General features: G+C 38.7%; 1 long non-coding RNA gene and 2 pseudogenes across 2 annotated transcripts; all 3 read left to right on the top strand.

Moving 5' to 3' along the window:
* The first annotated feature begins 12,503 nt into the window (after positions 1–12,503).
* On the top strand, positions 12,504–14,036 carry LOC148198522 (receptor-like protein 2 pseudogene; annotated as a pseudogene).
* A 6,915-nt stretch (positions 14,037–20,951) lies between these two features.
* Positions 20,952–23,579, top strand: LOC124845530 (uncharacterized). Of its 2 annotated transcripts, XR_007029461.2 has the most exons (8): positions 20,952–21,433; positions 21,527–21,587; positions 21,901–21,967; positions 22,164–22,262; positions 22,428–22,459; positions 23,079–23,159; positions 23,243–23,261; positions 23,365–23,579. It is a non-coding gene; the product is annotated as an uncharacterized LOC124845530 (long non-coding RNA). The 2 variants fall into 2 exon arrangements; XR_007029460.2 differs by having other exon boundaries at positions 22,428–23,159.
* Positions 23,580–37,697: 14,118 nt separating this feature from the next.
* On the top strand, positions 37,698–38,845 carry LOC148198521 (uncharacterized; annotated as a pseudogene).
* The last annotated feature ends 22,822 nt before the right edge of the window (positions 38,846–61,667 follow it).

Here is a 61,667-nt window from a genome sequence, read left to right as displayed (position 1 = left end):
TGTGCATTCTTCAAGTCAATTGATCAACACTTGCATTCATATTTATTTTTTGCATTATAAACACCATGATCTTGTTTACTCCCCAACAACAATAAATATTTAGTTCACCATATTCGTGGTGAAACTAGATGAAATACAATGAAAGAGTGAAAAGATAGAACCCTAGAAAGTAAGAAAGGAGCCTTAGCATCCAAAATCCTCCTCCAAGGGTTGAAGGTGTGTGTTTCTGCTTCGTCCCAGCCAAAGATCCTTCACCTAGGTTAACTAAAACCTTATATAGTATTCTAAAAATTACAAAAAAGTGAGCCCAAGCCCATAAAAATGGCGCTCAGCGATAAATACCGCTCAGCGGTGATGACAAATTTATGAACACCGAAAAACGGCGCCAAAAACTTGTTTAACCCTCGGCAAGTGTGACCGAATCGTATCAAGTAATAAACTCGGTAAGACCAAGTATCGTTCTCCCAAAGGACTCACGACCTATTCTTGATTATTTAAGACCCTTGAACAAATTGGTATAAGTTTCAAATGCAAAAGATAAGAATTAAACATGTATGCATGTGATGATCAATGGGAAAGAAGAACACAAACACTGAACGAATTATATGGATGAGTATGTTGTTAGGGTAATCAATTTCATCTTATCCACTCTCATATATTTTAGGAATGTATCATTCTTTTCATCAATGTTAATGCCACTCTCTAAATTACCTTTCGAAGAAAGCCTATCCTTAATTACGAGTTCATACAATTCCTAGCATCCCTAATAATTAATTCTGAAGCACAGTAGCTTAAAGGCAACCAACCCTCATATCCCTATGTCTAGGCAATATTCTATTGGGAGAATTTCCCTGCACCTAGATTTCCCCGTATGTGTCCATATCGATAAAATCAATAATCATGACATCGAATGAGTTAAACAATGCATGCTTTGAGCAAAGAAGAAAAACCTTAACTAATAATGAAAGAAAGCATGTATCTCAAATAAGATGTTTAAACACAAATTCCATATATGAGAGCTTCAAAAGATTACATTGATTCCCCAACAACAAGAAGAGTTTAGTTCTCCATATTCATGGTGAAACTAGATGAAATACAATGAAAGAGTGAAATATAGAACCCTAGAAAGTTGAGTAGGTAGCCTTAGCATCCAAGATCTTCCTCCAAGGGGTGGAAAGGTGAGTGTTTGCTTCTTCTCCAGTCAAAGATACAAACCCTAGGATGTCCTAAAGCTTATATACTATTCGAAATATTACAAAAAAGTAGGCCCAAGCCCAAAATGATGGCGCTCAACGGTAAGTGCGTGTGTTGTATTCTTCCCCTCAGCTGCACTTTCACCCCTCAGCGGTGCCAACGGGTGTTTATTAGTGCCGCTCAGAAGTAAACTGGCGTTGAGCGGTACTTGCGGCTTCTCTTCTTTTGCACTTTATGAATTCTTTTCTGATTCCATCTCTATCCTTCTTCACTTCTTTCATCAAATTCACCTTAAAACCTGCATAAAACACTGAAATCAAGCATAAACCTGTCCAACTCTCTTATTTCCAATAATATAAACAAAAGCATGATTTCAAGCTAGTTTCTTAGTGTTAAGGTTGCTTTTAGTATCAATTTTAAGCATGAAAATTACAGTTTTTCAACTGTTATCAAGCGGCAACAACATGTCTTCTATTTTGCCCCTCAGCTGCATTTTTACCCCTCAACGGTGCCAACGGGTCCTTGAAAGTGCCATTCAGCGGTAATTGGCTCTGAGCGGTACTTGCGGCTTCTCTTCTTTTGCACTTTTTGTGTCCTTTTCTGATTCCATCTCTGTCCCACTTCACTTGTTTCATCAAATTCATCTCAAAAACTTGCAAAAACAAGGAAATTAAGCATAAAACCTGTCCAACTCTCTTATTTCTAAAAACATAAGCAAATGCATGATTTCAAGCTAGTTTCTAGTCATAAAGGTTGTTTTTTATATCAATTTTAAGTATAAAAATAATAGTTTTTCAACTGTTGTCAATATGCCATCAAGAATGATGTTCCTACCAATTGGGTGGAAGTAATAAAAGATCATATGATTGATGCAAGAACCAAACATGCACGACATCTCATATGTTGTGTTTATCAGCAAAATCCTGACCCTTCAAGGTGTGGATGTTAGTGGTGAAAAGAAATGCTCTTGTAACTGCTCAAATGTGATAAATCGAAACACCTTGACTTTCATTGGCCTTGTGAAGACCACAAAGGGATGGTGCTTCAAGGATGAAGAGAATATGGTTCAAAGTTCTGGAAGCACACCTGCACTAAATGAAGACCGCACCAACTTCTTCCTTGAAACCAATTTTGAAGAGAATATTTATTTATTTTGTATTGGACGTCAGCTACTTCCTTAGTGACGTTATGTGATTACGACCAGCACGTCCAACTCCAACTTGTTCAACATTCTATATTGTTTTAAACGTCGACCCCATAAAGTGTGGGACGTTCTGTTTGGTTTATAAGAGAAAAGAAATAAAGAATAAAAAAAGGATTTACTCTTTGGCTTCATCCTGGCATATAAAACGTCAAATATTTGTCATGGTTGACGTCAAATGTGTTACCAATAAGGAGTATTGGTAAATCTTGAAGAAAATTGTTTTGATGATGCTGCAAGAAGTTTTAGTTGAAGAAGATATTAGAATTATTTAAAAGCAATTTGTAGAAATTAAATATAGTAGGAAAGTCTTGTAAACTTTGTAAAACTTGCATTTTTAACTGCAATAATCGATTATGGAATGGCAATAATCGATTATCACAAAGTCATCCAGGAATAATCGATTATCACCTCATATAATCGATTATCACATTACAATAACCTGTAACGGACTTGAATAATCGATTATCACTTACAATAATCGATTATTCGTGGCAGTTGAGACTTAACCTTATATATTCAGAACAGCTAGCTATATATTGGGTTTCTGTGAAGATCAAAAGAAGAAGTTGTTGAACAAAAGCTCTTGTAGAATACTGTTTGTCAGAGGAAGTTCTCAGAAGCTATAGTTCAAGTTACCTTGCTTGGTGATAACAGTTGAAAAACTGTTATTTTCATGATTAAAATTGACACTAAAAGCAACCTTTACACTTAGAAACTAGCTTGAAATCATGCTTTTCCTCATGTTTTTAGAAATAAGAGAGCTGGACAGGTTTATGCTTGATTTCAGTGTTTTTGTGCAGGTTTTAAGGTGAATTTGGTGAAAGAAGTGAAGAAGGAGAGAGATGAAATCAGAAAAGACAATAAAAAGTGCAAAAGGAGAAGCCGAAGTCACCGCTCAGCGGCAGTTTACCGCTGAGCGGCACTCAGGAGCTTGCGGGAGGTCCGCTGAGGGGCAAAATGGCCGCTGAGGGGAGCAAACAAGTCACGCACTCACCGCTGAGCGGTATTTTACCGCTGAGCGGTACTCAGGAGCTTGCGGGAGGTCCGCTGAGGGGCAAAATGGCCGCTGAGGGGAGAAAACAAGTCACGCACTCACCGCTGAGCGGTATTTTACCGCTGAGCGGCACTTTAATGGGCTTGGATTTGACTTTTTTGTAATTTACGAATGATATATAAGCTTTAGGGTTTCCTAGGGTTAGGCATCTCTGGCTGGAACGAAGCAAACACTCTCTCTTCCACCCCTTTGAAGGAGGATCTTGGATGCTAAGGCTTCCTCTTCACCTTTTTAGGGTTTATTCTTTCATTCTTTCATTGTAATTCATCTAGGTTCACCATGAATATGGTGAACTAAACTCTGTATGTTTGTTGGGGAATCAATGTAATCTTGTGAAACTCTCATATATGGAATCTGTTTCTACATCTTTTAATTAAGACTTATGCTTTCTTTTCATCATTAGTTAGGGTTTTTCCTCTTTGCTTAATGCTTGCATTGTGTAACTCATTCGATGCATGATTATTGGTTTTGTCGATACGGGCACGTACGGGGAAGTCTAGATCCGAGGAATTTCTCCCAATATGATATTGGTTGTCGTTAAGCTCCTGCACTTATGAACTGATCATTAGGAATGCTAGGAATTGTATGAACTCGTGATTAGGGAGAAGCCTTCTAGAAAGGTACTTTAGAGAGTGGCATTAACAATGATGATTTGAATGTTGAATTCCTAAAATATATGAGAGTGGATAAGATGAAATTGACCCCCAACAACATATTCATATCTATATTTCATTGAAAGTGTTTATCTTTTGCTTTTTGCCATTGATCAAAATTCATGCATACATGTTTATTTTCTGTCTTGCATTTTAAACCCCAAATATTTCGTTTGTAAGTCTTAGTTAATCAAGAAACCACATAACTAAACTAGGCCGTGAGTCCTTTGGGAAGAACGATACTTGGTCTAACCAAGTTTATTACTTGAACGATTCGGTCATACTTGCCGATTGAAAACAAGTTTGTGACATCATAATTTGGTGTTCATAAATTTGTCTATCACTTGGTCTCGTGAACAGGAGGGGCTCGTGTGTCGTGTGTCGATAGTCGGAGCAAGCTCTCTTCGAGTTAGCAAGGTGCTCTGCCTGGTCTCGTGAATAGGAGAAGCTCGCATTTCGTTTGTCGATAGTCGGAGCGGTTCTCTTCGAGTTGGCAAAGTGTTCTTCTTCCGGTTCGTTCATCAAAAGAAGGTTTATTTATCTGTTTTATTCACTATTTGTTGTAATATGTGAAACATCTTTTTAGTGGAACTGTTAATCACTTTTTATAGTGATTAACGACTCGATGTAGATTCTGTTGAATCGAACCAGTATAAAAATTACTCGTGTGATTTTCTATTCCTTACATTTTTTATCTTTTACGCATATCAACTGTTCGATAAATTTTCTGAAAGAAAATTGATTTTCTAAAAACGGACCAATTTATTTTAAAAAGGTGACCGAACACGCTTTCTGCTACTCTAGATTTATTCCGCTGCGTTACACTCTGTCTGGTACCAACCAACAAAATGTGGGTAGGAGTAATACTGCTGGAAGCAAACCACTATTTCGTTATTTTTTTATTTTAAACTGAATGTCAGATGTTTCTTAAGTTGACGTTATGTGATTCTAAGGTAATTGTTTTTCGTCGATCTGGGTCTTATTTGACGTTAATACATTTTAGATTACATCGATATGCTTCTTGTTTGACGTTAATACATTTTATACAGCGCACTATTATAGTAATTGACGTGGAGCGATTCAATTTATTTGCTAAAAAGTCACCAGTCGTTTTTAACGTTGGATATTGAGTGCAACGACGTTGAACGCGTGACGTTATATGCTATTTTTCCACTAGTGTTTAAGAGCAGACTCCAAGACTTTTCCTACTTGCTTAAAAGAATTGAAAGAAGTGAGGTCTCCTAGGTGAGGCTTGGAACTTTGGATCCAAGACACACTCACTGTCTACCAATTTTAATGAAGAATTAAAGAGTCAAGTGTGCAAGTGATGGAAGAACACTTGTGAATTCTTCCAAGTCACTTGCTTAATGGCCTTGTTACAAGAATTGGAAGTAAGAAACTAATACAATTTACCCAAAAGAAAGAGGAAAGTGGAGCAATGTAGCTTTGGCTTCTCTCAAAGAAGGATTTATTGATTTTTGGACAAGCAAACAAGTCTCACAGCTTTCGGGAATGAGGACTTTAAACTATTGTAAACAGTGGCTACAGTAGCAGCATTTTGTGCACACCAGTAGGGATCATTCTGCAACACCAAAAAATCAGCTCCAATGTTGATCTTTCCTTGCTTGAAACCACTTCCTAGGATGCTACCAGCAGTGTTGTGGGATTACCTGAGATAATTCTGCACCCAAAATAGAGCTCACACACACGACCATCAAACAATTAAGAAGTTAGAAAATTAGCTCAGCTGTTGCCAAAAAATGCAGACTCATAATGCACAGTTGTAGTTTTATCGAACAGCTTATGTCAGAATTTTCAATCAATTTAAATCAATCAATTAAGCAGTTTGCAACGAAGCATGTCACTCAAAATGAACTTAGGAGAGGCTCTAGAGTGGATTTAAAAAGCAAGAAACAATTATAAGTTGCAGATATGGCCAATTCGAAACCAAATTTCAAATAGGCAAAAGTGTTTGATGAAATGTCTAAGAGAGTTGCTGGCAAATGTGCATCATATTTTTGAAACTTTATTTGGAACTGTTGCTGGCAAATGTGCATCATATTTTTGAAACTTTATTTGGCACTAGTTCACTTGCTTTTTACAATGTAGGTTGTTTTGTTAAATTTGAGTTGTGCACTTCTTTTTAATCAATTGAACCAAGCTTTTACTACCAATTTGAGATGTAATATGATGCAATAAACACATCAAGAACAAATTCACAAAATTATGCAACTTATCAGAAAAAGTGTTGAAAAATTTGGTGGTTTAAATGGAAATTTTGCACAAACGAGTTTGAACACTTAATTTTATGATTTGACCAACTTTTTTTTACCAAATAAGACTTGTATAAGCTGCTAACAGAGGCTAAATACTTGCAAATCAAAATTTCACTATGTGAGTTGCTCTTAACACCAAAAATTAGGCCAATTCACCAACCAAAACTCAACATATGAATCAAATTGTTTTGGAAACAATTTTATGACTCTAGGACAACAAATCAAACTTGAACAAGACTCTAGGAATGAATTAAAAGAGGTCTAGCAGGGAGTTCTAAATTGGACAGATTCAAAAATCACAAAACAATTCAGAAAACTCAATCAAGGAATTGTGCAGTTCAGTCCAACTGCTTCGGCAAAGATTTATGGATTCTATAGGATGGTGCAACCAGGTTTATTATGTTAGACAATTCACTCTTCATATGGTATGCACACATCACATTTTCAGCAACTCAAACACATCCATAAATTCATTTTTCACACGGTGCATATTCAATTAAATTGAAATCAGATTTAATTACTATGAATATTGGTACTGCACTTGATGGAATCAGGTTGCACTTGAGCTCTTTGAATCATTGCTCTTATAGTGTGCAACTATTGAATAACCATTCAAGTCACAGATTTATCCAGGCACAAATTTACTTCAAAATTTGACAATTTGAACCAATTGGACATGATTGAACATGACAGATCAGATTTCAAAATTAAAATACTCAATCAAAGAAATGGACCGATTAAAATGATGGAAATAAATCAATCAAAGATGGAACAAACGAATCAACGCAATGGAATCTACTAGAATTGAAACACTTAATGTAATAGTGTACTGTAGAAACAAAAAACACGAATGGAAATATATGACAGTGTGGAATGGACGGGAATCAACTTAGCTGGAGTGTGATGTGGAAAACCAGAGTTCTGGATACCACTTGATGAGTTACATTCCAGCTAATGGATGATATGAAGCAACAGAATGATGTATGGATATGGCAGTAGAGGTGGAGTTGGCTCATAGGATTCAATTGGCAGCAGAAGAAATGAACCAGAGTTTGGTAGCGATGATGCAGAGGTGAATCGGTGATGTTGATGATGGATGAAGAGTTGTTTGGAGGGTGAAATATCTAGCTTAGACGGCCTTCACTGGAAGGAAGCTAGTTGGAGGTGGGAAAGCTCAAGTAGAGTGACTTTTGGGCAGAGTCTGATTGCTGGAAATGCTTTAGCATGATAAACTCTCATTTCATTCAAAAATTCCTTAATACAAGATGATGGGTGTGTTTTTATAAGGTTTTCAAGCCAACCCATACGGTGATCTAATGGAGGATGATAATCAGCGTGAAATCTGGATCCTAATCCATGTGTCTAGGTGTGGGCAATGTGTTGGAAGTAGCTTGGCATCATTCCCACGTGCTGCCAAATGTGCTGTTGGAAATGTGATTCGCTAACGATGAGCTCTGCAAGGGTTGGCGTTGAGCGCAACCCGTGTAGACTTTCTTGGCTCCTCTTTTGGATATCCCTCTTCATGGGCTGGAATGGGCTTTGTTGGATCCTTTGGTCAGGCTTTGGGCCTCCATTTAGAATGTGCAAAGAGGTGTTGGCTGACTTTAAAGCCTATTGTTCCGTTATAGGGTCACCTAAGCCCTGACAATTTCCTCCAAGCGTCATTCGGTCCATGCTATCTCGGTTCTCTCCATCCAGTCAAGCCTTGTTCAATCTCCTGTGCACCGTACCTGCTAAAGGTGCTCCGATGCCAAAGTTAGTGATAGTCTGTTTGGTAAGTTAAGCATTGTAATAAATGTGTGATTAATGAACCTCTCTACCTCTTGCCTTTGACCTGTATTTATAGTTTTAGTTGTGGGCTTCGGATTAGCAAAGCCGTAATCACGGCCCAATCCATAGCCCAATCATCCTTAATTAGTGGTTTACCTTAATCATGTTCGGAAACCCACCTGTCACGGCCATCCAACGTTGATGTTTCTCGGGTACCGTTCGTCGACGCCGTCTGGGGATCACCAGTACATCAGGCCCCCCAAGCCCTAGACAATTTGATTGTCATTGGGTTTTACAATATTGGAGGACTGGTCGATGCTTTTTGAATTGGGTTTGGGTGGGAAAACACGTGTTGTGTTGTCATAAGCTATCGTCCTCGGGTAGTGGGACCGCCGCTTGATCTGGACCGTGGATCGTGCTAGATTTCGATGGTTGATATGAGTTGGCGGTTTCAAAAATTATGCTATAAATAGGAGTGTGGGGTGTTGTCAATTTCACACATCTCCTCTCTCTTCCATTTCTACTATTCGGCTTAGCATTCTTTTTCCAAGGATCGTGTTAGATTTCGATGGCTGATATGAGTTGGCGGTTTCAAAAATTATGCTATAAATAGGAGTGTGGGGTGTTGTCATTTTCACACATCTCCTCTCTCTTCCATTTCTTCTATTCGGCTTAGCATTCTTTTTCCAAGGTAATTAATAAATGGCTACTGTTCATGTATCTTCTTCAGATGGGTCAGCAGGCAGGGACAGAGGGGATTCGTCTGATGGCAACAGGTCTTCATTCCCCAGCTCCGTGTCATCATCCTTTCTTGAAAGGACCGATCAGGAGGGGGGATCGGCTCCAAGGTCCCCTATGTTCAACCAGATGTTCATCCGGGTGCCCTTTACTGCGTTCCAATCGACCGTACTTCAAAGGCTGAACATCGCCCCTTCCCAGCTGTAACCCAACGGGTGGGCCTGCATGCAAGCATTTGTGGCTATGTGCTCTGCCTTAGCGATCATTCCTACTATCTCTATCTTTCTTCATTACTACAATGTCCGGCCGCTCGCCAAGCGGGGTTGGATATCTCTAACTTCCGTCCAAGACTATTGTTTGTTCAAACCGTACACTACAAGAAATAATGGAATTAGATACGGAACATTATATACGGATCTAGAGTTGTATGTAAAGCGGGCATTATATACGGAAATTATGTACGGATGTTAAAGAAAGGCGTTATATACGGATATTATATACGGAATTTTATATACGGATTATCCGTATATAATATCCGTATATAATGTTGGCGCGGGGTGGGGGGAAAATTACCCAAGGATAGGATCTGTATATAACCTGTATTATCCGTATGTAGTTGGAACCAAATTTTATCTGCAGATATTATATACGGATTTGGGAAATAATTTTAGAAAAATGTATTTCTAATTACGCGGAAGCTGGAACCCTATGTTCACTCTCAGCTCGAGCTTTCCTCTCTTTCGAACCTGGTGCTTTGTTTTCTCTTGAACCCTGGTGCATTCTTATCTCTCTCGAACCCTGTCGCATCCCTTCTTTCGAGCCCTTTCGGTCTGGTTGTTGTTGTCTCCATCCCTCTTCGGTGTGGCTTTGGTTCTTCGTCGTCTCTTTGTTTCAAACTGTGACCTTCATCAAACACTGTCGTTGGGCCTCATTGTTCGGTGCAGTGCCGTAGTTGGGCACTGAAAGAGTAGCTTCATCTGGTAAGTAAATTGTAATGCTTAGTAATTGTTTAATGGTGAAAATCGTGAACCCTAATCTCATTTTTGTGTGTTTTATTTGTCACATCTATGGTTCGGGTCGCAAGCCGTGGTTGGAGTGTTTGGAAGCATCGATTGAGGCTACTGTGTGGCGGGTTAAGTAGATTCGTACTGGTTTTATGGAGTGAGACATATAGCATCTGGAGTTGCGAATGTGAGTGAGTTCGTTTGCCTTTAAAGTTTGTTAGATGCAGAAAAATGATTTGTATTGTGTTATTTTGCTTCGTTTGGTAAACAATATGTTGTTTTGTATTTGAATTGTATAGACTGGTACGATTCTTTCTTCTTTAGTGTCACAATGACTAAGTCTCTTTCCTTGTCAAGTGGCTGGGCCTGTAAATATTTAATGCAGTGCTAGAATGTTCTGTATCAAATTTTAGTATTGCAATAAGTTGGTAGTAAAGGAAGAAGTTGGTTTCATGCATAAGTTCTTTGTATCAAGTACTGGTTAGGTTATATATATATCACATAGTTGGAAGAAAAAGGAAAGAAGGGTAGAGTGATTGTGGAAGGGCCTTGGGTTAAACGAAGAGCTACGTGAGTTGATATGAGTGAGAGATAATGGTGTAAGCTAGGCAAGAACAACGAGAATGAGCGAATGAGAATAGTGTATAGGATGAAGGGTTTTTGGGTTGAGTGAGGTGTGAACATTGAAGGGAATGAGAGTCGATTGGTAGAATAATTATGGAGAAAGGAGGTGGTGGGTGTAGGTGTTGTGGAAAAGGAGTATGAGTGGAAGAGAGGGAGAGGTTGGTAGGTTGCAGGTGAAGGACTTAATAGTGAGAGTGCCTCGGGTTGGGTAGCATGAATGAAATAATGTGTGAAGGGCTTAGTTTCTCATCGTGGTTATGTTGGGAAAGAAAGATAATAAGAAAGGGTTTGGCATGTGCAGGGAACATGCAAGGAATATTGTAACTAGGAAATATAGTTGGTTTTAGGGTGGAGATGATTCCAGGGGTCATAGTGAGTTTAAGGGTAAATTATTTGGGAAGAATAATGGTGGTATAGGGGTATAAGGGATTATAGAAGGGTTGAGCAGGGAATGGGTATACACATTCATTAGATTGTACTAACTAACCCTAAACATATATATAACTAAGCGTAATTAGGTGTATAACCAGCCATAACAAACCTCTCAAACGCCATTGTGAAGGGTTTCAACTCTTGAAACGATGCATGTATTGTTCATGTGTTTTTTCAAATCATAATTGTAAACAAAAGCATTACAATTACTAGAACTTGCCACTGTTTTCAATGGCAGCAGCTGGAAGAGATAGTCTTAGCTCCAAATCTGGTTCTGTGGTGTTGAAGGATGTTCCACCAAGGTCTACCACTGTTAAATGTTTAGAAGTAATTTAGAAGTGCCACTCTATTTTAGATAAAATTTAGAAAAACTTGGCATCACCACAACTTTGTGACGTTAGTCTTGATGATATTGATGATCAACACTTCCTGTGCTAATTAGTTGTTTTTAGACCATTATTAGTGTAGTGTCTTAAATTGATAGATTTCACTCACTTAGTTTAGTAGTAGTTTAAATTGTTTGGCTTTTCATTCTAAAATTGATTTGAATTTCACCAAAAGAAGTACTTCTTAGTTGTGTTAGATGAACATTAAAAATTGTTTTAGACAACTTAGTGGATTTTTAGATTACCCTTAGATAGATTTTGTTGTAGTTAGTGTGCATGTTAGTTGAACTGACTTTGTAGATGCCCACACTGGCCACCTGTTAGCAGGGTTTAGCTCTGCAACTCCTTTCTCTGCCTCATCAAAAAACATCCTTGTCCTCTTTATCTGTCCCTTCATGAATTTACTAGGTTTATCTATAACTTTACCCAGGAAAATGTCATCATCTAAAAGCCTAGCTTTTGCCAATTCATCTTGTCCCTCCTCCTAGTTTACTTCCCCTTTGTTGAGAATGGCATAGTACCTTATCTGCTACTCTTCTTTCTCTTAATTACGAATAATCTTCTGCAGATCAAGCTTTGTTTGTCAAATCTGCTTCTACTTCTTTTACTGCATTATTTGTTTAGGTGGATGATATTGTTTTAATTAGCAATGATATGGCAGAAATTAATCATCTTAAGCACATCTTAGATACCAAATTTAAAATCAAAGACCTAGGATCTTTAAGATACTTTCTCGGTCTTGGAATTACAAGGTCCAAATCTGGAATTCACATGAATAAGAGAAAATATATTCTTGAACTTCTCGATGACAGTGGTTTGATTGGTTCTAAACCTACTAACACTCCTTCTGATCCTTCTATTAAACTTATGGCAAATCATGGACAACTTTTATGTAATGCTGCTGGTTACTGTCAGTTAGTTGGCAAACTTTTGCACCTCACCATCATCAAGCAAGATATTGATTATGTGTACAACAACTCAGCCAATTTCTATGCAAACCTCTTGATACTTATTACAATGCTGCTCAAAGAATCTTTCATTACCTCAATGGATCCCCTGCTCATGGCTTGTTCTTCTTTGCTTCATCAGACCTTAGAATCTCGGCCTTTGCCAATTGAGATGAGCTTGCTGTTTGGATACCAGAAGGTCTATCATGGATCCCCTGCTCATGACCAACCATCACTTCAAACACTCCATTCTCTCAGTTTTTCTCATGCCATCACCATCTTCATCTTCCTCTGCATATTCCCTTTACAATTCTTACATGGTTTCCAACTTCATGGTCTCTATCATAGTCCCCTTATTCCTCTTCTCCTTGTTTGTTGTTCATGTTTCCTCTTGTAGTCAGATTGATAAACTCTCCCTCTTGGCTTTCTCTGGGAACATATCCACCTCTCCACCTTTTCCTTATCTCAATTGGTCTGATTCTCTTGACTGCTGTGCTTGGGAAGGCATTACTTGTGATGGGGATCTTAGAGTCACACATCTTTTGCTACCTTCTAGAGGCCTCACTGGCTTCATCTCCCCCTCTCTCACAAACCTCTCTTGTCTCTCTCACCTTAATCTCTCCCATAAGAGATTATCTGGTGGTCTCCAGCACCAGTTTTTTTCATTGCTCAGTCACTTGGTGGTTCTTGATTTGAGCTACAATCATCTGTCTGGTGAATTGCCACCTTTTGGGATTGATAACAGTGGCAAAAATAGCAGTGGTGCTGCTATCCAGGAGCTGGATTTGTCCAGCAATTTTTTCAACGGGACACTTCCAAATTCTTTGCTCGAGAACTTGGCAGCTGCTGCAGTTGGAGGAAGTTTGGTGTCTTTGAATGTTAGTAATAACAGCTTCATAGGTCATATTCCCACTTCCCTGTTTTGCATTAATGACCGTAACTCCTCCTCTCTAAGATTCTTGGATTATTCCTCCAATGATTTTGATGGTGCCATTCAGCCTGGACTTGGAGCATGTTCCAAGCTGGAGAGATTTAGAGCAGGCTTCAATTTTCTGTCATGGCCTATTCCAAGTGATCTTTTTGATGCTGTTTCTCTCACAGAAATCTCATTGCCCCTCAATAGACTCACTGGAACAATTGAAGATGGTATAGTTGGCCTTACCAACCTCACAGTTTTGGAGCTCTACTCCAATCATTTCACAGGTTTCATCCCCCGTGAAATTGGTAAACTCTCCAAGTTGGAACGGCTACTCCTTCATGTCAACAATTTGACAGGTACTATGCCCCCGTCTCTGATGAACTGTGTTAATCTTGTGGTGTTGAATTTAAGGGTCAATCTCTTGGAGGGAAATATCCCTGCATTCAATTTCTCAGGATTCCTCAGCCTTACTACACTTGATCTTGGCAACAATTATTTTATCGGTGGTTTACCACCAACCCTTTATGCATGCAAATCACTTTCAGCTGTGAGGTTTGCATCTAATCAGCTTGAGGGAGAGATTTCTCCCAGTATCCTTGAACTAGAGTCTTTGTCTTTCCTATCAATTTCTACTAACAAGTTAAGGAATGTTACTGGGCCTCTGACAATACTCAGGGGGCTCAAAAACCTCAGTACCCTTATGCTCTCCAAGAATTTTTTCAACGAAATGATACCTCAAGATGTGAACATAATAGAGCCAGGTGGATTTCAAAAACTGCAGGTTTTAGGATTTGGTGGTTGTAATTTCACTGGTTGTATAAATATAAATAAATAAAATGAAGGGTCAAAAAGAGAATGAGGCTATGGTTAACTTATTGTTGTGGTTGCGTCAAATATAATTTTAGATAATAACAAAATTCAGTACTTGGGAATCAAAACTGTATTTTTTTTTACCCCACTGTGTCCCGTGACCATGTCTTTTAAGTAAATATAAAAATACCATTTATTTACTATTTCATTTCACTAATTGAAAAATATAGTAAATATATATATATATATATATATATATATATATATATATATATATATATATATATAAATAAAATTGTAATAAAGTGTGACAGACTCCATTTATCCTGACTGGAAACTTTTTATGTAATTATGGTATAATTAATAATATAGGTGATATGTATGTCTTATGATTTAAATAAATTTTGACTCTGAAATTAATAGTGACTTTAATATTTGATATTTATTAATTTTGTATCTGGCCGTTACAATGTATCTGCACAGAGTTGAAAAAATAAACATATCAAGACAAAAATAATTAAGTAAATAATTAGTATACATATTATTGAAAGATTTCTTCTTAAAAGTATGCCATATTTGTAACAACACATATGGAGATGATAACAAGTCTGAAGGGTTACTTACAATATTAATTTGAGCAACCCACATCTATTAATTTGACGTGCCAATTTAGGGACTTGAGCAACCCACATCTATCAAACCAATTTAGTACAATATAGTCCAACCAGAACAGCAACCTCCAGAACAGCAACAACCACCACACTAGCAACCACAAGATGGAAATGATGATTACATGCATTATTATTTAGAACCACAACTACAATCTGTTTATGAACTTACCAAATGTTGCAGTTATATTTACATTATACAATATTTATGTATTCATATACAATGTTTTCTTTGTGGATTAAGTGTATCTAAAAACCTTATTAAATTTATATGTCAATGTGCAATGTATAATGTCCAGGTTTGCTTGTAACAATGCTGAATGTTCACTATAATGTCCAGGTCTGCTTGTATATTGTGCATGGAGAACTGCTATATACAGAGAATTTATTTAGCTCTTGTTAAACCATTATATACGGATATATCCGTATATAATTTCCGTATATAAGTTATATACGGAAATATCCGTATATAAGTTATATACGGAAATTATATACGGATTTATCCGTATATAAGTTATATACGGAAATATCCGTATATAATTTCCGTATATAAGTTATATACGGATATTTCCGTATATCTTATATACGGATATTTCCGTATATAACTTATATACGGATAAATCCGTATATAATTTCCGTATATAATTTATATACGGATAAATCCGTATGTAAACTTAGCTACGATGGTATTATATACGGATTTTTGTCCGTATGTAATCCGTATATAAACACAGAATATATACGGATTTTGGGTCTTATATACGGATTTTTGCTGTATGTAATACACTTTTTTCTTGTAGTGGTATTCGAAGTCCTTCAAGAACTTCAAGAATAGATATTTTAAATTTGTTAAATATTTATGTAAGCAAGTGTTAGGTAGTTTTCACATATCTAAGTTAAACATTTTGAGTAAATTTTATAAACTTAACAAATACACACCTTGCTTAAATTTCACACATTTCAATATTTACCTATATATGATGAATTCATTATAAAAAAAGACAATCAATACTAATAAACACTAAAACATGTTTAATTTAATCGCATTTCCTTTGTTAAAAAACTCTATCAGGAAGTGTTAGACAATTTTCACATAATTGGCGAGCTGAGTTAAACATTTTGAACAAGGTATATAAACTTAACAAAATAGAAACTTAACAAAATAGAAACTTTGTTAAATTTAACACATTTTAGTATTTACCTATATATCAATTAATAAAAAAAACAACTACTATTAATAAACATTAAAATGTGACTAACTAAAACGTATTTCTTTTGTTAAAGAACTCTATCACGAAGTGTTAGGTAGTCTTAACAAAAAGTGGCAAGTTGAGTTAAACATTTTGAACTAAGTTCATAAACTCATTGGAATACAGACTTTTCTTAAATTTCACACATTTAAGTATTTTTCTATATATCAATTCATAAAAATAAAAAAACAACCAATATTGATAAGCACCAAAATATGCGTAACTTAAATGTATATTTCTTTTCTTAAACAACTATATCGTTAAAAGTCAGGTAGTTAATAAAAGTTAATAAAATACACACATGAAATTTCACACATTTCAATATTTACTTGTATATCAATTCATCAAAAAAACACAACTAGTACTAATAAACATCAACATAGGCTTAACTTAAATGTATTTCCTTTGTTAAACAACTTTATCAGGATGTCAGGTCGTTTTCACATAAGTCGCTAGTTGAGTTAAACATTTTGAACAAAGTTCATAAACTTAACCAAATATACCTAGCTTAAATTTCACTCACTTATAACTGGAACATAATAGCTAACGTTAGAGACCAATTTAAACTCTAATTCATGAAATAAATATATTTTTTATTCATAATAAAAACTAAGATACCAATAATTTTTAGTTTACAAAATGATATCTAACTTAGTCAGTATAGTTACAAATTAATTTTTGTTACTAAAATTAGTTGTTAGTTAATAATTTTCTTGATGTGAATAGAGCATACTACGATATTATTGGTTCCTTAACTTTTATGAAAGTAGGGATCAGTTTCTCTTTGAAACTTTGGTCCAATTTAGTCTCTCAACTTTAAAAATGTGTGGATTCAGTTCTTTAACCAAAATTTGTTAAGTTTATTTGACATTTCAAATGTGTTTCTCAACTAACGTTGAAGTGAAATGTGTCAAATAATGTAAATAACCCAAATGTTATTATGAAACATGTTTGAAACGTAAAATAAATTTAACACATTTTAGTTAAAAAGATTAAATTTACGTTAAAGTTGAGGGACTAAATTGGACTAAAGTTTGAAGATGGACTAATCTAATTTCACTTAAAGTTAAGGGACCAAAAACATATTTAACTCTTTTAAAATTTACGTCAAATCTTTAAATGTTTCACGTAAAATGTTTTTTTCAATTATAAAAGTACCACCTTGTATTTTTTGCGCAAGTCGTAGACATTAAATTTGTGGCGTAAATGACTTTTGTTTCACTATTATAAGCTTGATGATTTGCTCTTCCTCTTGATAGGCAAACTAATTATTGTTTTGCACTTACCAAAATAATAACATGGTCTATTTGATTATGATCCTCATTTCCACAATTCGCGATGGGACTTGAAGCCTCTTTGGATTATCTTTGTGCAGCATCATTTTCCTACACACAAATTGTTTTTCTTCTTATTGTGTTGAATCTTCATGATTTACAAGTCCTATAGGTTACTTTTGTGTTCGTTCCGATTCCTTTTCATGATTGCATCTATTTCGATAGTCTTCTTTTTGTTATTACATCCATTTGATAGTTCTTTTCGTTATTGCATCCATTTTAACAGAGAAAGTTGTAAGTAAAATGTTTTTCCTTGCTTCTTATTAGTTGTACTTTTATTGTATTAGTTAGATGAATATTTGGTATGTGTGAGACCCTGAAAATTTACTCTGTAAATTACCTGTCATATCACCATTAATGCACACCACAATCCATGCTTATCTCATTTTAAAAACCCATTTCCAAATCTGATAAACCCTCTGCTGTGCACTGAAACCGAGTCACATCATTCTCTGCAACATTAAAAACGCACATGGCTTCACATGTACACCCGCCACGTGTTGCAGAAGAAGTTTCCAGTTCAGAATTTAGTGTGCAGGTGTCAGCTTGGGATACGTTCGCTCAAACGAACATGAATTTAACAAAACTGGATTTTCTAGAATTCTCTCTCTTACCTGCACCACTCATCCTCTTCCTCAGAACCCAAACCCTTCATCTTCTCCAACTTCTCTCATAAACCAGTAAACTTTTCTCTACTGTAACTCACCAAGCTTTCTCCAAATTCCATTTCAGAACCGTAGGAGTGTTCGTCCAGCTGTGATCGTCACTTTGGACCGAACAGAATTAGATTCTAAGCTGGTAAGTTCCTTTCGCTAGCAGTTCGTCCGTTAGAGTTTCATTCGAAACCATGTCCTCGGTTCATGCATGAACTATTTTTAAGTAATCTCTGATTTTGATGTTTAGATCAAGTGAAGATAGTTAGTGAAACTGAGGGTAGAAAGTCTAAGAGACAAATCAAATCTTTGCTGTTGAACGAACCCTGCTATCCAGGTAAGGGAAGCTTATATGTTTAATTTATACTTGCATGTTGTGTAATCTGGATTGCATGTATGAAAAGTATGATGTTTGAGCTGTATGGACGATCACTGTTATGGAATATGATTTCTGATTTTGATTGATCTGCATGTTGGTTTGATACGTATGAAAAATGGATGTTATGTTGTATGAAGTAAATCTGTATTTTGATGTTGAATATGAAGTTACTGGAATGCATGTTATAAAGTTTATAAATTGAAAATCCTATGAAGCATAAAGTATAAGTTTAAAGGTTGAAATCTGGAAATTTGTTAAGTTTGAGAAATCTGAAACTTAAATCATCCCCTTTGATAAATGACGCTCGTCACCGTACGGTCTTAGACCGTTCGGTTTTCCTTAAAATAACTTAGAATGGAATTCCTTCATTTGGAAAGAATTCTGCTCGAGAACGAGCGTCCCCATTTGGATGTCTGAGCGTTCGTTCAGCTCAGCTGTTTATAAATATTTGAAACTTTATAAATACGTAACGCTCGGTCTTTAACCGAAGCGTTCGCCCTTATAGCGTTCGGCCTTCTGTCGAACGTTCGCCCTTATAGCGTTCGGTCTTTTACTGAACGTTCGTCCTTAATATCGTTCGGTCTTATGTCGAACGTTAGTTCTAAATGACGCTCGGTCTTATACCGAAGCGTTCGTCTTAAACAGCGCTCGGTCTGATACCGAAGCGTTCGTCTTAAACAGCGCTCGGTCTGATACCGAAGCGTTCGTCCTAAACAGCGCTCGGTCTGATACCGAAGCGTTCGTTCAAAATAGCGTTCGTTCCAACATTTGAATATTTATCCTCTTACGTTCGTTCAATACTGGCATCAGTTCATTTAATTGGTCAAACAGAGAGTTACGTCCGTCCATCCAGTACTGTATTTGGACGTTCGTCCTATTTTCTTCAAAGGACTGAACGTTCGTCCTTTTGTACTCTTAAAGTTAAAGATGAGATTGATTATGAATTATGATAAATTACAGTGCGAACGTTATATTAAGTGATTTTATGATTATGGAATTTGAACGAGCGTTCCAAGGAGGAATGTCTCAGATATGTTAAATATTAAATTGGTAAAGTATGACTGTGGTTAGCTAATGCTGGCTTGGTCCATCCTGATATTCCGTGATACTCATCTTCACGTAGAAGGGGGTAGTCATGTGTGGGAATGGCAGGAGGTTCTATTCCTTAGGGGTACTTTGGATAGGGCTAACCTCGAGTGGCAGCTGTTGAGTGTATCCCAGTTACTACATCACTCGGGTGCAAGGACGCCTGTAGCTACATGGTTCATACAGTCCGGACGGTCGTCTATTATATACTTATAAATTACTATGATGGATTATGTTCAATTGTATGTTGTGCGTGTGCATTGAAATGTTGAATGTGTATGTTGAATGTATGAATTAAATATTATAAGCTTACCCTTTCGTTTTCCTTGTGTTGTCAATTGTCCATGTACGTTCGTCTTGTCTTGCAATGATCATCCGTGTGGATGTGAGCAGATGGGGGTGCATCTCTTGAAGAAATACTGGAAGAAGAAAATTTAGAAGATGCAAATCTGGTGGAAGTGGAAGTAAAGGCCGAGCCTTAGAGCGCTCGTTAGTTTAGTACTGTAAATGTTAGAGTAGTTTGAACGTTCGGCTAAGTATTTTGTAAAGCCGTTCGTCCTAATTATCTCTGTTTCTGTTTGAGCGTACGCTATTTTTTTTTTATTTTATTCAAGCCGTTCGGCTTTTGAACTCTGCTTTATTAATGTAAAGACTGTTTGATGTTTACTGTTAATTGTAATTAATTCTCAATTATGGTAATTACTATATTTTGGGATGTTACAGTATGCAATTGAATATCAAAGAATAATAGTATACAAATTCGAAAAACTATTGGTTTATACCTTCAATTTTTTTTATTCGAAAGTATTTTCAAGTGCACGTCATTGTTGAAGCTAATAAATGATATATTTTTTAGGTGAAGTTTTTAGAGTTTTCTTCCCTGATGTTAATAAGACTATTATTTTATATAGATATCACCTAAATTTTTTTCTATTAAGGTTAATAATAATACTTTTATGGATATTTAGAGATTTTTTTTTAATTCACATCACTAATATTATTTAATGAATTTTTATATTTGATACTTTTATATACGAAAACAATTGTAGGTTTATTCGGTATGAAACATATAATAAGTATCAAAATTGCCAACGTTGTTGCTGTCGTCAGCGCCTCCCCTTTTCTTTTCAAATAAACGCTCAGGACTTTCCCCTTTCCGAGATAACACTGCCTTTTCGCATACATCACTAGTAGAAAAAGACCTTTCTATAACGAACCTATTATAACGGATAAAAATTATCCATTATAATAGGATATATTATAACGTAGTTTTGTAAATATGTTATAACATGAAAGCAAACTTGTAAATAAGTTTAAGACATATTATAACGTAGTTTTGAAAATCAGTTATAATATAAAATGCGGTGGCAAACTTGTAAATAAGTTTAAGACATATTATAACGTAGTTTTAAAAATCAGTTATAATATAATATACGGTGGCAAACTTGTAAATAAATGTAAAACCTGTAAAATGCAAAACCTATTATTGACTTATTATAACGGAGTTTTAAAATTCAGATATAATATCTCTTCCTCGCTTATTTTTCACATTTTCCTCCCTATATTTCATTTTACTTTGCCTCTCAGTCTCATTCTTCTCTTTCGTTCATCTCACTACTACATAATTGATCATAGATAGCCCCAATCTCAATCCCTAACCCGTCTTTTCTGCTACCCTTCCCACCTCTCCTCTATCAAAATCGTCGCCGTCTTAGGCTCCATCGTCGCTGTCTTAGGCTCCATCGTCGCTTTCGGTGGCGACGACGACACTATCCACCTCTACGACCTCTCTGTCGCCTCCTCCCTCGGTTCCCTCCACCAACACTCTACCTTTGTCACCGCCCTCTCCTTCTACGCCCCTCCCAATCTCCACTTCCCCCGCAACCTCATCTCCACCGACGACGCTGGCTCCGTCGCCATTTTTGATGCAGACGACTTCGTCCATCTTACCACGCTCTCCGTCCACTGCAGCGCTGGTATCAACGACCTCGCACTGCACCTGTCTGGTGAGCACGACCGATAAAATTGAAGATGTTTGTTCCGGCTTTGAAGGTAACCCCTTGCCCTTCTTTCCCAAATTAGAAATTAAAGTTTCTGTTTTGGTTTTATTCCAAATTGTGATTATTTCTGTTCTTGATTTAGCAGGATGCTTGAATAGAGGAGTTTGAGCTATATCGATGGACCCATTCCGGTGCCTCTTGATGAGGTGTTTTTCATAGATAACGTGCAAAGAATTTTTGTTTGCGGTTGTGTCACTAGTATGCAATTTTGTTGTTTTGTTTTAGGGTTTAGGAACAGTTCGAAATGATGGACCTTTATTGATTTTATTTCTCTTTTACTTTTTTTTTAATTTGAAATTGCATAAAAGGACTTCTAGTCCCATCGTGACATTGAGTGTTTTAACAATTAGCATAATAAAGTAGTAAATTATGTTGAATAATTCACTAAATGGAGAGAGAGGGACGATACTTCATTATGTGGTGACTGTTCTGATTTTGTAAAATGTAACTCTTTTGTAGATGAAGGAGGCACAATGATAATGTTCTTTTGTTCTGGCAAGTCAAGCCTATTGTACATGTTTTTCAGGTGATACTCTTGACTTAATTTTGTTGCATATGTGCTGGTCTCAGTCTCATTTCCTTGGTTGTCATATCCTTATGAGTATGAAGAGGGATAGATTTAGCTCCTCTAAAGTAAGGAGGGTTCACTTTGAAAGATAAAGCACAATTATACTATTGTTTTGGAAGTGACTTTTGAAGTCAATTTCTCTTTGTCAGCTTAGCGAGGAAGGTTCATGTGAGGATATAAGCTCTGATGGCCAGTCTTCCAGCTTCAATGAATGGATTCTTCCTACAAAAGAATTTGATGGCATGTGGGAAAGGTTATTACTTTTTTCTAGTTTATGCATTTCATGTTCTAATCTATATTGTTATTCTTTTTATGATTAACTATGAAGTTGTAAATCATTTACCCTGCGATATCAGCCATTATGTTTTCAGCTTAATAAATGAATATGGTCTAAAGCAACGATTATTATGTTATGCAGCAAGTGGGAGCAATGATTCTTGTCGGTCACAGGTGATAATGTTTCTTAAATTAATTTTCTTGGATTCTTGTTATAGGGGCTTCAACTTAAAGTAAGTTAGATGCTTAAAAAATTATACGATTTTGAAACAGCTATAACTTCAATCTGAAGTAATATTTTAAGCTCAATAAACCAAGTCATATGCTACTAAGTTGATTAAAGAAGAACCTTATGTACTCTGTTCGATACAGGAAATCCGTAAGTGTCAAAGGTCATACATTTTTCCCTGATATTTGCTACCTGCCTCTTCACCATAGCTTTACTACACCTGACCAGAGTTATCATCCTTTAATCACTGTGCATCATGCTTCATAGCTCATAACCATAATGCATTTGCTATAAGACTGTAATATGGCATGATTACAAGGATATTTTGTATAATTGTTTTGTATTACCCCTTTAAATTCACATCTGCAGATATTTGTGTTTATTTTTATATTTTTGGGTCTGCACCACTTGCCTTTATTTTTCACTTATTTTCTTTGAATTTTATTCCTATGAATATATTTGGTGTACTGAGCATGAGCAGTTTTCCACATGTATAAATTACATTTCACTTTGTTGTATTTTATTATTATAAGTCATGGATCAAAATTTGTTTCATTATTGAAGCATGGGAGGATCAATTGTTGTGCATGTAGCTGCAAGAAGTTCATTGTCCACCTTGGTTGGGTTGTCGTGGATTTTGTAGAGGTTGTAATCTGTAGTTATTATTACTTTCGTGATTACTTTTTTCGTCATTGGAACAAAAGTGCTGATTGTCTCAACAATTGCAGGGAACAACTATGATTTCAAGTAAGAGACTCTTCATATTACAAGATGTTGTATAAGTTGCTGGTTTAAATGTATTTTCATAATGTGTTTCATTACAATTTTAATTCTATTATTTTATTTGTAGATCTTTAATGATTCATCTCCCATGGGAGCTGTAGACATGGAAGACATTGGAAGGAACTGGGCTTCTTTTATTTTAAGTGTTACTAGAAATTTGGCTAGAATTCAATAGTGTATGTACATTAATGTAATATTTGGATTTAATATATAGTTTTATGTATAAATGGTATTAAATTATTAGATGATTTAATGTTTGAAATGAATTCTATTTTGTTAGTATCATTAAATTTGTTTATTTGAAGCTATATTGATTATAAATTGATTGAATGAGATGTACAGGAATATTATTATAATTTTCTTGGATGTCAAATGTAATAATCAATCAATTTTTTTTAAAAAAAAAAACATATTATGACGTACTAAACAATGTACGTTATGATAAGTTGATCACATATTATAACGTACAAAAATATATACGTAATAATATATCATATATTATAACGTACAAAAACTTTTACGTCATTATACCTCCCATCTTTTATAACGCACAAATGAAAATTTGTCATAATAAACTGCACATATTATGACGGACTTCAGAAACTACGATGTAATATGTTCAACATATTATAACGTAAATTTCTGCTACGTTATAAAATGTGCAGACTTACTATATCGCCCGAAACTATGTCCCCAGTAACTACGTTATAAAAAGTCATTTTTGTACGTTATAAAATGTCATTTTTCCACTAGTGCATGAAACATAATAAGTATTATTTAACATATTTAAACTAACCAATTTACATATTTTATAAAAATAATCAAACACAATCCCACCAAGTATGCCATTTTTTCCAATTAATGTTTGTAAGGAAAACTTAAATAATTATTTTTTCCATGTGTTATATTTAGGTGAGGAATTAATGAAACCTAGATATTTTTTAAAAGAATTTAGGAAAAGTATGAGAATCTTAGTTTTTGTAAATGAGAGGGAGAGTACCTAACATTCAAAGCATTTTGAAGAGATAAAGAAAAGAATATGTTCTGTATGGGTCGAGTTACCTAAATCCGCAAGCTTTCTTCTACGTCCGTCTGGTCTCTTCTCGTGATCCTTCCTTCTGTAGGTCGATGTTCGTCCGTCCTGTGCGTCTGGGAGGGTACCTGTTAAAGGTGCTCTGATGCTTAAGTCAGTAAAAGGTTTGATCGATTGTTTTAGTACCGCAATAAATGTGCAATTAATGAATCTGCCTACCTCTTACCTTTGACTTGTATTTATAGTATTGGTCATGGGCCTAGGATTAGCAGGGCCTTAATCATGGCCCAATCCCGAGCCCAACCCTCTAATCGATGTTTTACCTTAATCACCTCTGCAGACCTACCTATCATGTCTGTCCGTTCTGAGTGCTCGAGTCCTGCCGAACATCCCATGTGTTTTGTCTAGGACCGTCCGGGGGTCATCTGGTACATCAGGCCTCCCAAGCCCTAGACAATTAGTTGTCGTCAGGTTTTATAGTAACAAGTGGTCGGTCGGCGCTTTTTAAATTTGACTTTGAGCAAGAAAACACGTGTCATACTATCATAAGTTGTTTGTCTCGAGTAGCGGGATCGTCGCTTGATCTTAGCCATTGATCGTGCCAGATTTGAACAGTGGATGTGGATTAGCGGTTTCAAAAATTTTGTGGGGCTCAGTCACTTTCGCACACACTATTTTTCTTCTGTTTTTAGGCTGAAAATTCTTTTTCCAAGGTAATTAATAAATGTCTATTGTTTGTGTTTCTTCTTCTGATGAGTCGACGGGCAGGGGAGGCGGGGAGTCATCCTACGGGAGCAGGTCGTCGTCTCCTAGCTCGATGTCTTCATCTTATCTTGAAAGGCCCAAGCAAAAGGGGGGATCGAGGCCAAAGTCTTCCACGGGTGGCGACGAGAGGGTTATAAATGGGATGTTGCTCTTCCTTCTTTATGGGGCATAGTCATAGACGTTGAACGGGCTGAACCGGTCGGTGGGTGGTCCGTGATTGGGGGATACGACTGGGCATCCCACGAAGTGGGGTCCTATGAGTCCGACTTTTCCACCCGGGAGGAACTGCGGTTGTGGGCGGAACGTTCGTACATAGTGAGGGATGGGGAAGATGCCCGTTTGTTCCGTCTCGGCATTAGTCATCCTAACGAGCGAGTCATTCATTGAAAGGGGACTCATACTGAAGACTTTTTCTTTATATATACGTATCTGTTCAACCAGATGTTCGTTCGGGTGTCGTTCACTACGTTCGAGTCGGTCGTGCTTCGAAGGCTGAACGTCGCCCGCTCACAACTACACCCTAATGGTTAGACCTGTATTAAAGCGTTCGTGGCGATGTGTTCGGCGCTAGCAATTACTCCCATTGTTCCCATCTTTTTCCACTACTTTAACGTCCGGCCGATTCCTAAGCGGGGCTGCGTCTCTTTAACTTTCATCCATGATTGTTGTCTGTTCAAGCCGTACTCGGAGTCTTTCAAAAATTTCAAGCACCACTACTTCAAAGTAATAATCAAAGAAGGTGGTCGCTCCCAATTTCATACTGAAGTGGGCGGTCCCTTGTTCCCTTTTTATTGGACGAGGGATCCTACCAAGATAAATGTTGTGTCGATCAGCACTATGACCCCTGTTGAGATAGAGGCGGTTAAGACCATTGACGCCCTATCTCGCCGCCCGAGACGTAGTTGAATGCCTTGGGCATGAGAATTTTTACAAAATGGCGTTCGGTACGGCGTTTGCCACAATAAGCTTGTTATGTTCCTATTAACTTAGCTAAATTTATGTTTCCTTTTCAGATATCATGTCTCTCCCACCAGCCTGCAAGACTAGTTATGTGTCGTCTTCTCGAAGGAGGGATCCCCGGTCGGCCGGATCAAGCCATGCACTGACAGGCTCTCAATCGAGGACGGTGCCGCAGCCGGATCCTCCCGTGACAATTGCCACTCAACATCCTCCCGTGACAATTGCCACTCAACTACCTCCCGTGGTAAACCTGGAGACGTCTGAGGCGGTCGTCATCCCTGTTGCTACCCCTCTAGATATGAAGAGGAAATCCAAAGAGGGAGAGAAGTCGTCCTCGAAGAAGAGTCGCCAGGAGGGTAGCACTCTTCACCCCCTACCGGGCGGTCTCTTCGACCAGACGTTCAATGTTAGCGGTCGCGTGAGCTTTCATATGAGCTTGTCGCAACGAGCGGTGGTGGGACCTATGTTGAAAAAGGACATCACTGAGGCTGCCTTAGAATTCGCGAGCCGGGGGGCAATGTTGGCATGGTATCTACGCGAGTTTGTTGCCGTAAGAACACTAGGGACGTCCAAGCAGAGCTGGTCACTAAAAAGAAGACTGTGGAGGATCTTCAGACCCAGATGGAAGTCTCACTCTTGAGTATCAAGAATGCGAGAAGAAACGGTCGGCGTTACAAGAGAAATTGGACGAGACGCGCCTGGAGCTAAGCACGACCGTCCAACAACTGAAGGATGCTCGAACCGGGCGTGACCGAATAGCGGAGGAGGCTGGACGGCTGAAACTGGAGGCAAAGAGATTGACTGCAAGAAAAAAGGAGCTGCAAGAGCAAGTAGATTGCCTGGCCGACGAGCTGATGAAGGCCAACGAGGCCATTGTTACTCTGAACAACAATGTTTAGATTGAGCATGAAGAAGGTTTCAACAAGGCTCTGCGTCAGGCCGCCTTTCTGCTGGGGACGGACCCTTTGGTTGCCGGTTTCGACATTAGCCAAGATGTTTATGATGGCAACATGATCCCGATAGACGCTTCGCCGATCAACGAAAAGGCGGCAGGCGATGAAGATGTCCGTCCGGCCGAGGACGATGATGAATGACTGAGCGTGGGGGGAGTGTTTTTTGCTTTTTTTTTTTGCTTTTTGTGGGAATTATAACATTTTGTGTACCGGCCGGTGGCCGTTCACTCCTGAATGTAACTACAAACCTAAATTCTATCAATGAACTTTTGAAGTCTTTAAATTGTGCTTTATCATCGGATCGTCTACTTTATCTTTTACCTACGATATTTGTCATACATGCTTTTTGGAAAGTTATGCTGCTAAGATTTTTTGCTGGGTTTCGACCGTTCGGTAAGTTTTGGTTTCGGGTGGCAGTGGTTCTATTTATGAACTTGCCCATCACCACCCGTTCGACGTAGTTAGTTTTCGGGTGGCAGTGGTTCTATTTATGAACTCGCCCTTCACCACTCATTCAGCTTAGTTAGTTTTCGGGTGGCAATGGTTATACTTATGAACTCGCTTTTCACCACCCGTCCTCAAGTTAATGCACCAATAGTTTAAGTAATATGAGTAGTGGAAAGCCGGAGCATTGTATTAGATATCTGAAATGAAAAAGACATTGCAAGAGACAATTCAACTGAAGTAAAATTTTAGGTGGGAAGCTTTCCACGTATTGGGGACGGTCTTGCCGTTCGGGTGGCAAAGACGGTATGCTCCGTTCTGAAGGTCTTCAATCAACCTGAAGGGTCCCTCCCATTTTGCCGTGAGTTTCCCATGGGTGGTCGTTCTTCTTGCGTCTCCCGTCTTCGTCCATATCAGGTCGCCTACCTTGAAGCTTCGGGGCTGCACCTCGGTGTTGTAATTCCTCTACACCATTCGCCTGCAAGCTTCAGCCTTGAGAACTGCGGCATTCATCCATAGTATCCAACTCCGCCTTGAGTTCTTCGTCGTTGAGAAGAGGATCTTGTGGATGTCGTCTCAAGGAAAGCTCCCCTAGCTCCATTGATAACATGGCGTCGGAGCCATAAGTGAGGGTGAACGGGGTATCATCGGTGGTCCCGTGTGGGGTGCATCGGTATGCCCACAAGACTTCAGGGAGTTCGTCCACCCATGCACCCTTCTTCTCTCCGAACCTTTTCTTAAGCTCGACCACTATGGTTTTATTCACAGCCTCTGCCTATCCGTTCATCTGGGGATGCTCCACCGAACTCGTAACATGTTTAATCCCTAGGCTTTGATAGAACGAACCAAGATTTTTGTCAATGAATTGCCTGTCGTTGTCGGTCATGATCGTCCAGGGGAGGCCGAAACGACATATTATCTTCCATACAAACATCTGAACCTGTTGGGCCGTTATTCTCACAAGAGGCTCGGCCTCCACCCACTTCGTGAAATAGTCGATGACGACTAAGATGAATATTTTCTGTGCTCGTCCGGGTGGGAAGGGTCCCACAATATCGATTCCCCATTGGGCGAACCGCCAAGGTGAGACAAGGGTAAGCAACTTGCCCGGGGGAGCTTGCGGGATATTAGCGTGGGCCTGACACTTTCCGCATTTCTTGAATAAATTCCAAGCGTCTTCCTCCATCGTTGGCCAATAGTAACCAGCTCGGACGGTGCGGGCTTTCAGTGTGTGCCTGCCAATGTGGAAGCCTCATATACCATTGTGTAGCTCGTCCAACACGTATGATGCTTCCGTCCCATCCAGGCATTTGAGAAGGGGGGTTGAAAATCCCCTTTTGTAGAGATGATCCCCTATGATAACATACCTTGAGATTTTACGGGCGTCCGCTGGTCGAACCGGGCGTCCGTTATCTTGATCCTGCATCAATTTGCGAATTTCTCTTCGCCATACCTCCTCGTCGTCTCTACAGATAGCAAGGCATGCCACAGAAGGGTCCGACAGCACCTGTCGGATTACGGTCGCTAACTGGCCCTTCTCCTTCCCGCTAGTGAGCTTTGATAGCATGTTCGCCGGGACATTCTCCTCCCGTGCTTCTCAAACATTTCAAGCAAGGCTTGGGCTTTATGGAAATACTTGAGGAGGTGCTCGTCTTTCACCTGAAACTCGCCCTTCACTTGTCCGTCAACCGGCTAGGAGTCTGTGCAGCAGGTAAGTCGACGTGCCCTCATATCATGAGCCAAGGCAAGACCAGCTATCAGGGCCTCATATTCGGCCTGGTTATTGGACGCCTTAAACTTGAATATAAGGGAGTGTTCCAGCAGGAAGTCGTCCAGCCTTCCAAGACGACGCCTACACCCCCTCCTGCCCTTCTGGAAGCCCCGTCAACATATAAATTCCACTCGCCTCGATCGGGAGTTTGTGGCAATTTTGCGACGAAGTCGGCCAGGTGTTGACCTCTGACCAGTCCTCGAGGTTCGAATGTTAACCCGAAATCTGACAACTCTACCGCCTAGCTGACCATCCGTCCGGCCAAATCAGGCTTCCTTCAAATCTTGGATATTAGATGGTCCATGCGAACGACCACTTGGTGACTTTGGAAGTAAGGACGGAGTTTTCTAGCCACGTTGAGGAGGGTCAATGCCACCTTTTCCACCTGTTGATAATGCGTCTCGGCGTCTTGTAGTACCCGGCTTACAAAGTAGATTGGTCGGGGCTCCGGCTTCTCTTGTACTAGCACGGCGCTAATAGCAGTTGGCGACACGCCTAGGTAAATTTGCAACTCCTCCCCCGACCATGGTTTGTTCATGACTGGAGGGTTCGTCAAGACACCCTTAACCTCCGAAAATGCCTGCTCGCACTTGGCATCCCATCCTTCGATGTTGGCCCCTTTCTTCATTCTCCTGACGATCGGGCGTATATGCTCGGCAAGTTTGGGAATGAACCTAGACAAGGAGGTAAGTCGACGCACTAATCTCTGGATTTCTTTGAGACTGACAGGGCTTCTCATATCCAGGACGGCCGCACATTTGTCCAGATTGGCCTCTATGCCGTGAGCAGTCAGCATGAAGCCCAAGAATTTGTCGGCGGCTACCCCAAAAGTACACTTGGCTGGATTCAACCTCATGGAGTATCGCCTCACCTGTCCAAAGACCTCCTCTAAATCACAGATATGGTCGCTGCCGGACTTCGATTGTACCACCACATCATCAACATAAACGTCCATGCATCGACCAATCTGTCCCGCAAAGATCTTATCCATCAGGCGCTGGTAAGTGGCCCCTGCATTTTTAAGGCCGAACGGCATGATGTCGTAGCAATTATTAGCCTTCTCCATTATGAAGGTCGTCTTCTCCTAATCCGGGGCGTGCATCGGAATCTGGATGTAGCCGGAGTAAGCGTCTAGGAAGCTGAGCATATGATGGTCGGAAGCTTCGTCGACCAAACCATCAATACTTGGAAGCGGATGAGAATCCTTAGGGCATGCCTTGTTCAGATGGGTGTAATTTGTGCACATCTGCCATTTTCCACTACTCTTCTTGATCATGACGACATTTACCAGACAGGTGGTTGTTAACAGTTGAAAATTTGTTATTTTCATGCTTAAAATTGATACTGAAAGCAACCTTTAACACTTAGAAACTAGCTTGAAATCATGCTTTTGGTCATATTTTTAGAAATAAGAGAGCTGGATAGGTTTATGCTTGATTTCAATGTTTTATGTAGGTTTTAAGGTGAATTTGGTGAAAGAAGTGAAGAAGGATAGAGATGGAATCAGAAAAGAATTCAAAAAGTGCAAAAGGAGAAGTCGCAAGTACCGCTCAGCGGCAGTTTACCGCTGAGTGGCACTCAGGAACTCAAGTTGGATCCGCTGAGGGGTGAAAATGCCGCTGAGGGGGAAGAATCAACTCACGCACTTACCGCTGAGCGGTAGTTTACCGTTGAGCGGCACTATTTTGGGCTTGGGCCTAATTTTCTGTAATTTTATGAATAATATATAAGCTTTAGGTGTTCCTAGGGTTTGTATATTTGGCTGAGACGAAGCAAACACTCTCTTTTCCACCCTTGGAAGGAAGATCTTGGATGCTCAAGCTACCTCCTCCTTTTTCTAGGGTTTTATCTTTCTTTCATTCATTATTGTTCATCTAGTTTCACCATGAATATGGTGAACTAAACCTTGTATTGTTGTTGGGGAATCAATGTAGTCTTGTGAAACTCTCATATATGGAATTTGTTTTAACATCTTATTTTAAGACTTATGCTTTCTTTCATCATTAGTTAGGGTTTTTCCTCTTTGCTTAAAGCTTGCTTTGTTTAACTCATTCATTGCCTTGATTATTGATTTTGTCGATATGGGAACGTACGGAGAAATCTAGATCCGGGGAATTTCTCCCAATAGCATATTGGTTGCCTTTAAGCTTCTGCACTTCAGAATTAATTACTAGGAATGCTAGGAATTGTATGAACTCGTAATTAAGGATAAGCCTTCTTGCAAGGTGATTTAGAGAGTGGCATTAGCAATTGATGAAAAGAATGATGAATTCCTAAAGTATATGAGAGTGGATAAGATGAAATTGATAACCCCAACAACAAACTCATCCATCTAATTCATTAAAGTGTTTATATTCCTCTTTTCCATTGATCAAATTTATGCATACATGTTTAATTATTGTCTTTTGCATTTAAACTCTACAATCAATTGTTAGCAAGTCTTAAATAATCAACAAATCATATAGCTAACTAGGTCGTGAGTCCTTTGGGAAAACGATACTTGGTCTTACCTAGTTTTATTACTTGATACGATTCGGTCACACTTGCCGATTGTTAAACAAGTTTTTGGCGCCGTTTTTCGGTATTCATAAATTTGTCATCAAGTTTTTGACGCCGTTGCTGGGGACTCGTGGTTTAACTAGTTCATTTGTATGATTATTGATTATCGTTGACTTGAATTTTGAATTTTGAATTTCTGTTTTTATTTTTATTTTATTTTATTTTATTTTATTTTATTTTATTTTTATTTTATTTTATTTTATTTTTCTGATTTTATTTTTTTCTGTTTTTATCTTTTTATCTCTGAATCTTATATCTTCTCTTATATCTTTTTGTGCTAACCAATTCTTCTAGGGATCTGTTTGTTTGTGTATGCAGGAAGCAATCCGAACTAGGAGCAAGAAAACTTCAGAACCTCTTCTTGAAGGTTTAGACGAGAGTAGACGGAGGAGAAGAATCCGTACATCTAGAAAACTTTTTCCTTCTCCGGAAACTCTGTTACAACCATCACCACAGGGTTCTGACCATAACACTGAGAATATGGAGAATAATAATGTCAGAAGAACTCTTGCAGATTACACTAATATAGCTGGACCTCAGCATTTCAATAACATAGCAAGACCAAGAGTCAATGCAGCCAACATGGAGGTGAAGCCAGCATTAATCCAACTGGTGAAGAGTAATCAATTTAATGGGTTGTCTCACGAAAGGCCATATGAGCACCTGACAACTTTTAATGAGATCTGCAATACAGTAAAGATAAATGGGGTGCCGGACGAAGCAATCAAATTTAGCTTGTTTCCATTCTCATTAGGAGGCAACGCTAAGCTTTGGTTGAATTCTTTTCCAGAAGGAAGCTTTACAGAGTAGGAAGCAGTGGTGACAAAGTTCCTAAACAAATATTTTCCATAATCAAAGGTGAATAAAGGAAAGCAAGAGATTTCATCATTCAGGCAAGGCATGGAAGAATCACTGGGTCATGCATGGGACAGATATAAAAGCTTATTAAGAAAGACTCCCACGCATGGATTTGACGAAGTGGAAGTTGTCCTAATCTTCCTTGGAGGTCTTGGTTCACAAACCAAGATGATGCTTGACGCCTCAGCAGGAGGAAATATCAAATGGAAAACTCCAGAGGAAGCTACAGAAATCATTGAAAATATGGCTACAAGTGATAATGAACTAAACAGTGAAAGAGGAGCTCCCATTCAACAAAAAGGAGTTCTACAATTACAAACTAATGATGCCTTGCTAGCACAGAACAAGATACTAACTCAACAACTGGAGACTCTTACAAAAACACTTGCACAACTGCCAAAAGAGTTAAAGACTGTTGCACAGGTTCAATCACAGTTGTGTGAATTATGTGGAGGTGACCAAATCAATGGTCAATGCGCTTTTCCAGCAGAAGCCTTAGAGGATGTTAACTTCATGACCAATCAATATCGTCAGGGGAATTTTAATCAAGGGTGGAAACCACACACAAGCATTGGTCAAGGACAAAGTGGGCAAGCTGGACAAACTGGGCAATTTAACAAGCAACAGCAACAACTAACCTTATGGCAACAAATTTCTATACTTAATGAAAGATCAATAAGGATGGAAGAAACTCTTCATCAGTTCATACAGAAAACTGAGTCTACTCTAAAGAGCACTGAAGCTGCTATGAAGAATTTGGAGATTCAAATGGGTCAGATTACCAAGCAATTGGAAGAAAGGCCAGACAAAAATTTTGGGGCTAATACTGAGGTTAACCCCAGGGAAGAATGTAAAGTGTTGGAGAGTATAAATGATGAGACAGTTGAGTTAGAAAAAGGAGAGATAGAAAAAGAAGAGAGAGAAAAGAGAGAAAAAGAAAAAGAAGAGAGAAAAGAGAAAGGAGAGAGAAGACAGATAAAGAGTAATGATATTTTTCCTTTTCCAATAAATCAAGAGAAACAATTTGATTTTACAGAATTATTCAAGATGGTGGACAACGATGTACCTTGGAAGGAGATATTAGGCTTAATTACCTACTTAGTCCCCATGTTAGGAGGTAATTTTCTGTTTAGTACCCGGTTTTAAAAATGTAGGCATTTAGTACCTATGTTTTGAAATTTGTATCAATTCAATCCTATCCAGTTAACGACGTTATAATTGATGCGAGAAATTAAGGACGTTAATGAAGATGCATTCAAACATTTGATAGCTATTCCACCCAGGCTATCATTAACGTCCTTAATTTCTCGCATCAATTATAACGTCGTTAACAGGATAGGATTGAATTGATACAAATTTCAAAACATAGGTACCAAATGCCTACATTTTTAAAACCGGGTACTAAACAGAAAATTACCTCCTAACATGGGGACTAAGTAGGTAATTAAGCCGAGATATTACAACAAATAGCAGTTTATACTAAACCTGAGGAAGAAATCTCTACAAAGAAAAGACGTAGAGATGATGATACAAAGAAGTATAAAGCTATTAAAAAGGAGCCATTCCCTCCAAAAGCAAAAGATCCAGGAGGTTTTTCCATTCCATGCACAATAGGGAAGAAAAGGATAGAAAAAGCTTTACTTGATTTAGGATCAAGTGTTAACTTGATACCTTATTCTTTACTGGAGCAGATCAGTGATGTTGATGTGAAGCCTATAAAGGTTAATTTAGTAATGGCAAATGGATCTTCAAAGGAACCTTATGGGATAGCAGAGGATGTTATAGTTTGTGTAGGCAAACTCCAGTTCTTGGTAGACTTTGTGGTGATGGAGATGGAGACTGAAAAGATACCCATTATTCTCGGAAGACCATTTATGAAAACTGATGGCTTAAGGTAGGGACCCATTACTAGAAGTATGACTAGAAGAATCCAAGAAGAGCTTGAAGATATGGACACAACAGGGCACGTTCTTTTCCTTCAATTTAAGTGGAATTTGAAGACAACAAGAGAAGGGGTAAAACTGTCCAGTTGATGGTCAAAGTTGCTAGCCGCACCACCACTCTTTGCTAAGCACACCACGGCAGCACCTCCGTCCATCAACACCACCAGCTCACGTGCTGCTTTAATTTGTAGCACATTTTTCATAAGTCTTTCACATTTTACACATGGGTCATTGCCTCGCTGCAAGCTCCATGGATCACATATAAATTCATGGTAGCTACCCTTATAAAGACACTTTTGAAGAATATTGAGTTTTACTCTGCTGATGCATTTTTCCAGCAACCAGAACTCTACCAAAAGTCACCTCTTATTGAGCTTTCCTTCTCCATCTAGCTTCCTTCCAGTGAAGGCCGCCTGAGCTAGAGAACCCACTCACCATAGAGCTCTTCCTCCATCTCTGCATCCACTGAATTCATTCTTCCGCTGCTGCCAAACCACAATTCATTTCGCTGCCAGTTGCTTCTTGTGCGCCAACTTCGACATTGCTCACGATCCAATTCATCATTCCACTGCCTTCAACCCACACCTCTTCTGGAGCAACTTCATCAAGTGGTATTCAGAGCCAGGTTTTGCATCACGCTCCAGCTAAGTCAATTGTTACTTCATTCTGTCATCACCATTTCCTTCGTGTTCTTCATTTTGTGCACACTGTTTCATTGCAACTTTAATTCCAGTAGTTTTCATTTACATCGTTTCTTTGTTCCAGCTTTTACTTGATTTATTTCATCATTTTAATCGGTTCAATCTTTATCTTGAGTATTTTAATTTTGCAATCTTATTCAGTCATGTCCAGTCATGTGCATTTGCTGTAATTTTGTCAAAATTCTGAGTAAGTTTGGTGCCTGGGTGAATCTGCATATCTGGAATGGTTTTTCAATAGATGCACATCACAAGAGCAATGATGAATGAGCTTAGTGCATCTTGAATTCCATCACAGTGCAGTTCCAGTTAACGTAGAATTCAAATCTGCTTTGAATTTGATTTAAAATTTGTTTTCTGAAATGCACCGTGTGAAATTAAATTTGGCGATGTTTGAGTTGCTGTAATGTGATTTGTGCATACCATATGAACATTGTATTGTCTAAGACCATAAAAATTGGATGCACCATTCTGCAGAATCTGGAAATCCTTGTTTAAGCAGCTTGACCGAACTGCAATTATCATTGTTTGAGTCATTTTTTCTGATTTTTGAATCTGTCCAGTTTAGAACTCCCTTCTGGACATCTCTTAATTGCATTTCTAGAGTCTTTTTCAAGTCTAATTTGATTTCCTAGAGTCATAAAAGTTGTTTACAGTTTCGTTTGAATCCTCTGCTGAAGTTTGGTTGGTGATTTGGTTTAATTTTGGTGATAAATAGCAACTGAAATAGTGAAAATCGGAATTCCAAGCTTTTAGCCTCTGCTGGCAGTTTGAACAAGTCACATGTGGTTAAACAAAGTTGCTCAAATCATAAAATTAAGTGTGCAAACGTGTTTGTGTAAAATTGCCATTCAAACCACCAAATTTTCAACACTTTTTCTGATATAAGTTGCAGATTTCGAAAATTCAGAGTTTGGTATGATTAATGCATCAGATTCATTGTTAGATTGGTAGCAAAAGCTTGGTTCAATTGAATTAAAAGAAGTGCACAATTCAAATCTCACCATAAACTGCACTGTAAAAAGCTGTTTGAACCTGTACTAAGCAAATTTGAAAATTCTGATGCACAATTTTCAGCCATTCTCCTAGGCATTTTGTCAAACACTTTGCATAGTTTAAATTTGTTTTTGAATTGATCATAGCTGCAACTTATCTTTGTTTCTTGCTTTTCAAATCCACTCTAGATCCTTTCCTAAGTTCATTTTGAGTGCCACCATTCATTGGAAACCGATTAATTGATTGATTTAAGTTGTTTGAAAATCCTGCACATAAGCTGTTTGATAAAACTACAGTTGTGCATTCTGGTTTAACAGTTTTCTGGCAGCAGCAATGTTGATTTTCTGGCTTAATAATTGATTATTGGTGGTCTGTATGAGCTCTTTGTTGGGTGCAGAATTATCTCAGGTGGTCCTACAACACTGGTAGCATCTTAGGGAGTGGATTGGAGCAAGAAAAGATCAACATTGGGGCTGATTTTTGGTGCAGCAGAATCACGTTTTCACTGGTCTGCAGAAAATCTAGTTGCTGTAACAGCAGCATATTCCACTTGGCAGTTGTGAGATTAGTGTGAATGAACCAATTTCACTTCCTTTGAGAGAAGCCAGAGCTGCACACCACCTCTACTTTCCATTCTCTGGTTGTTTCATTTCTATTCTTGCAAAAATACTTGTAATTGGCCATTAAGCAAGTGACTTGGAAGAATTCACAAGTGTTCTTCCATCACTTGCAAACTTTGCTTTTAATTGTTCATATAAAATTGGTAGACAGTGAGTGTGTCTTGGATACAAAGTTCCAAGCCTCACTTAGGAGATCTCACTTCTTTCAATTTTTGCAAGCGCATAGGCCAAGTCTTAGAAGTCCGCCTTTGGGGTCTAGTTTTCTTTGAGTTTGAGTGTGTCTTTAAACATTTAATGAATCTAGAGGTAATTTTGATTTAAAGACTTTTAGTAAGTAACTAGGGATATATTTGGCAAGGCAAGATTTGGTACTTAAGCAACCTATACGGTTCACCTCTCTTACCTGGAATATTGTCCTCAAGTGAAAAACTTCTAGTCTTTACTTCAAGAAAACTTTTAAGTTCATCAAAATGTCTGGAAGACAATCCCCTAGAATTAGTGATCCTCCCAAAGATCAATTTTCATTCCAAACTCTAGTCAATCAACTCAATGAGATTGAGAGAAAAATAAGTCAAGAAAAAGTCCAAAGAGAGCTACATAGTGCCATGGTTGAAAATGAGTTGAAACTTTTGAGAGAGGAACAAATCCAAAATAGGGAGAGAAGTTATAGTGGAGAGTCCCAATATGAACAAGAGGCCTTAAGAGTAGGAGAATATTATCATCAACCCTCTTCATCAAGAAGACACAGGAGGGAATTTGAAAATCCTCCTCCTCCTAAGGAAGTTAATGTGGTATTGCCTCATTTTCATGGAAAAGATAATGTTGAGGCTTACCTAGATTGGGAAATGAAGGTCGAGCAAATTTTTGCTTGCCATCAAGTAGGAGAAGAAAGAAAATTCTCTCTTGCTACCCTAAGTTTTCAAGGGTATGCAATGTACTGGTGGACTGCTACAGTCCAAGAGAGACTAAGACAGTGACTTCCTCCAATAAAATATTGGAATGAGCTTACAAATGCCCTTCGGAAAAGGCACATACCCTCCTACTACAAAAGAGAACTCATGGATAAGCTCCAAAGATTGCAACAACAGTCTATGTCTGTTGAAGAATACAGACAAAAGATGGAGCTATACATGATGAGGGCAGGAATCACAGAAGGCGAGGAAACTACCTTGGCCAGATTTTTGAGTGGGTTGAATCTTGATATCAGGGATAGGGTTGAACTACTACCTTATAGAGATTTGAATGATCTTGTTCAAATGTGTATAAAAGTAGAACAACAAAATTTGAGAAAAGCTTCTGTTAAAAGATTTCAATCCCCCTTTGAACAGAAGATTGTAAAAGAAAAAGAACCCCTCAAACCTCTAGCCAATATAGTTGAAAAACCCAAACAGGAATCCTCTTCACACACTCGCACTAGTGAGATCAAGTGTTTTAAATGTTTGGGTAGGGGTCACATAGCTGCTCAATGTCCTACCAAAAGAACAATCATTTTAAGAGGTAGTGACACATATAGCAGTGAAAGTGAAACCCCTAGTGAAAGTGAGAATGAACAAGAAAGAGGTAATGAAGAGAAAGTATATCCTTGTGAGGGTCCACTTCTCATGGTGAGAAGGGTGCTTAATAGTCAACCAAGTCCAGAACACTTATCACAAAGAGAGAACATCTTTCACACAAGATGTCAAATTGCAGAAAAATATTGTTCTCTCATTATTCATAGTGGATCTTGCTGTAACTGTTGTAGCACAAGGCTGGTTGAAAAACTGAATCTTACTGTGATACCCCATCCAAAACCTTACAAACTTCATTGGCTAAATCAAGATGGGGATATAACAGTCAAGAATCAAGTTAAATTGGCAATTTCCATAGGAAACTTCAAAGATGATGTTATTTGTGATGTAGTTCCTATGGAAGCTTGCCATGTCCTATTAGGAAGACCATGGCAATTTGATAATGACACTATACACCATGGTCGTACCAATACCATAACTGTTCACAAAAATGATAAGAAATTTGTGCTTCATCCTCTGTCACCTACCCAGGTGGCCAAAGATCAAACACAAATGAAGCTCAACAAGGAGCAAGAAAAAGAAGAAATAGAGAGAAGAAAAAGAGAGCAAGAGGAAAGAAAAGAAGAAGAGAAAAGAGAACAAGAAAACCGAGAGCAAGAGCAAAGAGAAGAGAAAAGAAGAAAAGAAGGGAAAATAGAACCTCTGTCCACACTCCTCATAGAACCAAGACTCTTAAGGGGAGGTTTTCTATCCTTTAATTTTCTTTCATCTATCCTTAAGTTTTCAAAATTCTACTTTTCTTTCCAAGAATTTGCCACTCAATCTTTAAAAATGTTATCACTTTCGACACCTGCAAAGTCACAACTTGGGTTATGGTTACCTTTGTGGTTACCAATAACTCAAGATACAAATAAAATTTCAAATGAAGAAAGGTTTCTTTGTTATATTAAAATTAAAAATTTCAAAATTAGGAAACCTTCTTCTACACATATTCTTTTATATATCTTATTTGGTCAAAGAAATTTAATTAGAGATATGTTTGATGCTTATTGCAGATGGATATTTGACCCAGGAGGAACCTTTGTGAAGCCTACAAAAATAAGTCCTCACAAAGACAAACCAACAGATTTGAGGACAAATCCTCTTCAAGGGGAAGGAGATGATGACTTAAGGTAGGGACCCATTACTAGAAGTATGACTAGAAGAATCCAAGAAGAGCTTGAAGATATGGACACAACAGGGCACGTTCTTTTCCTTCAATTTAAGTGGAATTTGAAGACAACAAGAGAAGGGGTAAAACTGTCTAGTTGATGGTCAAAGTTGCTAGCCGCACCACCACTCTTTGCTAAGCACACCACGGCAGCACCTCCGTCCATCAACACCACCAGCTCACGTGCTGCTTTAGTTTGTAGCACATTTTTCATAAGTCTTTCACATTTTACACATGGGTCATTGCCTCGCTACAAGCTCCATGGATCACATATAAATTCATGGTAGCTACCCTTATAAAGACACTTTTGAAGAATATTGAGTTTTACTCTACTGATGCATTTTTCCAGCAACCAGAACTCTGCCAAAAGTCACCTCTTATTGAGCTTTCCTTCTCCATCTAGCTTCCTTCCAGTGAAGGCCGCCTGAGCTAGAGAATCCACTCACCATAGAGCTCTTCCTCCATCTCTGCATCCATTGAATTCATTCTTCCGCTACTGCCAAACCACAATTCATTCCGCTGCCAGTTGCTTCTCGTGCGCCAACTTCGACACTGCTCACGATCCAATTCATCATTCCACTGCCTTCAACCCACACCTCTTCTAGAGCAACTTCATCAAAAACGGCCAAAGCCATCATTGATGTGAACGAAGGTATAGTGGTGCTCCAAGACCGAGAAGAAAGAGTTGTTGTAGATGTCTTCAAAGAAGAGAGGCAGATGCAGGAAGAAGAAGCTAGTCATAAAGCTGCATTTCAAGATGTACTCATGACTAGCCCTGAAGATGAAAAGCCCAAGGTTAAAGGTAAACATTGTTTGATGTTTCAGGTACAGGAAAAAGAAAAGATTGGAAGAGGAAGAAAAGTTCCTGATGACTGGATGAAAGAACGACTCCAACTTGGTACACCTGTGAGATTTAAAAACAAGTTGTGGGTTGTGAAAGGCTACAAAGAAAAGGAGATGATAGAGATAGAGTCTCCACATTCTAGAAGAGTCAAAACAGTACACCGGAAGCAGTTGAGGAGTTGGTGGGATATGGACATCAACCATGAAGAAGGAACTTGAACTTTATTGGGTCAAGCTAATGACGTTAAAAGAGCGCTTGCTAGAAGGCATTCCAGTGATTTGAGGATAATATTTCTTTTGATTTTATTTTGGTTTTGTAATTTTTAATCAGTTGGACATTATTTTTGTAAATATGTTTTTGGATATAGCATCTACTGAAGGATGCTAGGTGGTTAAGTATCTACTGAAGGATACTAGGTTTGTTACACCTACTGATGGGTGTTGGTAAGAAAGTTTTGCACCTATTGATGGGTGTTGGTGGATTTTGGGCAAGCTCGTGACGTTAAACAAGCGCTACCTGGGAGGCAACCCAGTTTATTAATGATAATTTTTGTTTATTGTAGTTGCATAATAGGGTTTTGCAGGAGTAATCTGAAAATGTTATTGCAGGGAGTAAGTGAGAGGCATGGTTAGGAGGCACTTAGGTTAAGCTAGGGAGAAGAAGAACACTTCCTGAAAGTGCCGCTGAGCGGCAAACTACCGCTGAGCGGTAGTGTCGCAGACTGGGCTTAAGTTGCCCCTTAGCGAAACCCGAGCCCATTAGGGTATTTTTATACCCTAAGCTGCGCTTTAGCTTCTCTTTTCAGACTCTTCTCTGCACACACACTCATACATACTTTTTCAAAGGTTCTCTACAACTTTTCCCTCATCCCTCTTGAGAAAATCTCCATTTCACTCACTTTCTCACTAGTTTTCCATCTAAGTTTGGGGTTGGAAGAGAGCATCATAGCTTGAAAGCATTCTCATTTCATCTAGCATCTCCACCCAAGTAAGTCAAGCATTTTTCATTCTAGGGTTCCTGAGTTTGAATTTGATGGTTAAAGCATGAATCTTTAGGGGTTTTGATTTCTATGCATGATTTGATAATTTAATTGATGTTTGAACCGATTAAACTGAATGATTTTGATCTGGAAAACTGAAAATTGCATGTGGGTGGAGTTAGGACAGGTTAAAAATGAAGTTTTCAAAAATCTGCAGAGTCACCGCTCAGGGGTAAATTGCCGCTGAGCGGCACTTGGACATACATGCTGTTTTTGCTGAGTTGCATTCTGGATTGCTGCACTGGTGGCGCTGAGGGGTGATTTTGACCCTCAGCGGTGGTTTGCTTCAAAATAAGGTGTTGTCTATGTTTTACTAATGATTAACAACATGTTTTGTGGTTTTGTATCTGTGTTTGATGTAGGAATGGCATCCTCTTCAAGCAAAAGAATGAAGACCATGGCATCCAAAAGAAAAGAAAAGGAACCAGAACAACCCCATTCTAGTAGGTTCTTATCTTGCAAACATGAGAAACACTTTAAGGTGGTCCAAGATAGGAGACTACTTATGGAGAGAAAGGTTGGAATGATACCTAACTTTGCTCCTCAATTTGGAGAGCAATTGTTAGGGAATGATTGGGGGAAGCTAGCCACATACCCTACACCTGCCAATATAGCTGTGGTGAAAGAATTCTACACTAATGCAAGAAAGATTGGTGATTATCCAACTGAGAATTACCTAGGCTATGTTAGAGGCCATGCTATTAGATATGATCCTGATTCCATCAACAACTTCTTGGATACTGTGTGGGTTGGTGAGCAGTGCCAGTTTGCTCTCTATATGGAAGAAGGCGCTGATTTTGATGATGTGGAGAGAGTTTTATGTGTACCTGGAGGACATTTTTCAGAGGAATAGAACTGGCTCTGTGGTGAACATTAGGAGGACTGATTTGACTCTGATGAATCAATATTTTATTGATTTCACTTAGTTTATTGTACCGGATTTAATCAAGGAATTGTGCTTGAATGTACAGTATTATCCTATTTTTCCTAATTATGCTAAATTTGATCGGAAATTCTTATTTTAACTAATTTGAATTATCTGAGCTAATTATTTTACAAGGAAAATTTGGAGATACAATTTGGGACATTTGAAGGTTAAATGAGAAATGGCAATTGAGCCCAATGCATCTCAGTCATTTCAATTTTCGCACAGTGCTGCGTGAATGTTGTGTCAACTTGTGTGTCCTCGTTTGAGTTCAATTCTTATCTGTTTTCCATGCAATTTTTTTTCATAGTTTCGTATGGATGTCTATTTTCACGTATAGTTTTTATTTTGTTTAAATTCGTTCTGTGCTGTTCCCAGTATTTTTTTTACTCCCCTATGTCAGTCCAATGCTTACTGTTTGAGTGATTTCTAATCTATTTGCATTTGCTTGCTGTTGGGCACTTGTGGTGGCTAGGAATTGATAATTGGACAGTGCTAAAACCTCCCAACACTCTTAAACAAGGCATACAACAGCTTGGCTTTATTGAATAGCAAAGAAAAAAAAGCAGCCACATGCACATCACGGCCCACATGGAAAGCTTTTGGATTTTAAAATTGGAAACTGGAGTGTCACGGCTTGGGCTGCAAATAAGCTCACGGCCCATGGAAAATCAATTTTGAAGCTCCAGCTGCCACTTGGGAAAAAGCACACGGACACTGGATGAATGAAGGGTGTCAAAAGCAAGGTCCAGCAAGAGACGGCTGCACCTTCACGCCCACGGTCCAGCAGAGGAGGTGCAGGTTTTTGGGGGGCATCCAGCCGCCACTCTTTGGGGGGTTTTGGTTTTCTTTATGCTTTGGCTTGAAAAACACATGGTCTGGTTTTTTTTTTTTTGTTTACGGGATGGAGAATGGTTGAGGTGTGCTCCAGCCGCCACCCTCACTGAAGGATTCTCGGACTTTTGACTCTTGGTTTTTAGAACGTTGCTTTTGGAGATAGGAGGACTGCATCCAGCCGCCACCTTGGAGGCACACGTTCACTAGCCACCACCAAAGGAAGAACACGGAGAACTAGAGGGATGGTTGGATGGGAGAGCATTTGGGCTACAAGTGTACACGGTTTGGGGTTTTGCTCATGTTGTTTTACTTCATTTAAGTGTTTGCTTTTACTGCCATTTTGCTGCAACGTGTTGACTTATTATAGCAGCTTGAATGTTGTTGTATTTTAATTCTTGAACTGTTGGAATGTACTGCTATTTTACTGGTTAATGACTGAAAATTTACTAGCATTGGCTTATTGATGGACAAATTTATGAACACCAAATTATGATGTCATAAACTTGTTTTCAATCGGCAAGTATGACTGAATCGTTCAAGTAATAAACTTGGTTAGACCAAGTATCGTTCTTTCCAAAGGACTCACGGCCTAGTTTAGTTATGTGATTTCTTAATTAACTAAGACTTACAAACGAATTAATTGGGGTTTAAAATGCAAGACAGAAAATAAATATGTATGCATGAATTTTGATCAATGGCAAAAAGCAAAAGATAAACACTTTCAATGAAATTTATGTATGGATATGTTGTTGGGGTCAATTTCATCTTATCCACTCTCATATATTTTAGGAATTCAACAATCAAATCATCATTGTTAATGCCACTCTCTAATGTACCTTTCTAGAAGGCTTCTCCCTAATCACGAGTTCATACAATTCCTAGCATTCCTAATGATCAGTTCATAAGTGCAGGAGCTTAACGACAACCAATATAAAATTGGGAGAAATTCCCCGGATCTAGACTTCCCTGTACGTGCCCGTATCGACAAAACCAATAATCATGCATCGAATGAGTTAAACAATGCAAGCATTAAGCAAAGAGGAAAAACCCTAACTAATGATGAAAGAAAGCATAAGTCTTAATTAAAAGATGTAAAAACAGATTCCATATATGAGAGTTTCACAAGATTACATTGATTCCCCAACAAACATACAGAGTTTAGTTCACCATATTTATGGTGAACCTAGATGAATTACAATGAAAGAATGAAAGAATAAACCCTGAAAAGGTGAAGAGGAAGCCTCAGCATCCAAGATCCTCCTTCAAAGGGGTGGAAGAGAGAGTGTTTTCTTCGTTCCAGCCAGAGATACCTAACCCTAGGAAACCCTAAAGCTTATGTATCATTCGTAAATTACAAAAAGTCAAGTCCAAGCCCATTAAAGTGCCGCTCAGCGGTAAAATACCGCTCAACGGTGAGTGCGTGACTTGTTTTCTCCCCTCAGCGGCCATTTTGCCCCTCAACGGACCTTACGTGACTTCCAGAGTGCCGCTCAGCGGTAAACTACCGCTCAGCGGTGAGTGCGTGACTTGTTTTCTCCCCTCAGCGGCCATTTTGCCCCTCAGCGGACCTCCCGCAAGCTCCTGAGTGCCGCTCAGCGGTAAACTGCCGCTGAACGGTGACTTCGGCTTCTCCTTTTGCACTTTTTATTGTCTTTTCTGATTTCATCTCTCTCCTTCTTCACTTCTTTCACCAAATTCACCTTAAAACCTACACAAAAACACTGAAATCAAGCATAAACCTGTCCAGCTCTCTTATTTCCAAAAATATAAAGAAAAGCATGATTTCAAGCTAGTTTCTAAGTGTAAAGGTTGCTTTTAGTGTCAATTTTAATCATAAAAATAACAGTTTTTCAACTGTTATCACTTATCTTTGCAAATTAAGTTCTTGTCAACACCCAATTTCGTCCGGATTGACTAATAGATTTGTTTTATTCATGAGTGTAAAAAAAAAAAAAAAAAAAAAAAAAAAACTCCACCGTTCGTCCTTTGCCTTATTCGACCGTTCGTCCATTCTTACCTTTAGGACGTTCGGCAATTCTCAACTTCAACCGTTCGGTCGTCCTCAAGCGTTCATTATTCGACCGTTCGTCCATTCATTCCTTTAGGATGTTCGGCAATTCTCAGTTTCAACCGTTCGGTCATAGTGTTTTAGTGAACATTCGGTCTTCATTTGAACGTTCGATCTTGGTGATGTTATTCTCATTTGAACGCTCGGTCTCCATGATGTTTCTCTTCAGCGTTCGTACGATGCTTATTTTCGTCCAGCGTTCGGTTTTGAGCGTTCGGCCCATTATGGTTTGATCAGCAAACGGCGTTCGGTAAATAGTTTGTTGGGTCGCTCGTCCAAACAGTGGGGCGTTCGTTTTTTATTTTGTTGCACTTTATTTGTTTTAATAAAAAAATATATTTATAAAAATAACAAAAATAAAAATAAAAATAAAAATAATATAAAGATAAATAAAAACAAAAAGTCTGGAATCAGGGGATGTGTCTCGGATTTCCTGAAAGTTGTCTAAGAAAAAAACAAAAAAAAGGAAAAGACAAAAAAACAAAAATCCCAGGTTAGGAAACGTGTTTCAGAGATGTGTCGGGAACTCCTAGAAAGCAGTGAGGCAGTGTTGGTATTTCTTTAAAGGGGTTTAATTATTTTTGGCTTGACCTGGGCTTTTGGGTTGTAAACCACGAACCGTGGTACCCCTCTGACACGGCTACCTATCTTGCACCTCTGTAAAGTCCTTTTACACCACTACAAGACTCTGGATTCTAAGGAACGAGGAAGAAAGATTGATCCATTATTCAGCCCAGATCATCACCTTCATCTCCAACACACCTCACGGCCACCTTTCTTGATCCATATACCATTTCATGGCAGCACCTTAATCTTCATCCCTTTCTTCTTCATCTACATCATCCATCTCCCCTGTTGCGGCAACTCCCATTCATCTACAACAGAGACAAAAAGGGAAAGCCAGCCACAAGGGGGAGCTTCAGGAGTTTAACAATGGTGAACGGAGCTCCAAGAGTTTGTGAAAGAAGACAACACATGTCACAGCCAAGTCTTGGAAAAACATCAGCACATTGAGTCAAAAAGAAGGGGCCACCACATTGAAAACTCTTTGAAGCATCCAGCAGCTCACGGTTTGCTTGAAGCTTCTTCTTGGAGAAATAACACACGGTGGAGTGATGTCAAAGCTGGCTGGATCAAGGAGCTGGTGTCTCATTCACCTGCAAAACCATGAAACTTAGGCAGCAAATGTATCAGTCCAGTCTTGAGAACGCAATGAACATCATCCTTAGTAGGTGGAACCGGTTCCCAAAGAGAACTCTCAGAAGTCGGAGGATGAGCCATATTGCTCTCAACATACAAATCAGCAGAATATGAATCACAATCAAAGTAACATGCAGAAGGAGAATCATAATCAGAGGCACTGGTAGAATAAGCACTATTCACGAAATCAAAATAGGTAGACATGGAAAAAGAAGAATACTAAAAATCACGAAACAAATAAAACACAACACATTTATACATGCAACACGCACACACAAAACAGAACATCACATCACATCACATCACAACACAAGACAAAACACAACACACACAAACATAACAAAAAGACCTAAGACTGAACCGTTGGTCCCCGGCAGCGGCGCCATTTTGATGAGAGGGTCGCACCTCCCACAAAAGTTGTGCATAAAAGAATGTAGTATAGTACTAGGAAGTTACTCCTAGGTCGTCTCTCAAGGACCAAATTGGGTTCAATCTCAAATCAAACACGTAGTGGGGGGGGTTTGAAAGTGTTTTTGCGATTGCGGATGAACTTGAATAAAACACGAATGCAAACATAAAATGTAAATAAAAAAAAACGATATCAAATACAAAATTAAATCATTGGTCTATTAAGCTAACATGACAACTAAATTAAAGAAACTTGTATGACCCACTAAAAAGCAATTGACAAAATAAAAAAAAATTAAAATAAATAAAAAAAAAACATACTATTCAACTAGAATAGAAGAAGCTACGGTTAAGCTATGAAAATGGAACGTTGATTGCAGTAGCTTGCCACCCACTTCCATCATCAAAAACAATAATCTAAAAAGAAAATTTCGTGAACAGTGAGCTAAAAAAAAATGAATACGCTGCTCCCAAACTAAATGCATTTAAATGTATATGGTATAAAAGATTCTCGGTGCTAGCATTAAAACATAATAAATCAACAAACACATCTATTTAAAACCAAACAAAACCACTGCTTAAGCAAAGCAAATCCTAAATGAAGTCAGTACCGAAATTTTTAAAGCAAGCCACATAATAAAATGCAAATAAAGCCTTTGCTGGTTTCTTCTAAGTGAAAATCACCATTTAAATCACTGTGCTTCTAACAAGAATGAAACGTGTTTCTCCTAGCCAAACCGTGACACCTCCTTTCCAACTCCACGTGTGCAACGCTGCACATTCAGCTGAACGTTCCCATGCTTCTCACTGTCCCATTCAAAAACTTATTCGAAGAAAGTCCCTGGAGGTGGCGGCTGGAGCCCTCCAAGTGTGCACTATATATTTTCTCTCCCTACACTACCCTCCTACAACTCAAGTGCTAGACTGCTGGACTGCTGCTTCTTGTTGTTGTGTTGGGCCGGGAGCTGCTTGGATTGGACCGAGATGCTCCTGGAAAGCTGGACGCTCCCTCCAAGCTGCTGAACTTGAAGGCTTCTACAAGCAGAAAATGAAGTTTCGTGGTGTAGCCCTTTGCTGGATGCTACCTTCCATTGCTTTTCTTCAACTGATCCAGCGTGGACGCTGCCTTCCACTCTGCTGGACTGTTGGATGTGCTGCCATTGTGGGCCGTGGCATTCTCTTTCCCAGCCAGCTGGACCCGTGAGTTCCTCTTCAAAACGTGTATATCCAAAGCTACTCCTACTTGAAGGCAATAAAGAAACCAAAACTTCAATTTGTGGGCCGTTCGTGTGCTTCTTGCTGGACGTGTGAAGGCCTTAAATGAAAGATTACTTCCTCCTTAGGTGGCAACTGTTGCTTCCTTCCGTGCTGTTGTGTTGCTGGACCGTGGAATTCTCTCCTCAACGTGGCTGTTGGACCATGAAGAAACATGTTGGACGCTCTGCTGGACTCCACTGGAAGGCCTGCTGTCTCCTTTTGCTGCACCTCCTTTCATTCCCAAGCTCACACCTGCGCTGTTGCTGGATTCCAAACTTGCTGCGTGTCACACCCTTTCTCCAATGCATACACCACTCCCATGTGCATCAAAAATTGAAACCCACACCTCTCTTTCATTTTATTTTAAAATATATTTGATGTGGTATTTCTTTTCACCTCCAAATGTCTCAAATTATATTTCCAAAAATTTCCCTACAATTAATAATGCAAATAATTAGCTCAAATAATTCAAATTAATTAAAATTTGAATTTCCGATCAAATTAAGCACAATTAAGAAAAATGGGAAATTACTGGACATTTAAGCACAATTCCCTGATTAAATTCGGTACAATAAGCTAAGTGAAATTGAGAAAATATTGACTCATCATGTCTCATTCACGGACAACATCAAGGCATGAGGAGCAGCACTCTTTGGAAGCAAATCAATAGGAGTTGCTGCCACATCTTTCTATCAAATTATCACGGCTGGAAGCAAGCCAATGCACACTGTAATGAATCTCTTTTTGGCTGGAATGAAGAGCATGGTGAGTGCATACTGCAGCAAAGTTTAAACGTCCATTGTGAAGGATGAAGCCACCACCACGGCTGGAAGGAGCTCACGGTCTAGGTGCAGCAAAGAGAAGGGTGGTAGCAGCTCCACACGATCAGCAACTCCAAGGACCTTCACGGTCCAGCACCTAGCAGTAACATCCAGCCAACTCTCAACACCCAAAGCAGATAACAGATATTAGAGGATAAGGGAGCAATTGTCGAGAGCAAGTTCTAAGTTCAAATGAAGGGGGGTAACTGTCGGAGTTAGGTTGGCGGCAGTATCGTGCGAAGAAAAGAGAAGGAAGAGGGGAAGAGCTGGTGGAAGGTGGTGGCGCGACGGCCTGTGTGCGTGAGCCGATGGACAGGACGAACCCCTCCCTGGGGTTGCCGATTTCAAAGGGAGACGAGAGATAGGGAAGGTGGTGGCGCGGTAGCCGTTTTGGCGCGGTGGCCGGTTTGGTGGCACGCAGGGAAGATGCCCCTTCATCGGAGTTCTAGGCTGGGAGAAGAGTCCAGAGGTGGCGCGGGGGCTGGGTCGTGGTTGTGAGCGGCGGCCGGCTGGGCAGAGGCGGCAGCGTGCGTGAAGAGGAGACAAACATCCCTGGGTTACCTTTCTCGTAGAGAACCCTAAGCGTGCAAGGTCCGAATGGAAAAATGAGATGAGGTTGGGGGAACCCCTAATGAGTTTCTGATTGGGGTTAATAGGCTTTGGGCCTGGCTGGTGGGCTGCCTCCTCTTCTCGGTGACGTGAAATTCCCATTCACACCCCCACTGCGCTTCTGCAAACAAAGAGGAGTTTGGGCATTGGGCCCATTTCGTTTCTAACACTTCCAAACCCCACTGCTGCACCCATATCATCACTTGGGCCTGGACTGAACCTGATTGGGTCACACCCCTGGTTTGTTTTATCTCCGCACCCCCACTTTTTTTTTTGGCAGTTTTTTGTTTTTATCTCGTGTCAGGTTTGGTTTATTTATTTTTAGTATGTGTTTGACTATTATGATTTTAATGTACATAACCCTTTCATGATAACCCCACCCCCTATCTTTAGTGTTTTATACATTGTGTTTGTTTATTTGCTACACTTTGAATACTAAAAAAGATAAATTATAAAAATATAAAAAATAGTTATTGTTTTCACAATGTTATTTTATTGTAAACACTTATGAAAATATTATTTTAATATTATAAAATTACAAAAGTTATAAAGTAAAAAATGATGAAAAAATAAGAAGTTAAGTAATGGTATAAGTACTCGTACGATCGTCCGCATCAGCCTAGTACTTAATATCTTCAATTTAAAAAATTTAAATAATGGTATGAGCGCTCGTGCGATCGTCCGCATCAGCCTAGCACTCAATACTCTCAAGTCTTCCAAAATAAGTAAATAATGGTATTAGCACTCGTGTGATCGTTCGCATCGTCCTAGTGCTTAATATTATTCCTTCTCTTGTAAAAATAATTAAAAATATTTAAATATCATTCCAAAGGTACAAGTACTCGTGTGACCGTTCGCGTCGGCCTAGTACTCATTACCTTCTTTTTCTCGAAAATATTAAAAACATAAAATCTTCAAAAATTAAAAAACATCTGGCTTTTTCAAACAACAAATAGTCTTGCAACCCAGAACTACGTGATCCTTGATTCTCCATCAAGAGTGGAGATACGTAGGAGCAAGGCCAGTCCTTGTCAGGTTCACTTTCCCAAAAATCCAAAATCATTTCTAAGCGAAATTCTCAAACCGTTTTCTAAACAAAATTTCTAACAAAGTCTTAAAAGAACTACGTAACCCTGATTTCTCATTTTGAATGAGAATACGTAGGAGCAAGGTCAATCCTTGTCGGGCCCAAAAAACTAAAAAATATGTTTTGTTTATTTAGAATTTTATTTTAGGGGATAGTTAAACATTTTGAAAACCACATCATATTCGTGCATTTAGTTAAAGGTACTGCCTTAGGGCAAGCGTTGTGGGGTGCTAACACCTTCCCCACGCGTAACCGACTCCCGAACCCAATCTTTGGTTTTCGTGGACCGTGCTTTATCGTTTTATGGTTTTTCCATAGTTTTCCAGAATAAACTATGGTGGCGACTCCAAAATCTCTTTTCCAAAACCGATTTTCTTTTTGGATCGTCGTCCCGTCGCGATTCCGGTTGCGACAGTTCTTTACACAAGCATGATTTAAATTTGGTTCTCTTTGATTTACTGTGTTGCAAATTGATAAGGGTGTTCTAGGTTCATTGCATTTCCAGTAGCAAAATTTTATCTCTTTTGGTTTGTTAGATGATTGAGGAGTGTAGGTACTGTCACGTGGTGCAAGGGTCTTCATATAAAAAAAATCCTTCTTCTAGAACTATAACATTAGCATTTAGTGAAAGCTTGTGGGACCTTTTCTTTTCAACTCTTTTTGACTTCTACTTAATTGTGTTGGAGGAGTAGATAGACACGGCCATTTGAGTGGTAAGTGTACATCATTGCTTAGGTGGATAGCATTTGTTTTTCAATTTGGAAGGAAAAGGTGAAGAAGTGTGAGATGGATGGGTAGGATGTGTAGTGGATAGAAAGCACGGTTTTTGGGAGGAAGAAGTGAAGTGGTTATTACGTGTTGGGAGTTGAGGTCCTGCAGCTGGAAGAAATAAAGAGAAAGTTGAATTGTTTTGGTAGAGTTAGGAGAGGTAATGTGGAGTGTGCAGCCGTGAGTGGTGTTAGAGGAGAGAATGCATTTTGAGTTTGGTTGGAAGCAGCAACAATATGCTAAGTGGATAAATAGGAGTAGGTGTCATGATTTTGCATGAAAGGGGTGGTGAGTTGTCACGTCCAGGGGCTGCACTAAGACTTTGTTTCTTACAGTTGATGCACTCATCTTGTAATGTTGAAAATTTCCAATTTAGTTTTCCTTTTTCTTTTGTTCATCTACAATTTTAATTCAATGCATTAATTTAATTTACTGTTTCTGAAATGTAATTTCTGTTTTACTGTTTTTATTTTACTGCAGTAATTTTGATTCTGTTTTTAATGTTTTTCTGTACTTACTATTTTCTGTATTTTACGTTTTTCTGTATTTTCGTTTTTACTGTTCCAATTTTATTTTCACTGTTTCATGTAACTGTATTTTCGTTTTTACTGTTTTAATTTCGTTTTACTGTTTTGAATTTTATTTCAATGCTTTTAAATTTTACCGCAACCAAAAAATTCACAAACCCCCCCCCCTTTTCCGTGTGTGATCTGAGACTGAACCGCAATATTGGTCCTTGTGAGACGACCTAGGAGTCACTTCCTAGCACTATACTGCATTAATATCTGCAATCAACTTTTGTGGGAGGTGCGACCCTCTTAACAAAATGGCGCCGCTGCCGGGGACCAATGGTTCAGTCTTAGGTCTTTTTGTTGTGTTAGTGTGTGTTGTGTTTTGTCTTGTGTTGTGATGTGATGTTCTATTTTGTGTGAGAGTGTTGCATGTATAAATGTGTTGTGTTTTATTTGTTTCGTGATATTTAGTATTCTTCTTTTTTCATGTCTACCTATTTTGATTTTGTGAATACTGCTTATTTTGCTAGTGCCTCTGATTATGATTCTCCTTCTGCATGTTACTCTGATTGTAATTCATATTCTGCTGATTTTTATGCTGAGAACAATATGGCTCATCCTCCGACTTCTGAGAGTGCTCCTTGTGAGCCGGTTTCACTTAATGAGGATGATATTCATTGCGATCTCACCTCTGGACTGATACATTTGCTGCCTAAGTTTCATGGTTTTGCAGGAGAATGCCCACATAGACATATGGAGGAGTTCCACATCATGTGCTCTTCAATGAAACCTCCAGATGTCCCTCTTGATCACATTTTCTTGAGCGCATTTCCGCATTCATTACAAGGAGCAGCTAAGGATTGGAAAGACTCTCTTCCTCTAAGATCCGTTACCGATTGGGGATATCTTGAGCATCAGTTTCTGAGTAAATTCTCCCCTGTGCAATATGGTTACAACAATAATCTTGGATGGAATGAGACTAACTTGGGATGGCAAGGTACCCCACAACAACATCATTATCAAGAACCACCATTCCAGAGTACTTGTATGCCTCCACCAGTCCAGCAATACCAAAGTCAGCAATATGATGCTCCTGCCCAAATAGCTCCTCAGCCTTCTACTTCTGAGCCTACATTGCAGGAGTTGTTGGAGCAGATGACCATGCAGAACTTTCAGTTTCAGCAAGAGAACATGCAGTTTCAGCAAGAAATAGGAGTTGTCATTCAGAGTATGACTGATCAGACAGGGCAAATGGCCACTCAACTCACTGAGGAACAGTCTCAAGATTCAGAGTTACCATTTCAGACTTTTCAGATTCCAGATGATGTTAGTGTCATTGATTTAGGAGATGGGAACCAAAGTCTTGCGCTCATTGTGCCACCTACTCTCCTACCTTCAGATGTCCCTACTCTTGCGATTGAGGAGATAGATCCTGATGAAGATTTGGAGGACCAAGCAAGTATAAGCAGCAATTGTGAGCCAGGTAGACCACCTTCATCTTCCCACACTCTAACAATCTTCAAGGAAGAGGAGGTAAGCATACCTCAGTATGATTATGTCTGTGATGATTATGTTCATGATTATGTTGTTCATGATTATGCTGTTGAGAGGTATGTTGATGATCATATTGTTGGTGAGCATGTTTTTAATTCTTCCTCTGTGCATGATGAGAACCACGTTTTAATATCACATCCGAATGTTTATTCTCAATGCACTGAACATGAATCTGAGTCTGTTATTGATATTACTTTTAATTTGGAAATTGATTCATGTTCTGAGGATGTATCTGAGGTTCAGTTACACTGGGATTGGGTGTTATACTCCTGCATGAAATTTCTATAGAGCCACATTGCACTAACCCTATTGCAGGAGGTACAAATGAATTTGATCAACAAACACCCGTAGTGGACAACAAAGGTGCTCACACTAACAAAAGCTTCAAGATCAATAAGCACCTGTTGAACCCGCTCATCAACAATCACTTCTTAGATCCAGCTGTGGAAGACATTTCCCTGCTTGATCAAATCTGGAGGATGAAGCAGTTCTTCCACAAAACTTCCTGACTGGATCCAATGGTGGAAGACATCTCCCTGAAAGTCCAAAATTGGCAACTGCCACCATGATCAGGGGAGTTTTCCTTTTCTCTTCTCCTCCTTTTCCTACTTTTATTGCACTTGTCCATGATGTGTTGATTGTTCTGATTTCTGATCTTATGCTTATGACACATTGAGGACACTGTGTAGTTTAAGTGTGGTCTATTGGGGGAGATTCTGATTTTTCTTTGTTAGTTTTTGTTTTCCGTGTTAAATTTTTTCTTTTCTAGGTAGTTTTTGTTTTGTTTTGTGTACAGTTTTACATGTTTCTCTTGATTTCTGGACTTTGTTTGGGTTGTATATATGTCTTTCACTTCATTGATACTCTGATTGGTTGGAAATCCTTGCTTTTCTCTACTTGGAAGATGATTATGATTTTTGAGAGTTGAATTGATTGTGACAGAATTACCCTATGTGAGATTTGAGCCACTTTATGTTCTTTCTTGTGTGTGATATGTCTCTTGATTGCTTGCGCATATGCCTTGGCTTGACTCTTGTTGATAACTCTTGATTGATGTGCATGTTTGGAGATGATGAAGGCATTTTTGTTCTTGAGCCTCTCTGGCCAAATAAGCCTACCTTGTTCTAAACCTTTGAAAACCCTTTTTGAGCCTATACTTTCCTCATTTCTTTGTTTTGAAGCTCATACACCAGCCCTAAAAAAAAAAACCATTATTACCTTAGCCTTGGGGAATTTTGGAGCTTTGGAATTGTTTTGGGAATAAGTGTGGTCTCCTGGGAGTTTCAGAGGAATTGGCTAGTGAGTCCTCTTCTTATCGTGTTTTTGTAAATATGTGGTGTATCTTGTCTCTTGAAATTGTGTGCTGAATAGAGAAAAGAAAAGAGACAGGATGAAAAAAAGAGAGCAGAAAAATAGTGAAAAAAAATGTGAATAATTGTGAATAATGGAGTCAAGAAGAGGATGGAATTAGAGGTTGTGGGTGTGTTTGAATGTGTTTACACTTGTTCCCCATTGCTCCTCTGTTCCTTATGGTTTGTAGCTTCTTATCCAGATATATCCTGCCTTGTCCTTGGCCCCATCACAACCATGAAAAGACCTTTTGATTTGAACATGTGTATGTGCTTGAGTGTTGATATTAGAGGCTTGCCAAGTCTATTTGTGTTTGCTTTCTTGAGTGCATTGAGTGACATCGATTTACCTTAAACACTTGAGAGAAACACTCATTGTGTGCATCTGTGAGGCTATGTTACTTTTGATTCACCTCTTGAGCTGATTGATCATTTTGCCATGTCTTGAATTGCTTGGATGATTTCATGAGTATCTGCTTTCTCTGATTGATTCTGTGTTGGATATTGTCTACTTCTTTTCTTGGTCCAGATTCCTTGAGAACTGTGTAATTCTGTTCTTGTCCTAGTTAGAGTTTGTTTTCTGTGTGCTGAGTTTGTGTCACTTCCCTGATGTCCTTTGAACTATTCCTTGATCTGCGTCTTGATTTTGCCCAGGAGTGCAAAAGACTAAGTGTGGTCTATTTTGATGAATCAATATTTTATTGATTTCACTTAGTTTATTGTACCGGATTTAATCAAGGAATTGTGCTTGAATGTACAGTATTATCCTATTTTTCCTAATTGTGCTAAATTTGATCGGAAATTCTTATTTTAACTAATTTGAATTATCTGAGCTAATTATTTTACAAGGAAAATTTGGAGATACAATTTGGGACATTTGAAGGTTAAATGAGAAATGGCAATTGAGCCCAATGCATCTCAGTCATTTCAATTTTCGCACAGTGCTGCGTGAATGTTGTGTCAACTTGTGTATCCTCGTTTGAGTTCAATTCTTATCCGTTTTCCATGCAATTTTTTTTCATAGTTTCGTATGGATGTCTATTTTCACGTATAGTTTTTATTTTGTTTAAATTCGTTCTGTGCTGTTCCCAGTATTTTTTTTACTCCCCTATGTCAGTCCAATGCTTTATGTCTGAGTGATTTCTAATCTATTTGCATTTGCTTGCTGTTGGGCACTTGTGGTGGCTAGGAATTGATAATTGGACAGTGCTAAAACCTCCCAACACTCTTAAACAAGGCATACAACAGCTTGGCTTTATTGAATAGCAAAGAAAAAAAAGCAGCCACATGCACATCACGGCCCACATGGAAAGCTTTTGGATTTTAAAATTGGAAACTGGAGTGTCACGGCTTGGGCTGCAAATAAGCTCACGGCCCATGGAAAATCAATTTTGAAGCTCCAGCTGCCACTTGGGAAAAAGCACACGGACACTGGATGAATGAAGGGTGTCAAAAGCAAGGTCCGGCAAGAGAGGGCTGCACCTTCACGCCCACGGTCCAGCAGAGGATGTGCAGGTTTTTGGGGGGCATCCAGCCGCCACTCTTTGGGGGGTTTCGGTTTTCTTTATGCTTTGGCTTGAAAAACACATGGTCTGGTTTTTTTTTTTTTGTTTACGGGATGGAGAATGGTTGAGGTGTGCTCCAGCCGCCACCCTCACTGAAGGATTCTCGGACTTTTGACTCTTGGTTTTTAGAACGTTGCTTTTGGAGATAGGAGGACTGCATCCAGCCGCCACCTTGGAGGCACACGTTCACTAGCCACCACCAAAGGAAGAACACGGAGAACTAGAGGGATGGTTGGATGGGAGAGCATTTGGGCTACAAGTGTACACGGTTTGGGGTTTTGCTCATGTTGTTTTACTTCATTTAAGTGTTTGCTTTTACTGCCATTTTGCTGCAACGTGTTGACTTATTATAGCAGCTTGAATGTTGTTGTATTTTAATTCTTGAACTGCTGGAATGTACTGCTATTTTACTCGTTAATGACTGAAAATTTACTAGCATTGGCTTATCTTGTAATGTTGAATTTCCAATTTAGTTTTCCTTTTTCTTTTGTTCATCTACAATTTTAATTCAATGCATTAATTTAATTTACTATTTCTGAAATGTAATTTCTGTTTTACTGTTTTTATTTTACTGCAGTAATTTTGATTCTGTTTTTAATGTTTTTCTGTATTTACTATTTCCTGTATTTTACGTTTTTCTGTATTTTCGTTTTTACTGTTCCAATTTTATTTTCACTGTTTCATGTAAATGTATTTTCGTTTTTACTATTTTAATTTCGTTTTATTGTTTTGAATTTTATTTCAACGCTTTTAAATTTTATCGCAACCAAAAAAACCACAACCCCCCCCTTTTCCGTGTGTGATCTGAACTGAACCGCAATATTGGTCCTTGTAAGACGACCTAGGAGTCACTTCCTAGCACTATACTGCATTAACATCTGCAATCAACTTTTGTGGGAGGTGCGACCCTCTTAACAGACTCCTCTTGCAAAGTATTGGATGGCTTTTTCTCATGCCAACATTCAGCCATGTTCTCATGTGTTAGACATCACTCTTAGCAGGGCACTCCTCCTTTACTGTGCAATCAGGAACTTGAATGTCAATATTGGATAGGTAATAACTGATGAGATAAGGGTGTGCGCTAACACAACAAACAACAAAGCACCCTTAGGACATCCTTCTTTAATCACACACCTCTATAAGATAGTTGGGGTGGATACCTCTGCTCCACCCTCTGAAAGGCCAAGAAAAGCAATTGATGAGGCCTATTACATACAATATTGTGGAGGTAAGGAAGCAGCTCAGCCAATTCCACCATGTCGTACTCGCAGAGAAAGAGGGCAAGCATAGAGTCAGGCATTTGCTGAGACACATGAAGCAGAACCTTTCCAAATGAGGGACATGTACATGTCTCTTATAGGTGCACAGTTACAGTCTATCCACAGAGGGCAGGTGGCCACTGCTGAGATGATTGTTGGAATGTATGATACTCCTCCACCTCCAGCATACAGGTGGACTATGGAGGAGTTTCATAATGTGGTAGCTTGGCCAGAAGAGCAGGTACAAGGCAGCAGAGCTGGAGCAGCTGAAGCTTCAGCTATGGATATGGATGAAGATGATGTTGATGATGATGATGCATTTGAGGATGCTGAAGATGAGGAAGAAGAGGAGGATACGGATGACAACTTAGATTGATGAGGAGCTGAGATAACATTTACTGATGAATGCTATCATAACTAGAGCAGGACTTATGCTTTTGTTTGGTTTAGTGTTTTGAACTTATTTATGTTTTTAGAATAGGGTTTGATGTACTCAATTGAAAACTTTGTCTGTTATGATGGTTTGCTTATGATTGTGATTGTTTGATAAGTAATGCTTGATAATGCTTTGATATGGATTGATGTTGAGATGTGCACATTAGATGCTTATACAGGTGGTTCACAAGCATTGTGAACAAATGCAAGATGTTGTGATTGTGATTATGACTCTGAGCAGGATGTTATGTGTGGAATGTGAATGAGCTTATATGTGAGGTTTTGAGCTCCAGAGTTTTTGTGATTGGATGCTATTCCTTTGGAAGCATGAATGACTTTGCTCAGGTTTTCTATGATTGAATTACTTGCTTGTTTGCATCATATGATCAAGGCCATTTGTTGGTAACCTTTTTATTAGCCAAATTCATAAATTTAGCCCACTAAAAGAGAGCATTATGTGTTCTATCATTTGAACCCGTAGCCTTGAACATGAATTGAAAACCCTTGTTGAAAAGCTTTACCTTGAGTTAAGATGAGAATATTTTGTGGTATGTATAAATTTTCAAGTTTGGGGTTGTTGGAAAATAGAAAGGGAAATTGAAAGCATTGAGCTAAGAGCTAAGAATTAAGTATGTGAAAAGAGAAAGAAAAAGAGAAAGAAAAGAAAAGAAAAAGCAAAGCTCAATGCAAAGGAAAGTTGGGAAAAGTAAGAATGATTGTGTTTATATGATTCTCTTAACTCAAGGGTTTTGTGATCTAGAAAAACCAATTTTCTTGTTAGCCCAGCCACATTATAAGCCATTGAAAAGTCCTTGTGATGATGCATGTGTGTGAATTTATTTGATTATGGTTAAATGAAAGGCAAAGTCAATTCATGTGACATTGTGATAGTAGAAGTGAATGAGTGATTAGCTCTTATACACTTGTGTTTGAGTGAAACACTTTACCTAGTGAAGAAATATTCCATGAGCACATTAACATCCATGCTTAGTTGATTGATCATTCATGAAAAATAGCATTTGTTGGATATTAAGTGACTTTGTGAACACCAAAGCATGTGCATGTCTTGATTGAAATCTTTGTCATGAGTTTAATTGAAGTTTGTACTTATCTTGAAAAGAGAATTTTTGAATGAGTGAACCATTGTACAGATTGGTAGAAGATTGAGTTACATCTTGTTTGCTTGAGGACAAGCAAAGTTCTAAGTTTGGGGTTGTGATAACAGTTGAAAAACTGTTATTTTCATGCTTAAAATTGATACTAAAAGCAACCTTTAACACTTAGAAACTAGCTTGAAATCATGCTTTTGGTCATATTTTTAGAAATAAGAGAGCTGGACAGGTTTATGCTTGATTTCAGTGTTTTATGCAGGTTTTAAGGTGAATTTGGTGAAAGAAGAGAAGAAGGATAGAGATGGAATCAGAAAAGAATTATTAAAGTGCAAAAGGAGAAGTCGCAAGTACCGCTGAGCGGCAGTTTACCGCTGAGCGGCACTCAGGAACTCACGTTGGATCTGCTGAGGGGTGAAAATGTCGCTGAGGGGGAAGAATCAACTCACGCATTTACCGTTGAGCGGCACTGTTTTGGGCTTGGGCCTAATTTTCTGTAATTTTACGAATAGTATATAAGCTTTAGGTGTTCCTAGGGTTTGTATCTTTGGCTAAGACAAAGCAAACACTCTCTTTTCCACCCTTGGAAGGAAGATCTTGGATGCTCAGGCTACCTCCTCCTTTTTCTAGGGTTTTATCTTTCTTTCATTCATTATTGTTCATCTAGTTTCACCATGAATATGGTGAACTAAACCTTGTATTGTTGTTGGGGAATCAATGTAGTCTTGTGAAACTCTCATATATGGAATTTGTTTTAACATCTTATTTTAAGACTTATGCTTTCTTTCATCATTAGTTAGGGTTTTTCCTCTTTGCTTAAAGCTTGCTTTGTTTAACTCATTCATTGATTTTGTCGATATGGGAACGTACGGGGAAATCTAGATCCGGGGAATTTCTCCCAATAGCATATTGGTTGCCTTTAAGCTTCTGCACTTCAGAATTAATTACTAGGAATGCTAGGAATTGTATGAACTCGTAATTAAGGATAGGCCTTCTTGCAAGGTGATTTAGAGAGTGGCATTAGCAATTGATGAAAAGAATGATGAATTCCTAAAGTATATGAGAGTGGATAAGATGAAATTGATAACCCCAACAACATACTCATCCATCTAATTCATTAAAGTGTTTGTATTCCTCTTTTCCATTGATCAAATTCATGCATACATGTTTAATTATTGTCTTTTGCATTTAAACCCTACAATCAATTGTTAGCAAGTCTTAAATAATCAACAAATCATATAGCTAACTAGGCCGTGAGTCCTTTGGGAAAACGATACTTGGTCTTACCTAGTTTTATTACTTGATACGATTCGGTCACACTTGCCGATTGTTAAACAAGTTTTTTGCACCGTTTTTCGGTGTTCATAAATTTGTCATCAGTGGTGTAAATCACCTCTTATATGAAGTCGACCTCCCTTAACTTGCGCACCTCTTCATTAATGGCCGCGCTTTTCTCTGCGCCTAACCTCCTCTTCTTCTGAGCAACCGACTTGGCCTCTTTGACCAGAGTCAGCTTGTGTGACATTACTGAGGGGTGGATGCCCGGCATGTCAGACGCTGCCCAAGCAAACAAGTCGCGATTACGGCAAAGTATCGCTTGTAACTCTCGTTCTACTCCTGGCTCCAACCCCCCGCAATGCGGGTAATTGATAACAGTTGAAAAACTGCTATTTTCATGCTTAAAATTGATACTAAAAGCAACCTTTAACACTTAGAAACTAGCTTGAAATCATACTTTTGGTTATATTTTTAGAAATAAGAGAGTTGGATAGGTTTATGCTTGATTTCAGTGTTTTATGCAGATTTTAAGGTTAATTTGGTGAAAGAAGTGAAGAAGGATAGAGATGGAATCAGAAAAGACACAAAAAAATGCAAAAGGAGAAGCCGTAATTACCTCTCAGCGGCAGTTTACCGCTGAGCGGCACTCAGAAACCCACGTTGGCTCCGCTGAGGGGTGAAAAGGCCGTTGAGGGGAGGAAAACAACTCACGCACTTAGCGCTGAGCGGTAGTTTACCGCTGAGCGGCACTAATTTGGGCTTGGGCCTAATTTTCTGTAATTTTAGAATAGTATATAAGCTTTAGGACATCCTAGGGTTTGTATCTTTGGCTGAGACGAAGCAAACACTCACTTTTCTACCCCTTGAAGGAAGATCTTGGATGCTTAGGCTACCTCCTCCTCTTTCTAGGGTTCTATCTTTCATTCTTTCATTATTGTTCATCTAGTTTCACCATGAATATGGTGAACTAAACATTGTATTGTTGTTGGGGAATCAATGTAGTCTTGTGAAACTCTCATATATGGAATTTGTGTTTTAACGTCTTATATTAAGATATATGCTTTCTTTCATCTTTAGTTAGGGTTTTTCCTCTTTGCTTATTGCTTGCTTTGTTTAACTCATTCATTG

This window comes from Vigna umbellata, chromosome 5 (genome assembly GCF_029865625.1).
Source record: "Vigna umbellata cultivar VRB3 chromosome 5, Vumbellata_1.0, whole genome shotgun sequence".
Classification (NCBI taxonomy): Eukaryota; Viridiplantae; Streptophyta; class Magnoliopsida; order Fabales; family Fabaceae; genus Vigna; species Vigna umbellata.
This window is presented reverse-complemented; position numbering and strand designations above follow the sequence as displayed.